The 72089-nt window shown below is 36.5% G+C and overlaps 3 protein-coding genes and 1 long non-coding RNA gene across 4 annotated transcripts; 2 read left to right on the top strand and 2 right to left on the bottom strand.

Moving 5' to 3' along the window:
* Positions 1 to 13937: 13937 nt before the first annotated feature.
* LOC136210753 (NAC domain-containing protein 54) lies at positions 13938 to 18353 on the top strand. Its single transcript, XM_066002151.1, has 6 exons — positions 13938 to 14376; positions 15197 to 15477; positions 15601 to 15951; positions 16615 to 17058; positions 17377 to 17455; positions 17563 to 18353. The coding sequence occupies exons 1-6, from the start codon at positions 14220 to 14222 to the stop codon at positions 18162 to 18164; spliced, it is 1914 nt and encodes a 637-aa protein (XP_065858223.1). The 5' UTR covers positions 13938 to 14219; the 3' UTR covers positions 18165 to 18353.
* Positions 18354 to 45009: 26656 nt separating this feature from the next.
* On the top strand, positions 45010 to 66168 carry LOC136203261 (uncharacterized). Its single transcript, XM_065994382.1, has 11 exons — positions 45010 to 45419; positions 45626 to 45728; positions 61084 to 61097; positions 63940 to 64158; positions 64262 to 64333; positions 64736 to 64825; positions 65195 to 65233; positions 65307 to 65411; positions 65492 to 65657; positions 65730 to 65839; positions 65928 to 66168. The coding sequence occupies exons 1-11, from the start codon at positions 45177 to 45179 to the stop codon at positions 66009 to 66011; spliced, it is 1245 nt and encodes a 414-aa protein (XP_065850454.1). The 5' UTR covers positions 45010 to 45176; the 3' UTR covers positions 66012 to 66168.
* LOC136210749 (uncharacterized) lies at positions 51966 to 53386 on the bottom strand. The gene is made up of 3 exons (XR_010678188.1): positions 53167 to 53386; positions 52892 to 52950; positions 51966 to 51977 (listed from the first exon to the last, which is right to left on the bottom strand). It is a non-coding gene; the product is annotated as an uncharacterized lncRNA (long non-coding RNA).
* On the bottom strand, positions 56932 to 61022 carry LOC136211145 (uncharacterized). The gene is made up of 3 exons (XM_066002694.1): positions 60111 to 61022; positions 59836 to 59894; positions 56932 to 58927 (listed from the first exon to the last, which is right to left on the bottom strand). The coding sequence occupies exon 3, from the start codon at positions 58468 to 58470 to the stop codon at positions 56932 to 56934; it is 1539 nt and encodes a 512-aa protein (XP_065858766.1). The 5' UTR covers positions 58471 to 58927; positions 59836 to 59894; positions 60111 to 61022.
* Positions 66169 to 72089: the final 5921 nt, after the last annotated feature.

Below are 72089 nucleotides of genomic sequence, written 5' to 3'. Positions count from 1 at the left end.
ACACAAAACCTTAAACGCACTAAGGACCTTTCCCCTTTCACTTAGCCACTATCATATCAGTATAAATAATAAGCATTAAAATCGTTCAGTGTCCATACATGCAACCCAGAAAAATTACATTGTATAATGGACCCCCTTGCGATTGTTCAGGAATAGGTAATTTCTGACATGGAGAAATTGTACACGGAGAACCCAGGGTGGCTTCTGGCCATCGATGGTATGTCAATCCATATTTTCTTTTTTAACTCTTCCTGGTTTCTTCTTTCTACTTGTAATGATTCTTCTTATCTTGGATGATAACAGGTCCTCTAGATGATAACTTCTTAAAATGAGCGGTCAGAATAAAAGGCCCCCAATACACCCCATATGAAATGGGTGTATTTGAAATCAGAATCAGCTACCATTTGGAGTTCCCAAACAGACCTGCAACAGTAATATTAACTTATCTCATTAAGATATATGAACCTACATGACATTGTATACACATACACTAATCAATGTCTCCTCTTATTCTCAGTTTCGCTTCAGGAATAAGATCTATCATCATAATGTGGCTCCTGAGGGGATGATTTATCTTCCCCGTCTCCTTACTCACCCTCCCTATCCTACTACCATGGTATAGATATCCCACCATTTATCTAGTTCATTTGATAGACACTTAATCATGTTTGTGATCTAATTATTCTATGCATTTTGTAGATGTTGTGGCACATATATGATCTACTACTACAACCCATATTGAGGCGCCATTTCCTGGGCAAGAAGAAGTTGATGAGCAATACCTCAGCAATGGGGAAGATTATGAGGGGCTCGCCTGAAGATGGATTAAAGAGTATGCAATGTGGATATGAGCTCCAAATGTGGTTCTCCTTCAAATTCCAAATTTCCTTTACTATCTTTACTATGAGATAGTAAAGGAGATTTGGAATTTGAAGGAGAACGGAAAGGTAACACTCAACCCCCCCCCCCCCTTTTGTAATATAACATAGATCTTGCTATTCAGTTCATATATATATATATATATATATATATATATATGTATATTCAAGTCATATCAAAAGACATATTATCGTTTGCAAGCCATATCAGAATATGCAAGTAGCCTAAATTGACCCATTACTACATGCTTCATACATGCTCAATGACCCTTTTACAATGTTCCTACCACTTGGATTGTACTCGTTCAACAATGAACTTGGTAATGAGGTTTATGATGATGTCACCACAAGGGACTCTTGTTAGGTATGAATTTGACTACAATTTAACATATTATTTATGATGAATTAAGGGTGTTTTTAGGGTTAAGTTACGTAAAAGAAGGTCTTATAAGTGTTTTATGCAGATTGGGAAAGATAAAGTCAAACAGACTGTAAGCAGTCTGTTTTGGCACAAACCATGAGGAGACGAGCAACCTATGATCCAGCGGTCTAACGCTGCATTTCTGATGACGGATGGCGACATGACAAGCGGCAGGAGCAGCAGGCAGGAAAGGCAGGAAAAGAGCAGCTAAAAGAAGCATGATGACAAGAGAGTTCGACCATTGAGTGTTCAAGGGTCAAAAGAATCTTAACCACTTCTAGTAATCTAGGATCTATGAACAATTATTTGGTTTTTGTAATATTTTATCACATACCTTCGGTACCGTTTGTTGGTTTTCCCTTTAAATAGAGGTAGTAGGGAAAGGAAAGATATACTTTTGGTGAACTAAAAATAGATGTTTTGGTAGAGAGAAGAGCTCTCGAGGAAGATGATGAATCCATTGATGGAGCTTTGTAGATGGGAAGCAGACTGTTCACTCGGTAGTATGAGTGAGTAGTCATTTTGAACTGGTTCGGCCAGTTAGGGCTGGTTATGTAAGCTCTCTATTTTCTATTTATGAATGAATGTTGATAATTTAAGAAGTGTTTGATGAAGCTTTTTATTCCATTGCTTATGCATGTATGCTAGTGTTAGATGAATGATAGGAAACTGCTTTCATCTTCACGGACCTTTTTATCAAACATCCAACCCCGAAGCAGGAATGTTAGGAGGTTGTATCAAGGGTTTTCTTTATTGAAATGTTGTTTCGATCATAATGTAAGAAAGAACCAACCTTAGGGATGCTTATGGTTGTAGTAAGTCTTAGAATCTTAAGAACACACGAGAGTTGACTTAAGTGAGCATTAAAGCAGAAACCTTGACTTCACTTTACTCCATTCATGAATAAATAGGATGTTTAGGGACTTAAAGTAACCTGTTCCGCTGTGCCTAACCTGTTCTACCTTTTATCTATTATCAAGTAATCATTTTTATAAGTTAAATCATTGACTTTGTTACCTATTCACAATATCTCTCAATCTAAAGAATTCACACACCACGAACACCCTGTTATGCAAGGTTTTTCTAGTAAAATTTGGTCCTCAATCCCTGTGGAGACGATACTCTATTTATCACTTTATTACTTGTATCTAGTGCACTTGCTAGAGTCTATTCAAAGGACAACAACTCTCTTTATGCTGAATGCATCATAAACCTATCACCATGCTGAATGTTTTTTTTACGTTAACAAGTCAAGTGAAAAGGAACATCGTAAGAGTATGGCCAATCTCAATGAACATTTTCATGCATGCACATAATCAGTTCTAGCTTTCTAAATAGAACATCAAACATAAACATGCTTCATACACATACACATACACATATACATACTCAATCATTTCATAGCAATATAACTCCCATATCACAATGAACATTCATAGCTTTAGACTATGCCTAATCAGCTATATGCCCAATGAACATTCATAGCAATGCACATACATAACCCTTTACAATATATTTTCCACTTGGATTGTACTCGTTGAAAAGTGAGCACGGTGATGAAGTCTGCGATGCTGTAACCACAAGTTCATAACTTATGCTGATAGCATCGAAAACCCATCACCATTCTGAATGGTTTCAATCAGATAACAAGCCAAGTGGAAGATATATTGTAAACCTATCTCAGCAGCATAACTCATGTTTAAATAAAAAGGAATCAGATGAGTTCATAACATTTTCAGCATCAGGCACTATATTGCCTTAGGTTAAAAAAGATAAAGACCTAAGCTTTTCAGTAGTGAATCTAACAATGAATACAATAAAATCAATGTATCTAAGCGAGAGATCTAACCCTTTCAACGATAGGTCTGAAAATCAACAGATCCTTATTCCAGCTACTGAAATCCACATACACAAGAGTAAATCAGATGAGGAAAAGATAGATTAAGGAATAATGAAACTCTAATACATCTAGGAACAAAGAAAATATGGCTTACCTATACTGTGTTTCGAGCTCACTCCCAGCGATTGCATGTAGAAAGCAACAATGGAGATAGAGATGGATGAGAGGGATGAAGATTGCGTAACCTAAAATGGGGTTTGGGATGAGAGAGAGGGGTTTATATATGAGCTGAGAAATTTCAATCAAATGACCGAGCGCCTAAATTTAGTATATGGCCGTGTAAGTGAAATTTCATTTGCTGTTTTTTTTTTGTTTTCCGTATACAATGACAATCATTTATTACATGTGTCATCTGATGAGCAAGTAAATTTTAATGAAAACGCGCGTTTTCTTTGGATGACATGATTGTGTCATGGGAATGCCATATCTGAATCGAGCGCGTTTTCAATTAAGCTTTTAGATGACAGAATTTTAATATACTGTCACAAGAAATAATCAGACGTGTCATGTGAAAGGGAAAATGGCATAGTGTTTTGTGCAGGTGTGGGTAAGATTCTATGGTTTGTTATGGGAGCTTTGGGATGAGAAAATCTTGTCCAGTATAGCTAGAGCAATCGGGATACCCTTACAGTTTGACAAGAACACTATAGAGGGAGAATTCAGTCACTATGCCAGGTTTCTGATTGATGTGGATTTGGCACAAGACTAACACAAAATCAGGGTGGATACATAATCTATAATGCAATGGGTACAACTTGAGTATAAGAGACTCCCTAGCATGTGTTCAATTTGTCATACAATTGGTCACACTGCAAGCCAATGTTGGCGGAACTCGGGGAGAGAACAACCCCAAAAGTAGGAAATCTCAAATGATGAACTCCCATCCCTAGTCGAATTCTCGGGAAGCTAAAACTGATTCCGGAATGGAAGTGACACAACCTCAGATGCTTCCCGAACCAAAGGAGCGGACTATTGAACCAACCTTTAGGTTGGCAGACTACAATGCTTCAGAAGAGGAGAGTCCATCTGAGGAAGTTACGATTGCGGCTGATGCTTTACAAGTTTACACTGGAATAACGCCTCCTGCACAAAATGGCCCCAGTTGGTCCTTCTCTTTACCTATAAGAATTCTTAAACCTTCCTCTTCGAATATCACGGGGTTCAACACAAGTAGGTAAGACAATGAGTTGGCTAACAACGAGGGTCACAGTGATCAATCCCTTCAAATCCATGAGGTCTCCGCTGTTTATGACGATTGGACTCAAGTTAAGAGATAGAAAAATAAGCAGTTATCCATGAAACCATGAGCCAAAAGGCTCAGTAGACCTCCTTTGCATTATCAATGAAGGTTCTCTTTCGGAACTGCCGGGGACTCAGTAATCTTAGAACTCAGAGAGCCCTAAAAGGCTTTATCACATCCATCTCCCGGATATACTAGGCATTGCGGAACCTATTGTACCATTTGATAGTATCACATCTCATTTTTGGTCCTCCATGGGTCTGTCTCTGGTTGCTAGTAATGATAAACCGACACCTCCTCTTTGGGTGCTATCACAGGATGCTGCTAACATTGATTTGGTCACCTCCCATGCTCAACACGACACCATTAATTATAATTTTTTGAACAGGCAAACTCAATTTTCTTTTATCTATGGCAGTACCTCTGTCCTTGGAAGATTGGACCTCTAGTCGGACCTCATGCTTCTCATGGATAATGAGATCAATAACTAAGTTGTCATTGGGGATTTTAACGCAGTTCTGGGAGCTCATGAGAAAACTGGGTCTCCGCCTTCTATCAGGTCGTGTAGTGACTTCAATTCATTTATTAGCAACTGTGAACTAATGGAAGTAGCTAACTCGAGAGCTTAATTTACATGGACAAATAGAAGGCATGGCTCGGCCGGGGAATTGTTAATTACTCTGCGCTTCCCCGTCACTATTCTGATCACTACCCCCTCATTCTTCAATGTTCATCAGAGCAGCCTCAGGTATCACGTTTTTGCTTTCTGCCAATTTGGATCACCCACCCCACGCTAAGCCAGGTTATTACTAATCATTGGGCCTTAACTGATTTATCTCTTCCCCCGGCTCAGTTACTCTTTGAAAAACTTAAAACTCTCAGGCTTATCATTTGTGACTGGAATCGCCAGGTATTTGGAAGAGTGGAAGAGAATTTGAAACTGGTAGCCGCTCGTCTGGAATAAATTCAAAGCGAGATTAGTACTAGAAATTTATCTGAGGAAATATTGGCCCAGGAAATGGCAGCTCAGGAATCCATAGACCTACAATTATACAGATAAGACAAATGCTTAGGGATAAAAGTAGAATTAAATGGTTGACGACTGGTGACCGTAACTCGACATTCTTCTGTAGGGCTACCAGAGCTCCAAGATTAATTCAGGTATGGATTCTTTGATAATTAATAAGGAATTGATTTCTGATTCTGATGCAATTGCCCAACACGTGATCAACTATTATTCCAATTTATTCAACAGTACAGGGGTGGGGGTCAATTTGGATCCGATAGCCACGATAATTCCATAGTTTGTCAATGTAGATGATAATTAAAGTTTGATGAAATGCCCCAGTGACTCACAAATTCGTGATACGGTTTTCAACATAGATAAGGACAGTGCTTCATGTCTAGATGGGCTTGGCGGCTGCTTCTATCAGTCCTTCTAGGATGTGGTTGGTCTCGATGTCTGCAATACAGTAAAATTCTTCTTTATGATGGGATTTATTCTCTCGGGCTTGAATTCCAATTTAACGGTTTTGCTTTCTAAAGTGGAGGGAGCTAACAGAATTGAAAGTTTTCATCCGATTGTTATGGGTTTTGCTACAAAACCATCACAAAAATCCTGACAGACTGTCTCACTCCAATTGCATCTGGTATTGTCTCATACAATCAGTTTGGGTTTCTGAAAGGTCGAAATATTCACCACTACATTGCGGCTGCCTCTGAGGGTGTCAACCAACTTACTAAAAATGCTTCGGGAGCAACATGGCTCTTAAAATTGATATAAATAAATCATTCGACACTCTTGATTTGAATTTCTTACTTGTTGTATTGTAGGCTTTCTGAACATACTGTCATCGACTTGTATCTCAATAATCATTGATGGATCGTCTAAAGGTTATTTTGGCTATTCGAGGGATGTGAGGCAAGGGGACCCGTTTTCACCAATTCTCTTTGGCATTGCTGATGATTTTTTTAGCAGATTGATTGGGAAATTGGAATTAGATGGACTATTTCTGCCTACGACTTACACCAATGGCAGGATGTTTCCTTCGCACCTTATTTATACAGATGATATGCTTCTTTTCGAATGGGCCACATAGAATAATATGAAAGCAATCACAGACCTCTTTCAATTTTATGAATAGGTTTCGGGTCAACAGGTGAGTTGGGAAAAGTCTACTGCTTACTTTAGTCACAAAATTGTGGAAAGTAGAGTGCAAAGGATGGTTTCAATTCTGGGGATCCACAAGGGAATTATGCCTTTTGGCTACCCTGAGTGATCGTTCTTTGGCTAACTTCTCTAAATGGAAAGGCACTGCATTATCCTTTGTAGGGAGATTAACACTGATCAAACCAGCTTTAACTGGCGCTCTCGTTCACTCTTTCATGATTTACAAATGGTTGGCCTATTTTCTTAAGAGAATCTCACACAGCGTGCATAATTCCCTATAGATGGGATGTAGAGATCGAGAAAACTAATAACTGTGTCTTGGGCTTGATGCTGTAAGAGCTTGAAATTTGGAGGATTGGGAATCAAAGACTATGGGTCCTTTAACAGTGCTCTTTTAGGAAAGTTTGGCCGAGACCTGTTGCAGGATAACTCTCCCATTGTTAATTTGCTAAGAACTCGCTTTCTGGACATTTCGAGCCTCCCCAAGTTCTATGTCTATTTGTCTATGATTTGGCTGTCCTATAAATCTGTCCTTGGGAAGCTATAAGATGATTGTAGATGGTGGATCGGAATGGAATCAAAATTGAATTTTTGGACTGACTTGTGAATCAAACATCGGTCGATGGACAACTCATAATGTGGGATTCGAAACAAAGGAAGAATTACCGATGTGTGGAGGAGCATTTAAATGGGGATACCTGGTTCAACCTCGAGTCTATTCCTGACAATTTGCATCAACTGATTTCAGCAGCTCCGAGATCCTATAAGGCTACGGACACTTGCATCTGGGAGCGGTTGGACTCCGAAAAGGTTACTGTCAAGGATCTGTACACATATCTGCACCCCTACGGACAGGAAACGTAGTGTCATAAGTCTGTTTAGGATGACCATATCCATCTGTCCCGCTCCATTGTCTGCTAGAAGCTGCTTAATCACGGACTGGCTACCAATGAGTCACTCGGCTACCGTGGATTGTACTTGGTGTCGCATTGTGAGCTGTGCAAAAAACATGTGGAAACTTCAAATCACTTATTTGTGACTTGTAAATTCGCTGCGGTACTCTCGAACCACCTTGGCTGGATTTTTGGAACAACAATTGTTACATCAGGTAATTTTGAAACCTTATTTAACAATTTGATTTTGTTCCGATCAGGTACATAAATTATGATCCTTTAGAGATCGGCCATCCTGAGCTGCATATGGCTCATATGGAGATGCTAGAATCTGGCGATTTTTGAATCAAAGCTCCCTTCAATCCTGTTACAGTATTAATTAGATATAGTTAGTAGTTGGCATTTAAGTAAGTACTTGGGAAGTAAGTAGTTGGGAATTAATTGTTGTTTGTATATATATATATACTTGTAATACCTTTGAGAAATATAAAAAAAACACACTTTCAAATAACCCTTGTGTGGTTACATGGTATCAGAGCCAAGCATTTTGGCTTAGGAAATTGTTTCACCGAGTTTGAACGGTAAACGACAGTCCGGGTTGGAAGTCGATTTTTCCAACACCTCTATTCATCTCATAGCCCCCTCCATTGGATTCCTCTACCGCCGATCTATCGGGTCGCTCAACTCCGGTAACCAGAAAGGCTGCGCGTAGGGCTCACGCGCCGCCTTTTATTCTGATGTGCCGCCCACTCACCAGCGCGTGAGGGCGCGTGGCTGCTCTGTTCGTTGCCATTTTTCTTCTCCCAACCTCGCCTCTGTATCTCCAGCCCGTCTATGTGGTTAGTTTCTCGTTGTGGTAACTCCGGTCAGTCTCCTTCTTTGTGGTTACTCCGGCTTGTGTTCGGTTTGACCCATATTTCTGATCTGATTTTTCTTTTCAATTGAGGTTGCTATATTTGCTCTACTTTATCTTGGTCCTGTTAAAATTATCAGTAGTGCCTTTACTGTTCTTTGAATTTTTGGTAGTAATTGTCATTTGCTTGGATTGACAATGAGTGAGGAAAGGGATAAGAAAGTCATGACTGAAATTACTGTTGGTACCACTCGAATTACGGACAGAAATTTGACTGGGGTTAAGGATTACACTCAGTGGAAATGTACTATTACTCAGCACATTAATAGTGTTGATTTGGGGGATCATTTGAGTAATAATCCTCCACCTAGAGATGATCAGGGAAGTAGGAAGAAATGGATCATGGTAGACTATAAACTGTTTAATCTGATTCAGAATACTTTGAACTCTACTATTGATGACATTGTGACTCATTGTGATACTGTCAAATAAATGTGGGAATACTTAGAGTCTATGTATGCTAATAAACAAGACTTAACTCATATTCATAACTTTCTGTCTTTATATTATCGTCCTCAGAGAAAGGGTCGCACATTCTTTCAGTATTATAATGAATGTAAGCAGATTTGTGAGGAGAAGCGAACTCGATTTCCTATGACAACCGATGTTAAGCAGATGCAAGAGGATGTTGATCGTATATTTGTTCTTGGATTTCTGGAGGGTATTGGTCCTGAATTTGATATAACACGCATCCAGATATTGACCAGTGAGACACTTCCCTCCTTTGCTGACCTCTATGGTCGACTTCTTCCCGTGTGTAAGGATATTAAAAAGATGTCTAATGTGATGTCTCAAGAGACAATGGCTCTGGGGAGTAATGCGACACATGGAGTTCAAAGTGGTCCTCAAAATTCCACTACTCACCGTATCTCTCAAAGTGGTCCTCAGTTATGCCATCATTGCGGTAAAGAAGGACATATTAAGAAGAACTATTGGAAGCTACATGGTCGGCCTCAGAAAAGTAACAATCGGAAGTTTGCTCACATTGCTGCTGGTGATGGTATCCTACCGTCCCCTCAATCTTCGTCTTCTACTCCTACTGTCACTATCTCTGTTGATGAATATGCTCGACTTCAGCAACTGTCTTTTGATCATGGTGCCTCCCAGTCCGTTACTACTGCTTTGGCTAATACAGGTAATCAGGCTGCTTGTCTCTCCACCTCATCACGTAGTTGGGTTATTGATGCTGGTGCTACCGATCATATGACTGATAACACAGGTATTATTTCTTCTTTTGATTCTAATACCAATCTGCCATCTGTTACTTTAGCTAATGGAGCCACCACTCCTGTAAATGGTCATGGAACTGCTCATCCTACCTCCAAAATCTCTTTATCCTTTGTTTTATGTCTTTCTCAATTTCCTTTTAATCTGTTATCTGTTAGTCAACTCACCAAAGCCCTTAATTGGTGTGTTGTTTTCTTCCCAAATTATTGCCTTTTTCAGGATCTTGGAACGAAACAGAATATTGGTAGAGGGAAACTGGTGAATGGGTTGTATGTTCTTGACTCCACTGAAGCGGTGCCAAGACCAATTGCCTGTACAAGCTCCTCTCTGTTGCAGCTTCATTGTCAGTTTGGTCATCCATCTCTTCATGTCTTGCAGAAAATATGTCTGAGTCTTCCAAGGAACTCTATTTTAGAGTGTGAAGCATGTCAGTTTGCTAAGCACCATCGAGTCCTATATTCTCCTCGAATAAATAAACGTGTTGAGTCTGTCTTTGATTTAGTTCACACTGATGTGTGGGGTCCTTGTCCTATTGTTTCTAAACTTGGTTATTGTTATTTTGTGACTTTTGTGGATGATTTTTCTCGAGTTACATGGCTTTATCATTTGAAGCACCGTTCAGATTTATTTACTGTTTTTTGTGCTTTTCATGCTGAGATTAAAACTCAATTTAATAAAAAATAGCTGTATTTTGCGAAGTGACAATGCCAAAGAATACTTATCCAGTACTTTTTAGTCATACCTTCTACAACATGGTATTATTCATCAAACGTCATGTGTTGTTACACCACAACAGAATGGTGTAGCTGAAAGGAAGAATCGCCCATTTACTTGAAGTCACTCGGGCTATCATGTTCCAAATGCAAGTCCCGAAAGTGTTTTGGGCAGATGCTGTTTCCACTGCTTGTTACCTCATCAATTGTATGTCGTCCGCTGTTCTTCAGGGTCAGATTCCATACTCTATCCTGTTTCCTTCTTAATCTTTATTTTCTCTTGCCCCTTGTATTTTTGGGTGTACTTGTTTTGTACACGATATTCGTCCTCAAGTCTCCAAACTTGACCCCAAATCTCTCAAGTGTCTTTTTGGGATATTCTCGAAGTCAAAAAGGCACCGTTGTTACTCTCCATCCTTGGGGCGCTATTTTGTGTCGGCCGATGTCACGTTCTTTGAGAATACGCCTTTCTTCTGTCCATCTTCCCCTTCACCCTCTTTTCCTGCTGATACATCTGATGATGATTTTTTGATCTATACTGTAAGTGAACAGGTTGTCCCTCGTCCTTCTATTCGTCACGTTTATTCTAGGCGTGTGCAGCCTGCGGTTACGACACCTGCTCCAGGACCAGTCACCAATGATACCTCATCTGTTTCGGCTCCAGATCCTACACCTTCATATGATCCCAGTCTTGATCTCCCTATTGCTCTTCGGAAAGGTACAAGGTCTTGCACTTACCCTATCTCCTCCTTTGTTTCTTATAATGCCTTATCACCCACTTCCAAGTGTTTTGTAGCTACCTTAGATTCCATTGCAGTTCCAAAATCCATTTCAGAGGCTATGGATCATCCTGATTGGCTAGAGGCAATGAAAGAAGAACTGAAGGCACTCGAACAAAATCACACTTGGGACCTTATGGACTTACCAAAAGATCGGAAGAAAATTAGTGCTCGGTGGATCTGGACTGTTAAGATGAATCCTGATGGTACTGTTGCTCGAGTAAAGGCTCGCTTGGTTGCTAAAGGCTATGCTCAGACTTATGGTCTTGATTATTTCGATACTTTCTCTCCTATTGCCAAACTCACTTCTGTCCGTCTGTTCATTTCTTTAGCTGCCACTTACAATTGGGAGCTTCATCAACTGGACGTTAAAAATTCTTTCTTGCACGGTGACTTGAATGAAGAGGTTTATATGGAGCAACCTCCTGGCTTTGTTGCTCAGGGGGAGTCTGGAAAGGTGTGCAGATTAAGAAAGTCTCTATATGGTTTGAAGCAATCTCCTCATGTATGGTTTGGTAAATTCAGTGCCGCAGTAATGGAATTCGGCTTACACAGAAGTGCATATGATCCCTCTATTTTCTACTTCAGTTCTAGCTCTGGATGCATTCTACTAGTTGTGTATGTTGATGATATCATAATTACAGGAAGTGTTGTTGGTCGGATTAAGGAGTTGAAGAAGTTCCTTGGTACTTGCTTCCAGACAAAGGATCTTGGTCCTTTGAAATACTTATTGGGAATAGAGGTATCTCGCAGTAGGAAAGGAATTTGTTTAAATCAGAGAAAATACTGTTTAGATATGTTGAAAGATGCATGTCTAATTGAGGGAAAGACTTGTGATGCTCCAATGGTGCCCAATGTCAAGTTGAAGTCTGATGATGGTGACTTACTCAAAGAACCTGAGAAATACAAGAGAATTGTTGGCAAACTGAATTATCTCACAATTACTCGTCCTGACATTTCATTTCCTGTGAGTGTGGTAAGTCAATTCATGTCCTCACCTAGGACAACACATTGGGATGTTGTTACTCACATTCTGAGGTATCTAAAGGGAGCTCCTGAACGAGGCTTGTTATATCAAAATCATGGACATCACATCGCAAAAGGCTTCACCGATGCAGACTATGCTGGAGATTTGTCAGATAGACGCTCTACTACTAGGTACTGTGTATTTGTTGGGGGAAATCTAGTTTCATGGAAGAGTAAGAAGCAAAGTGTAGTTTCTAGATCCAGTGCAGAATCTGAATACCGAGCTATGGCACAGGCTACGTGTGAACTTGTGTGGTTACGTCGTCTACTTGGCGAAATTGGGTTTGACCAGATAAAACCAATGAAGTTATATTGTGATAATAAAACAGCTATCTATATTGCAAATAACTATGTGTTTAATGAAAGAACAAAGCATATAGAAGTTGACTGTCATTTTACTAGAGAGAAGTTGGAGGATGGTACAATCACAACTCCACATGTCAGAACCGGAAGTCAATTAGCAGATGTGTTCACCAAGGCTTTACCTGGAACTCGAGTCAATTATATTTGTAACAAGCTGGACATGATAAATATCTATGCTCCAGCTTGAGGGAGTGTTATAGTATTAATTAGATATAGTTAGGAGTTGACATTTAAGTAAGTATAGTTGGGAAGTAAGTAGTTAGGAATTAATTGTTGTTTGTATATATATATATACTTGTAATACCTTTGAGAAATATAAGAAAAACACACTTTCAAATAATCCTTGTGTGGTTACAAATCCAAAGCACGTTGTCTCGCCTCCATTTTTTAACCCACGAATCAGATCGTCTGATGCGCGACTACTGCAGAAACTGCAACAACGGGTTGACATTGCAGCGCCTCTTTTTGCAGGCACACCCTCCTGCAGCTCCAAACTTCATTCTAGTTCGATGGCTTCCTCCTCCTCCAAACTGGCTAAAAGTAAACACTAATGGCTCGGCAGGTGCATGGGGTATCTTCAGGAATCACCGGATCTTGTGGAGTTAGAAGCAGTTCCATTGGAAGACATCTTGCGGAAAAATGCAAGGGAGAGAGAAAAAAATAAAGTTTCAGGTTTCTTAGACTTCTTGAAGCTCTAATACCATGAAAGTATTTGATTTCAACCGAGTTTCTGATTAATTGAGGTAGTCTTTTAAATAGATTACACGATACGTGGGTAAAACAAATAATATTTGAAATGCAGGATATTTAAACTAATTGAAATGCAAAATATTATCCTAACCAATATACATAAAATATCCTATGTAGCATTACAAAACCCCCCTTTATCATTAAGCAATAACTTTTCTCGTATTTGTATTTATTGTTAAGTGTACATATATAGCCAATTCCAAGAGAAAATCTACTATGGATTAATAGTAGAATTGTACTATTTATCCTATTTGAATCATCTTATTGATGTTGGATAATAGAGCACAAGTTGTACCCTATATACATGGTATTAGAGCCCTAATTAAACATATTCCTTAAGTTGAAAATGACCCTTTCATTGAACATAAAGTATGTAGATGATGACTTGTATATATGAACAGAATAAGGATAGATAGTTTCAGTTAAAAGAAAGAACATGAAGGCCGAAATTCGTTAAGTAGACAGTTAATATGGTTAAGGTGAAGAGACGTGAAAAGGGCGGTAATGCATGGTATGAGGAAATGGCATGGGATGGCATGCGGAGATTCCTAAGAAAGGACAAGAATGAAGCTTGGGATAATCTCAGACTTATAATATCTTGAAAGGAACGTTAACAAGAATCATTAATCCTTTTTTGATCAAAAGGGCAAAGGTTAGTTAGAAGAGGAGAGGAGAGGGGGAGGTGGTCTGCTGCCTGCTTTAACTTTTCTTTTCTTTTCTTTTTCTTTCTTTCTTTCTCTCTTCTCTTTTTGTCTTCATATCAAAACCCCCCCTTCCCCTCCCCTTAGTTTCCTCTTCCCCACACCTCTCTCTCTCTGTCTCTCTCTCAAACTTGATAACTTTTTGTATGCTGTTCAAGCCTAAACCAGCTCTCTTGTAACTCATTCTAACTTCATTTCCAGGGCTGGTTTAGGGTTTGTTTGCATACAACAAGAGAGGGAGAGAGATGTCACCAGTTTCATTGCCTCCTGGTTTTCGTTTCCACCCTACTGATGAGGAACTGGTTGCTTACTATCTCAAAAAAAAGATTAATGGACACAAGATTGAGTTAGAAATTGTTCCTGAAGTTGATCTCTACAAGTGTGAGCCCTGGGATTTGCCAGGTATGTTAATCTACTGTGCTTTTATTGTATAACATAACTGTTCAAACAAATCATTTTCTAATCTGGGATGAAGGTTATGTACAACCTCATATTTTTGTTTGGGGATGAAGCAAATGAGGATTGAGTGAAAATTAGGGTAAAGAATATACAGAAACTTGACTTAAACACACCTTAATTTATATCAAATTTAATGGAAAACACTTATATATAATAAAGCTATTCTTATCTACAAGGCAAATCATAGATTTACACAATCTTACTTAGATATTCTGTTGTCCATGAATCCTATTACTTGGATGTTTATGCTTTGGAACTACAAAAAATAAAATAAAATAATAATAATAATAATAATACAACACTATTTGTAGAGTATGATTTTTTTAGTATTTAAAAACAACAAAAGCAGTGATACTTAAAGACAATCACAATCATAATTGAATTGTTGATTGATGATCTGATTTGAAAGTTGGGTTATCTTCAAGACCACAAAGGGTTTCTATTTCTACCACTTTTCCTAAAGGAGGCGAATCAGAATGACTTGAACACTCCCTACGGATACATATATTCTTCTTTTCTGTCTTATTACATCTTTACTGGTCAAATTTCTTCAGCTTTAGCTTAAAAAACAATATCAAACATTTTACTTTTAGTGGTAAAGTAGCTACTTATTTTGATCCATAAGACAAATGGTCCCACTATCTTTAGGGTTCCTATTCTAACAAATAGATAATCATATTTCCAAGTCAAAAAAGCTTCAAATTAAGAAATCAAAGTATTATGTTAATGTAATTAATTAGATTATGAGTAATGTATTTTGCAGGGAAATCACTATTACCTAGTAAAGATCTAGAATGGTATTTCTTTAGTCCTAGAGATCGTAAATACCCAAATGGGTCAAGGACTAATAGAGCAACTAAAGCTGGATACTGGAAGGCAACAGGAAAAGATAGAAAAGTGAACTCCCAAATGCGTCCTGTTGGAATGAAGAAAACCCTTGTTTACTACAGAGGTAGAGCTCCTCATGGTGCTAGAACTGATTGGGTTATGCATGAATATCGTCTGGACGAAAGGGAATGCGAAAATCCATGTTCAGGCTTACAGGTACTTAACAATAGGGTAGAAGCTCTCATATCATTTCATTATCAGTTAAGGTTTCAAGAATAGTATTTGGTTAAATATATAGTCAAAGCAGCAAATAAATTGTTAGTTATTCTGAAAATGCAGGATGCATATGCACTCTGTCGTGTGTTCAAGAAGAGTGCAACTATTCCAAAGATTGGGGAGCATTATGCCTCAACTTCAAATCAAATGGCGAGTGAACATTCTTCTAGCATTGAATTATACTCTGAAGGAAGATGTGATGATTTTGAGAGCTCAAATTACAATATGCCAATTGATCAGATGTGTTCACCAAACATGCCTAATTCATCCCCTCTTGTTCATCATCCTCATCATCATCTTCCTGAATCAAGAGATCATGGCAAATGGAAGCAATATTTATCTGAAGATGCTTTTACCTTCTCTTCTTCTCAATCATTTTCACCTTATGGATCCATTCCTTACCCACCATCTAAGGTAAAACTACTATCTGAAATAGGATTACATGTGTGGCGCACCACGTCATCCCTGCACTGGTTCAATAATTTAATATGTAATATTATACTATAACCAATAATATATTAATTTTGTGTAATTAATTATTTAAAAAAAAAAATCAGTACACTAAATTATTAGCTACATTACAATTATTGGTTTGAAGCAAAAATGAGGTGGTGAACCAGACACATAATAAGATTTCTCTATTTTAGGGAGTTTACAACTGCAAGATATAATAAAAACTGTTCTTAGAATTTTGGCTTTTTTCTTTACAAGAGAATTTAGGCTATTAGTTGAAGCATTTTGAGTGGTTTTTATAACATTGTATTAAAACCTTCACTAATGAAAGATTCAAAATTTTAATCTTAACCTATTTATTAATTAAGGGTATGTTTAATAACCTATTTTAAAGCTTAAAATTAATAAAAAATGCTTATTGGTTTTTAAGGTGTTTGATAATATTATTTAAAAATTTCAATTAAATAAAAAAATCACTTATTTGGTAAGTTAATATATTTAACTTAAAAAATTTTAAGATCAATATTATCAACAAATATCTTTAAATTCAGTGTTTATTTTTAGTACTAGGACACCAAACACTTTATTCTTATGATAAATAAGTTTTGTTGATTTGAATTTCAGGTTGACATAGCATTAGAGTGTGCAAGAATGCAGCATAGGTTTACAATGCCTCCATTGGAAGTAGAGGACTTTCCTCAAATTGGATTCACAGACATGAGAGTGATGCACTCTTCCAATTCCATTCCTGAAAACACAAATACAACTGATATTCTGCAAGAAATCCTTTCAGTAGCTCAAGCATCTCAGGAGTTGATAAATCAGTCAAACCATCAAGATACATGGCCTGGAAATTACTATCCTGACAATAATGATTTCACTTTTATAGCTGAGAATGTTCATGATTCCAATCTCTACAATGACATCAATTCAAAGAGATGTATTGACAAATCATGGGGATCAGATCCTAATGTCATCAGGTCTATAGAGATTAATGGAGATTTCAACAATGAAAGAATGGTAGAAAACCTCAGATGGGTTGGAATGTCTGATGAAGAATTAGAGAAGGTTAGTTTCTCAAATTCAAACTTACCCCTATCATGTCAATATTGTCCACTTTGATACAAGTCTCATCCATTAGACGTCAAGGTTTTAATATGTGTCTATGTGTATTTGAAACACAACTTACTAATATAACATAATCACTCTCTTTCAATTTTTAATGTGAGATTTAGTTCTTCTTGCTCAGCATTCTGCCACGACACTGGTACCTTAGGACCCGGTTGTTACATATAGTACATGTTAGACATAATAAAAACTATTCCTGAAATATACTTAACAAGTTACACTTTATAAATTAATCAATTTGTAATTAATAATTAGCAGAGTTTTGCGGAGGAACACAAGATAGTACCATTTGAAAACATTTCAAGCTTTCCAAGAAGGGAAGAGAATGACATTCAAGGTAAAAATAACACCATATATATTTTACAAAAAGGATTGAATCATTGTATGTACTCATTTTTCCATGTTATAATACCCTTACTGATTTCCATGGAAATTTGGTATCAGGAGAAAATGGGAATGGAAAAGATTGCTTAGGGTTAAATGACAGCGATGATTATTCACTAGCGTTCATTACCGATGATCCGAATAGCAACTTCATAGATGAAGGAAATGTGGAAGATTTAGCAAGTTCACCAAGCTTTGAAGTAATTGAGGAAATCAAAGTGAATCATGGAATGTTTGTTTCAACTCGCCAAGCAGCTGAAACATTCTTTCATCAATTAGTACCTTCTCAGACAGTCAAGATCCATCTAAACCCTGAAATCATGTTAGATAACTACTCAATGGAGAAAGTGGAAATGGAAATCCAAGAGACAAGTTCAAAATTATTTTCCATGGGAATAATCAGCAAGAAAATGCATTCTTCAAAGAAATTTGCAACATCTGTTATTTGCATTGTTATTATTTTCTTGATGCATTGTTGTTATGTGGGAGATTTTGGTGGGGAAGAGGAGAAGAAGAAGAAGAAAAAGATGGAAAAAGATATGTTGGTTACAATAAGAGGAAGGAATAAATTTAGTGTGTTGGTGAAGAAATTAGGGCTGCTTCTAACCATTTCTGTGGCTCTTTCTACTATGTGGGTTAATCATGTCATAATTAATCCCTAAACTCCTTTTTCTTTTTTTAATATATATTTTTTTTTTTACTTTTATAATTTTCATCTAACATCACATAGTTGTTACTTTGGAAGGTAGAAATAGGCCTTCTCTAATGTTGAGGGCAGATTCCTTCTTATATATTTGTATTTATATTTTTACAGATGTAATCAATAATTGTAACTGAATTAGATTAAATTGGTTGGGATCAATTAATTTGAATTGTATGCGTTCCTTATTCTTGAAATTTATATTTGGGTCATAATTAGTATAGGTTTGTAACTAAAAACGAATCATAGAATGTTTTGTTTCTCTTAATTCATGGATTTATCGCATCTCCTTTTAAAGTGATTTGAAATAGGATTGTGTGACTGATAATACAAGTTCACAGTTCAATGCTTCTGTTGCAATACTCACTGATAATTTATGTTATAAGAGATAGCCAGATTACTTGTTTTATATATTTGGATATATATACGTATAAACTTTTTACTGGTATCGGAGCCACATATCTCATTTTCTGTCATTTTAATCCATGAAAAACAACATAGTATGTATGTTTTTGCATGCTAATAATCAATCTATGTGTTGGGTTTATGTTTAGTTTGGGTATAAATAAATGACACAAATCTGAAATTGCTAAAACAAACTGTGTTTTGCGAATTAGGGTTTTCTGTTTCAGATTAATTAAACGAGTTTCCGTCTTGGTAGAGAGTATATGTACCTCAAACCCTATTTTATGCTTGCCTTTTAGAGAAACATATTTCACCAACTTGACCTGGTAACTTTAGAACCAAAAGAGGACAAGAAAGTGGCATGTGGCTTGCACATGTCGCCAATGATGTATGCGATGCACCAAACTAAGGTCTGGTGAATGCACACCACACATCGCACAAAGAATGGTCTGCTACACGAAACATGGCCTCCTATGCACATCCATGAAGGAAAATAGACAAGCCTAGGCAAAACGGAAATATAAAATTTTATCTATTTTATCTATTTCCCTTTTCCCAAGATCCGTTAATCGTTATTTCATATAAAGAGGGATTAAACAAGTGTACATTTTCTGAAGATCTATCTACCAGTGCAAATGAAGTGTCCATAACTTCTCAACCGTACGTGTTTCACGAACAATGAAATCAACAGAAAAAGAAAACGGTTAGTAATCAACTAATGAATAACAATCTAAATTGATTGCCTCTAAAGGAATCGACACGAGATCAAAGAGAGAGTAAACGAAAGAGTAATTAAGATGAGATGAAGTCAGAAGAAATCCTTAGCCTCTTGAATATGTCATGGCCGAAATTCATAGGTATATGGACTTACTTATAGTCTTCCACATATTAACCCTAATCACATTAGATTTTAATCACTTAATAGAATCATATTCCAAATAGGTTTACTAATAGATAAATAAATAGGGCAAAGTACGAAAAAAATGCTCGTGGTTTGCCTCATTTACAAATGGAGGTCCGTGGTTTAAAATTTTACAAATAGAGGTATGTGGTATGTTTTTTTTACAAAACAAAGTATTTAAAATTAAACTTTTAAGTAATCGATGACAATAAGAGATTTTTAATTTTTTTTCAATTACATTTATTTATTTACAAAACACAGATCCCAAAATCAAATTTCAACTGTGTAAAATGAACTTAAATATCAATTTAGTTCATAAACTGTCAGATTAGTAAAAAACGTAAAATTCCACCGTATTATTTATTATTTTGATTTAAGAAGTTGTTTTTTTCGAGGGTTATGTTTTGCTGATATGTAAGAATAATTTTTTTAAAGATAAAAATATCTTTGGTTGTAATCAGAACTTAACTATGTAATTTTGTAGATAAAACATACTACATATCTTTATTTGTAAACTTTTAAACCACATACCTCTATTTGCGAATTGGGCAAACCACGAACATTATTTTCGTACTTTTCCCAAATAAATATTATCATTATCTTTATCTATATCTTAATATGAATAAATAAATAAATGATAATCCTAATCTAATTAGACATTTATTTATTTTAGGGATTTAATTAATTAGAATCCCTATCCGAATGGGGTTTCTAATTAGATAAATAAATAAATATAATCATTATCTTTATTTATATCTTAATATAACTAGATAATAATTCTAATCCTAATTAGATATTTATTTATGTTAGAGATTTAATTAATTAAAGATATAATTACATTAAACCTTCTAATCAATATTATTCCATAATCAGATAATTTAATTATAACTATAATTTAATTATAATTATCAATTAAATTATTTCATCCCTAATGTACAAAATTCGACCCATATAATTCCTCTCTCTTAATTACCATTCTGTCCTCCGATTCAAAGTCCCATGTGTGGCCCATTAGGTTCTTAACACTGTTAGCCGTATATATTTATTGGAATTAATTCAACCTGATTAATTTCAACTTATATATAACATAATGACTTCGAGAGCTATTACTAGCAGAACCTTAGACATTCCCCTAGTGCAATAAGAAGCCAGGTTGAATACTGACATTTACCTTTCCGTATTAGATCCAGTATAATTCGATCCTTCATCAATTATAGCCTTCAAACAATTCTTATAATCATGGAACGTGTCATGTTACATATAACGAAGAGTCTGTTATACTTGTCCATGTGGAATTAACTCTGAAAGATAAGTTAAGTGAAATCTCCATTTCTACTCTTAAGTCTATCACGTTGCAAGGATTTCAGTCAATTCACCACAAGCGGCCCTTTGGATATATCTCTTACTTATCAGGAGTGACAAATGCTCAATCTATCATTAACTATCTTGCAATTACTTTATGTGATACCCAACCCTGCTCTCACACACCCTAAGGCCTCCCCTGTAGTGGATCGTGCTCGCACAGAATCAAAGCATCACACTCCATAATCCAAAATCACTAATTAATGATTGTTTTAGTTTGAGGATTACTTATACCTACTAACACCAATGTGATGAACATTTGACACACTTGGATAAATCTATCTACACTGTTATTTCAAGTCGGGTCCCAATCCTAATGAACTCCTTTACCAGATCCATGTAACTGTCTAGATATCTAAAGCTTATGAGATCAGCTCTCTGTCTCGATAGAAAACACTGCTACATGCAAGTCTCAACAGTAATATGTCAACCCCTTTAACATATTACTTGACTTGGGTTGGTTTTAAGTTTATTGACTTATTATAAAGTATAGTCTCACTTCATGCTTGTATGAACACTTTATGATTACTTAAATAAACTTGAGATTTCTTTTATTTGACTTAATTAGTTCCAATAAAAGATTAATGCCTTTATATAGTTTAATTTACTATATCTTATAAAACATATGATAATGAACAATTCATTTACAAATAGTTTATATCCTAAGACAATTGTCTATAGGACACTAAACCCTAACAATCTAGTGCTTGCCATGGTGGCGCGTGATCCACACGTTCTGAGCGCATAGGTAGGGTGTGTAGGCTGGCCGAGGACCGCTGATGCTACTGAAGAGGAACCCTCTCCTCCTTTTTTTGTTGTTGATATGACTCGATGCCGAAAAACCTATGCATATTTTGGGATTTTTTTCACGAATTTGGTTCAATATTGTTTTATCTTTATTCCTTCCTAAAAATCATACGATTGCATGTGAACTTTATTCTACATTTTGCACAACTTTTGCCTCGTTCTCAGCATTCCCTACCACTATCTCTAACCTCGTCTTCTTGTTAGGTATGTGCGCCTCCAACACACATTTTCCTACTATTTAGAGAGACACCGCCTAAGGGGATACTAAGCGTCCGTTCTTACCACTGCCTCAAATATGAGTCACACGACCTTTACTTCTTACTTCATAATGTCTAATTCACATGGATAAAATATTTGCCCTGTCTAAGTCAGCCAGACCTTCCCTTCAGCCATATGCATATGGTTCCCTTTTTTTGAGGTTCTATCGTTCTACCTAAAGAATCTTAGAACTTCCCTTTCCATCTTGGATCTCACGTGTTTCGCTTCTCTCATACTGATATCTTCCTTTTTCAAAAGGAGTTATATGATATCATGTGGATACAGTGTTGGTGTATATCCTAGTCCCGATACATTATGGTGTAGACAATGCCCTAATCATAAGGCATTAATCCCTAATGATGATTTACTTGTGCAAATCAATCATACAGAGTATCCAGCATTAATGATATGCTCACGCTTGACGGGTTGAGGATTTGGGAGAGTGAAACCATGCGCAATAAGATACTAATATGAAACATTACTGATCTGTTGTTACCATAAGAATGGTAATGAACTAAAGATTAGTATGCCTTTCGGTTATGGTGTTTCACCAGTCACGGGCATTGGATGTCAAACTAAAGGAATATAGGCTTATGAAATAAGCATTGGATCGATCCACTATGAGATCACGACATGGTATAATGTGTCCTAGATGTAACTGATGTGATCTCCTTATTATTCATTAAACCTAGAACCTCTAAAGGTCCTAGATGAGACACAATATACGTCAACAATCCGTTTAACAGGCTCGTGACTACCTTCCAAGTATGGGTTTGATTAGGTATGCTATGAATTATGCTTAGAAACCATGAGTAGTGGTAAATGGATTGATACTCTTCAAATAGAAGAGAAGATATCACGTGCTACTTATTTAGTAAAGTTGAGAAGTGTGTGGCCAGACCCGAATGAAGCTAATGCTTATTCGAACTTATTAGTTTACTAAGGAATTAAGAAATGTACGAGCACTATATAAGGGTGACACTTCCATGGCTCGTGCTAAGACATGGATATTAAAAGAGCAAAGGATCTTCTGAGTCCACTATTAGTTTCTCCGTTATCATTGTGAGATTGCTACTATTTGATTTGGTTGGTTATAAAAACTTGCAAGAGTTTGTTTATAATTCATAGGCTAAAAGTAATGTTTAGGCCCACAATCAGAATAAGGTAGGCCTATAGGATCACGCGCACTGGTAATCGAATGCTATGAGTTTTAAGAGAAACTCATAATTCACCGTTATTAGATTCTGAATGAGAATAATTCCTATGAGAATGGCTAAACTATGATATAGATTGTATCTTAATGAAGATGAATATGTGTCTATAAGTCATTGTGTTCCTCAAATTGTCTAGATGAAGCATCATCTAGAAGATTATATTTTAAAATTTGATCGTATTCCTATACGTGTGACAACACAACTGTAATTAACCTGGTACAAAATCCTATTTAGTATTCTAAAACCAAGCATATAGATATAAATCATCAATTCTTCAAGGATCATACTAAAAAAAGGCATCACTCTTGAATTTGTCCAAACTGATGAATATGTACTGACATTTTTATAAAACCATTAAACGAGTAGAGATTTAGCTATCCACGTAGATAAATTGAAATGTCAAATCCTATTGAAAGTTAAAATCTTCTTTAAAAATCAACTCATAAGCTCCTAGTGTTTTAATATTTGTGTTAAGTATGCTTATAAAAGTTTGCTAGTATGAAATTACACTTTTTATCAATAAGTTATGTTTATGTCATAAGAAGCATTTTTTTATACTATATTTTTAAATCACATGCTACTTATATAATTAAATGTTTATATAAACACTATAGTCAATAATTTGGCATGTACAGGTTCTTTTGACATGAATATTTTTTGATATAACAATTTGTTTAATCTGGTGATTATTGCATCTATTAGTATTACTATGTTTGATATTAGAATAATATCATTTTTTATCATCTTTTATGTAACACTATGTGCACTTTTATTATGATAATTCCATTTCTAATATTATGTTGAGAACATTTAATTTACCATGGTTAATAACATTTAAGTAACTATTATTTATCTAATTATTATTTTCTGAGTGATAAAAGTGTTGGTCCCGTGTGATTAGTTCCAAGGGGGGGGGTTAGGAACTAATATAACTTTTTCGCTAATTAATCTTGCTGACTTAGTTGTTTTAGTAATTTGAACAGCTCAGCTTTGGCCAGCTTTGGTGAGCTTAGCGCAAGACAGCTTTAGTCAGATGCTGACTAAGACTGTTTTACTTGAGAGATGGGAATTGACTCTCTTGTAGTCAGTTTCCAACTCAGCACTTCGATTTACTCTGTGTTTGTTTCTAACAGTTTATATGCTAAGCAAATGCAACAAACAACACAAGCACAGATATATATATATATATATATATATATATATATATATATATATATATATATATATTTGAGAGAGTTAGAAATTACTCAGTATTACTTATCCTGGTTCGGCCTCTCTGCCTACGTCCAGTCCCCAGAATCCTCCGAGATTTTAGAATCCAATACTGAGCTCTTTAAAGGTAGAGCACAAACCGATTACAGGCAGTTGAATATGCAAGAGTACCGTCCTCTATTCTTCTACTCAACTCCTACTAAGCACCACAGCCCAGTACTTAGATTCCTCTACCACTGAATGTTTACAACCAAACACTCAGCACAACACTCTCAATATTTCAATTGATACAATTTGTTCTCTTACAGAGGGAGAACACTTTAGATGATTACAGAGAATCAAACTAGCATTTACACAGGAATAAAAAAAAATGAGTGTAAGATCTTTTTCTTGTTTTGAAGTGCTTTTAACTTGTATTTTTCTCTCTTGTATTTTTCTTTTTGTACTCTGGCAATGATCCAAGAGGTTTGATTGTCTTTATATAGATGAGGACCTGTAGGAGGATCATTTGAAATGATTTAGCCGTTGATTCCAAAATGGCTCTTTTGGGAGACAAATTCTGGTCACCTTCAGATATTGCAGGCCAATCCTATCCTCTGAATTCTTCAGGCGTCAGGCTTGTCTTGTTCCTGCAGACTTCGTCTTTTTACGGCAGTTGTCTTTTAGTAATAATCCATTGACCCATACATCTCGGAATGTGTCTATTACGTATTTTCGAGGATTCAATTATTGGTGCAGACGGTTTGCAAAACTTGTCTTCTAGTGAACGGATCTCTCATGCTGTCCTGAGGATTTACTCATCCTCTTCTTTATACGTTGTCTTCGTTTGTTGTTAACTCTTATGCTGAGTTCCCTTTTTGGCCAGTTTTGTTTTGCACGACAACTAGTAAGGGAGCTTTTGATGCTTAGTTCCATTCCACTTAGCTTTGTTGTACTCAGGCTTCTATTCTTTGGTACTGAGTTCAATTCTACGCACCTTGTCCTTTGATCTCATGCTGACTTTGTCCTGTCTTTCTTTTTATATCTTTTTGTTTTATACTCAACATTTAACAAACAGATTAGTACAATTAAATCAAAGCACTTAAATTTAATTGTTCCTTAATCATGGATTATTTTGTCAAATCAAAATCTTGTGGAACGGTGTTTCAACAAACTCCCCCATTTTGATGTTAGCAAAATACATAATTATGGAACTTAGTTTTGAAATTCCCCATGATTGAGTTGTTTTTAATATTTCTGAAATTACTCCCCCGTAAGGGTTGCATCGATTGTTCTAGCTTAATTTTAAACCTTTCCAAGATTTAATCGAATAGGCTTAAGACATTTCTTTTGCTTGTTTGTTCAATTTTGATTTAGCAGTTTTTAGCACACATGGTATTTTGAGAGTTTGGATAGAATAGTTTTTACCATAGCTTAAACAAACATCAAAGTGCACAAAAAAATACACAATCAAAACAAACAATAAGATATTAAGCACAGACTACATGCTTATTCCTGAAGGATGATTAAACTACTTTTTCTTCCTGGAGGTAGGCTCTCCATCTTGCAACTTGCCTTTTCCCTTGTCTTTGCTCCCAGATGTGCCACCTGCGTACTGAGTGCGCTGAGTTCCATGTCTTTTCTCCCCCGTTTTTCCAAGATCGGGAGGAGGAGGAGTGAAAGTATCATTCCTAGCCGCAGTGGACAAGGCTTTGGAATAACGTATCAACCGCTTAGTACTTTCTCTCAGGCCATCTATGACTGGAACACCATCATCCTCAATGGTTCTAGGAACATGCAGGGAGCTGCTCAGGATGCTAATAAGATATTCATGTGATTTGCTGAGCCAGGAGACGGATTCAGTGAGCTGGGCATAGGATTGGTGATACATCTTAAGCACAGCTGAGTCAAAGAATGTTTGTTGATCATGTGTGTCCTGCACAAAGTTCAGAAATGCATCAGTACTGATGGGGTCAATATCCATCTGGTCTTTATTGACATTAAGGAGGTGCACAGCTTCACTCAGTTGATCAATAGTGCACTGAGAAGTGGAGGAAATAAGTTCACGAGTGCAGTTCAGATCAGAACTCAGCTTTGAGAAGTGTTGACTCAGCTCAGCAGAGGTAGCATACTCAGGATGACCCGTATATCCAATGTTGGCCATGTCTGTGGTCAGTTTAGCAAAATAAGCTTTGAGCTCAGTAGACGTAGCATATCCTGGATTTTCATCAGAGTGTCTCTGGACTTTGCCTTCAAGTGCATTCATGTGGTTGACCATCATGAGCAGTAGTTCAATGATCTTCGTAATTTGATCTTGCTTAGGTTGTTGTGTCTGAATTGTGCTCATAACACTAATAATATCTTTGAGGCTACGAATCTCATGCAGAAGGGGAGTGAGGGATGTGATTTAGGAGGACTCAAGATTTGCAGTTTCAGCGGCATCCATAGTCATAGGATTTAAATCCTGAAGGAGAGATTGAGCAGAGGCAATGATTTTGCGTCCAGACTTAGTAGCACTCAAATAGGCCATTGTGCCAGCAGGATTTGTCACAGAAGCAGGAATTGAAGTGGAGCTTGATGGTGGTGGAGTTGGCTACTTATCAGATGGGTTAATAAGTGGACCTTGAGGAAGCTCAGTACAAGGAGCTGAGTGCTCAACAGCTTGAGTATTTGGAGTTGGTGGCAAGGGACTTACAGAGTCATTTACGTGCTCATCATGATGGAAGAGTTGAGCAGGTTGTTCCATGGATTGCCCCTCAGCTTGACTATCTTGGACTTCGAGCTCTTGCTCGGCAGGATTTGGATTGTCTAGAGTCTTGGCTTGTTCCTCAATGCGAGTAACAGAGGCTTGATTTTTCGTAGGTTCTATTGAAGGAGACTCAATATTTTTGGAAAAATATGTGAACTGGATATCAGACAGATCGGTGATTGGGTCTCGAAGCGGAGAATCTCCTAATAGATCAATGGCAGGTGCTCTGTAGGATTTCTGCTTTAGCCTTTTGAAAGACTTAGCTCTAGGGGGTGAAGGATCAGCTTGAATATCTTCACTGGAATCAGAGGAGGAGTTGTCTCTGATCTCAGTATTGATCTCATCTTCTTCTATGTTGTTTTTAGTGAGCTCATGATTCACTATTTGAAGGGCCAGATTTGGATTCTCCTCCTGCACAACATTATCCTCAGGCTCAGCATGATCTTCTTCCTCTTCTTGCTCAATGGGGGTTTTCTCAGCATGCTCTCCTTCCTCAATATCAGGTTGAGCATCATCATAATTCAGATGTTCTTCCTCTTCTTCATTCACTGGGGTTTGTTCAAGATCAATCCCGCGACTTTGGACAAAGTGTGACTTTGGAGGGACAACCCAGTCGAGGGGGTTGGCTTCAACATGTAATGCAGAAGTTCTTCTTTTCCTCTGCAGAGGTTGTTCTGTAGTCTCTTCACTTTCTTCTTCGGGCTCATCTTGCCCTTTTCGTTTCCTTGCTGGCCGAGGTGTTTGGTCAGCATCGACTTTCTTTCCTTTAGAGACAGCTCGTGTCTTCCTTGGGACAGCAGCAATATCTTTTGAGCATGTTTCGAGTGCCTTTCTCTTTTTCTTTGCTTTTACTGACTCAGCAGATTTGTCACCAACTTGCTTTCCTTTCCTTGGTTCCTCTTCTTGTTCAGTATCATATTCTTCTTCAACTTCCTCAACATCTTCGGATCCCTTCAACGGGTGATCGAATTTTAACCCTGACAGCAGAGTCGCTGTAATTTCACTTCCCAAACTCTAAGTCTCATTGATGGTTTCTATTTTCTGATCTTCAAGGATTTTGGTGATTAGGGAGCCCAATCTGAGTTTCTTGCCTCCTCGTTGAAATGCTCCGACCAGAAATACCGGCATGTTGAGTGGGTTGTAAGTTAGCATGTGCCATATAAAGCACTGCTCGAAATTGGAGGCAGACGATAATGAGCTGAGTTTGGGGAAGATGAAGTTGGTCAACAGGTAGTGAGCCATCTTCTGATTTTGCCCTTTACATGTGCTAGGTATCTTTCCTTTATGATTCTCTGGTTTGCAGAATCCTTTAACATGGTCAAGCGCTTCTTTGGTTGTTCTAAACTCTTTTCCTTCTTCCGGCAGATTGAGTAAGGTTGCTAGGTAAGATGGGGTGATTGTAATCTTGTGGCCCTTGACGGAAGTCTCCAAGTAGTCAGCATCTTCCTTGTCAACACGAAGATTGGAATAAAATTCCCTAACTAACCTAGGATAGGTTTTTCCAGGGAGAGAGAAGAGACCTACCCATTTGTTCTTCTCAAACCATTCACAGAAGGGTTTTTCAGCTGTGACGAAGTTGGAAGAGAACCACTTGCATTTTAGAACTTCCAGATTGTTGACTTTCTTGTGGACCTTGACCATGTTTCTTTCCTTGGGCTTCTTTGAAGAGCTTGCTGAGTCAGCTTGAGGGTTTTTGTCTGGAATTTGGTTAGGCTGAGGAGATTTTGGATTTTCATTGGGGTGATGTTTGCCGGAATCACCACCGGAGACATTCTGAGGGTTCGACATCCTTTTTCTCAGAGATTTTCGAGGGTTTTTGAAATTCAGAGAGAGAAATTGGGATACCAAAGGATTCAGGCGTAAAGATGGTTAAGTGAGAAATCTTTCACTTTTTATAGAACTTTTAAATCGATCCTATTCGTTGGGCTAGTCGTTTTTCCATTAGGGTATTCAATCGACAGACATTCTGTCACTTATGACATGTTCGGCGCATGGGCTTTGCCTTTATTGCTTGCGTTATCCCAGAAGCCCTTTTTATTACACGTGTTTGCATTAAATGGTGCAGGTGGATTTCACTAAGTTTTACTAGAATCTAGAACGTTTGTGATTCTAAGTACCTAGTGGATAAATTTCTTGTCTCTTAGTAACTTAGCGTAGAATAGTCACTCAGCATGTATATCTATTGAGCATAGAGTGGTCTTCTAAATTTTAAGCCAAGTAAGTAGCAGTTACTAATTTTGAATTCACTCAGCATGGCATTCCATTTTACACATAGAATTATTGGAGAGGATTAGACATACCGATAGCTTCCCTTAGTATGTTGAATTGTTCACGAGCCAATGGTTTGGTGAAGATATCTGCAAACTGTTCGTCTGTTGGCACGTAGGTCAGCTTGATCTCACCCTTTATCACGTGATATCTAATGAAGTGGTGCCTTATGCTGACATGCTTCATCCTGCTGTGTTGGATTGGATTCTTGGATAGATCAATGGCACTTTTGTTATCACATTTGATCTCTATTGTTTCTGTTTTTACTCCATAATCTTCAAGCTGCTGCTTTATCCATAGGACCTGAGCAACACAGCTTCCAGCAGCTACGTACTCAGCTTCAGTTGTAGACAAGGCTACGGATGATTGCTTCTTGCTGAACCAAGATACTAGACAGCTTCCAAGGAAATGACATCCTCCTGAAGTACTTTTACGTTCTAGCTTATCCCGTCCATAGTCAGCATCAGTATATCCAATGAGCGTGAAGTCATTTGAGGTTGGATACTATAAACCTGCATCAACTGAGCTTTGCAAGTATCTAAAAATTCTTTTAACATCAATTAAGTGAGATTCCCTGGGGTCAGCTTGATATCTTGCACAGTAACATACTGAGTATTGTATATCAGGTCTACTAGCTGTGAGATAAAGTAAGGAGCCTATCATACCTCGGTAAATTTTACTATCTATCGACTTACTCTTCTCATCTTTGCATAGCACAGTATCAGTACCCATAGGGGTTGATATGGGTTTGCAGTTTTCCATATCGAACTTCTTTAACATTTCTTTGGTATACTTGGAATGACTTATGAAGATGTCATTCTTACCTTGCTTAATTTGAAGTCCAAGGAAGAAGTTTAGTTCACCCATCATGGACATCTCGAACTCAGTTTGCATCTGTCTGCTAAATTCTTTACACAAGGATTCATCAGTAGCACCAAATATTATGTCATCTACATAGATTTGAGCAAGTAGGGTATGTTTACCCTTTTTCTTAATGAACAAGGTTGTGTCAGCTTTTCCTCTGACATAGTTCCTGGTCAGCAGAAAGTTGGTCAATCTCTCATACCAATCTCTTAGAGCTTGCTTCAGGCTATACAGGGCCTTCTTGAGTTTATAAACGTGGTTTGGAAACTTTGGATCTTCAAACCCAGGAGGCTGATTAACATATACCTCCTCGTTTATAAAGCCATTAAGAAATGCACTTTTAACATCCATTTGGTATAATTTAAAGTTCATAAAGCTAGCATAAGCACACAATATACGTATAGCTTCTAGCCTCACAACTGGTGCAAAAGTTTCACTATAGTCAATACCCTCTTGCTGACTATAGCCTTGGGCTACAAGTCGAGCTTTGTTTCTGACTACGTTTCCATGCTCATCTAGTTTGTTTCTAAAGACCCACTTAGTTCCTATGGACTTTTGATTTCTAGGCTTAGGTACTAAATCACAAACCTCATTTCTTGTGAATTGGTCTAGCTCTTCTTGCATAGCGTTGATCCAATATTCATCGTGCTCAGCATCCGCAAAGTTCTTTGGTTCATGTACTGATACAAAAGCCACGTTGCCTAGATACTTTTGAAGCTGATCTCTTGTCATTACCTTGTTGTCAGCAGCATCAAGAATGGATTTCTCTGAGTGTCCTTTTGGAATCTTTATTTCCTTGGGTAATGTTGAGTCATTTGGAACAGGTGTTTCTACAATTTCTATAGGAATAGATTGGTCAGCAAATGTAATTTCAGTTTCTTGCTTACCTTTGGTCAGCCCTTGTATTGATGACTCAGAGGCTCCTGGATGATCAGCGGAAGCTGAGCTTGGTTCATCTTCTTCGAGCTGGGCTATCTTTCCTCTAGGGCCAGCTTCATCGAACTCAATATATACAGACTCTTCTACAACCTGAGTTCTTTTATTATATACTCTATATGCTTTACTGTTTGTTGAGTACCCTAAAAAGATCGCTTCGTCAGCTTTAGCATCAAATTTTCCAAGGTTATCCTTTGTATTGAGTATAAAACACTTACACCCAAAGGCACGAAAGTAGCCAATGTTGGGCTTTCGTCCTTTCCAGAGTTCATATGGGGTTTTCTTAAGTATAGGTCTAACTAGAGCCCTATTCAGTATGTAGCATGCTGTGTGGACAGCCTCACCCCAGAAGTACTTTGGAAGCCTATTTTCACTCAGCATGGTTCTAGCAATTTCGACAATAGTTCTGTTCTTCCTTTCAACAACCCCATTCTGTTGAGGTGTTCTAGGAGCAGAGAAATTGTGGTCAATACCACTGGTTTCACAGAATTTGTCAAACTGTTGGTTTTTGAATTCTCCACCACTGTCACTTCTAATATGAGCTACTTTTAGGTCTTTGTCAATTTCAAGCTTTTTAATCAATGTGGTAAACATCTCAAATGTTTCATCCTTGCTACTTAGCAAGATGATCCAAGTGTACCGAGAGAAATTGTCTACAATGACCAAGGAAATTTTTTTACCTCCCAAGCTGAGTGGCTGGATAGGTCCGAAAAGATCCAAGTGTAGTAATTCCAATGGTCTCTTGGTTGAGACAATATTTTTACTATGAAATGACTTTTTAGTTTGTTTGCCTTGCTGACAAGCTTTACACAATTGATCTTTTTCAAATTTTAATTTGGGTAATCCTTCAACTAATTGTTTTCTAGCTAATTTGGCAAGAAGATCCATGCTGACATGCCCAAGTCTTCTATGCCATAGCCAGGAGTTATCCTCTTTAGACACCAAGCATATGTTTTTAGAAAACTGTTTTTCTAAATTTAGCATGTACACATTTTCTACACGAGGGGCAGTTAAAATTAATTCATTTGTATTTCCCTCGAGTATTTGACATTTGGTATCATCAAATACAACCTTTCTACCGCTCTTGCAAAGCTGAGCTACACTCAGCAGATTGTACTTGAGACCTTTAACTAGGGAGACCGATTCAATAGTTGGATTACATCCGATAGTTCCTGAGTTGACTATCTTACCCTTTTTATTATCTCCAAAGCTTACACTTCCACCTCGTTTAACTCTAGTGTGATGAATTGTGTTTCATCACCTGTCATGTGTCTTGAGCATGCGCTGTCTATGTACCAAAGTTTTGACTTCTCCACGCATGTCAAGCTAACCTGCATTTTAAACTATTCATCTTTAGGTACCCAATTCTTTTTGGGTCCTTTCTTGTTAGTATAAACAGGTGCAAAGTCATATTTCAGTTTGTGACGGCCTACTTTTATAGTGTGGCCATTTTTACCACAGAAGTCACAATAACTTACTCTTTGAGGGTGATGCTGAGTGTGGTCAGCATTGTTATGTTGAGCATGCTGATGCGCCTCCCGTAAAAGGAGACTCACTAAGGGATAAGTGTACCCCGTCGTTATCAAGTAATAAATCTGGAAAGTCCAGGTATCGAATCCACAGGACTTATTTACCACAAGTATCGAGCTACTTGGTCTCAGGTGTTATCTAGGCTTTGTGGGTTTTGAATTTGTTTGTTAAGTTAATCTACTCCTAGGTTGAATTACGCTACTCCTAGCTAAATTATACTAATTCTAACTAAGTTATTCTACGCCTAATTAAGTTAAACTACTCCTAATTAAGTTATACTACTCCTAGGTGATCTTTCACTAATGCAATTACCCGAAGGAACATGGTATGAACGATAATAATGAAGTTAGGTTATTAGGTCTATTGATTAAAAACCTAATCTAAGTCACTTGTATTCAAGGCGATTAACCCTACTTACCCTGCTGAAGTTCCTAGTGCGTGATTCCCTTGTAAGGCCGAAACTAGGTCTAAGGCTCAGCAATTTGAGCTTAATCAACTAAGAGGTCGTCAATCTCCTAGGCTCTGACTAGGTCAGATTCAGCTCACAATATGTGCCTACTAGATTTTGGGGCTTTTGAATGAGTTAAACCAATTGAATAAAGCGTAAGACAAAGATTAAACAAATAAGCATAGAACAAAATAAGAGCTAAAATATTATTAAAGATGAAGAATAATATCACAGGATACAATTAGCCTAGGATTCATAGACTGTATCAAAGAGTACAAACAAGGAAAGGTAAAAGGAGATACGAAAATCCCTTTCAAGGAACCTGTCTACTCTGCAGCCGACTTCCTAGGTCTTAAGGACGGACCTTGAATATTCCTCGAAGAACAGCTTTGAAGGAGCTTCAATGGAGGTTGAAGAAGATGGAGGAGATGGAGAGGAATTTCAAGGGGAAAGCTAAAGTAATTTACAATTAATGAAAGATGTTTAATTTACATTGGAAAAATCCTATTTATAGGCGCGGCTCGGGCCCTTTTCTTGACCTATTTCGTGTCCTTATGCAGGTAGGAAGTCGTGGGGCCGGTCGTCGAGTCGTGGGGGCGGAATTGGTCTTTTTGACCAATTCCTGCAGGTCTGCTCGTCGAGCAGGGCGAGCTGCTCAGCGAGCAGGCACTGCTCGTCGCGAGCAGGCTCCCTGCTCGCCCTAGCAGGCCTCTGAGGGCCTACTCGGCGAGCAGGCACAGCCTGCTCGGTGAGCTGGCCTACGAAGGCCAGCTCGCCCGAGCAGGCCCCTGAGGGCCAGCTCGGCGAGCTGGCCTAAATAGGCCAGTTCGTCGAGCAGTCTTGCCCGGCACGCCTCTGCGCGGTCGCCGAATGCCAAAAGTGTGTTTTTCGCCCGAACTTATCCTTGCGCATGCATAAAAAACTCCAGATAGCATTAGTCCAAAGGCTAAATTGACCCGCCAATCGCTTATTTTGAGCAAACGCTTCGTTTGGTGCGACTTTTGACGGATCAATTAGCTTCAAAAGATAACGGAATTATAATATGCATGCCATTTTGGCCGTATTTGCCTAAATTGATCATAAAACGAGCCTAAACAACGAAAAGTAAATAAAACATTTCCAATTTCTAACTAACTCACACAAAAGCATTTAAATGCGAGAATTGCTCGCTTATTAACTAAATAATGCTAAAAACCGTCCTAAAACCGTGCCCAAAGATAGGGGTTTTTGACCCCTATCAAACCTCCTCGCACTTAAAACTTTACTTGTCCCCAAGTAAACTAAAAAACTAAACCCGTAATCACAAGCAAGCTAGAAAACCTCCCGGTTTGACTAGGTGCTTGACACAATTTCGAGCATCTGTAATTACATGCATTCGAAAATACAAAGTAGAGACACGATATCCAAAAGCCGCATTTCAATTATCACAGGTCATATGTTTAAGAAAAAGGACACATGTTCAATTAAACGAGCTTAAGGGGATAGCTAAGTAAAACACCTCACCATAGGTAGTTCACTCAATTCACACAATTTTGGTGGCTAAAGTGTTTTACTCTCGGCTTATGTTCTTGCTTAAGATTACGTTGATTTTGCACGTTCATCCGAGTTCCTCTACTATGCTATATGACTCCGATGATATCAAAAACAGCCTCGAATTGGGGTTGTAATGTGGTTAGAGGGTTAAAGGTACAACAAGGGTTAGGAGTTCTAGCGCTAGAAAAACAAAGTTAAAAATGGCTTTAGCAAATTGTGAAGTGATTGAGCTTTTTATTCATTATTTTTTTCTTTTTTCTTGAGACGTTTTGATTTTAAGAACTGAGGAATGAAGTTTTCCCCTTTTGTTCGTCTCTTTTCTTTTCTTTTCTTTTTCTGTTTCTTTTTTTTCTTCTTCTTTTGGGATAGTGATGCTCATTCACTTCTTAGCCTTTTAGCTTGCTACTATGATGCCATAAACAAAGATAAAGCGCTAGAAGACAACAAAGGCTCCATGTGAGCTTTGCAAAAACTTAGGGTTAAGTAACAAACCAAGTGATGGTTTGCAAAAATTGGGATAGAACGAAAGGAAAATCTACAAACTACAAAAATATAGGCTCAAAGGGGTTTCCTAGAGTGGATGAAAAAGAGAAAATAAGGTAAAGAAAAGGGTTAATTCTAAAGAGGCTGATTCATCGTTTATCATCTCAAATCACTGCATGTAGGTTCAACTCAGTATTAGGTGCAAAATCTGTAATCTTTCCACAAGTCAAAGCATTCACACAAAAATGTCAAGAAAAAGAGCTTTTTGATGTTCGCTCTTGGGCTCAAATTCAACTCACAGTTCTTGGGTTTCAATTTTGTGCTTACTAGTTCTCCCCAAACTCAAGTTTAACATCACATGCCTTCAATTCTTAAGTTATCTACCTAAGTAATGATTTTAGCATTTCTTCAAAAGTATGGTCTAAATGCAAACTTTAGCTCATGCTTTTACAGATACAAGGATTGTGTCCTACACCTAAACTAGTTGTCATGCAATCTTAGATTCGGTTCTCAGCCCTCAAGGACAAATAACGAAGTTTAGATTCGAAGGAGGTTCACGGTTTTAGGTCCTAAACATGCAAAAACATAAATAAAACCCGAAAACATTTAAACTAAACTAGACACGACACAACAAAAATTTAAAAATTATATAAATTTTTGTAAGTTTGTCTACCCCTCCTCCTCGCACTTAAATCATGCAATAAGTTCCAACATTGCATATAAAACAATAAAACACATGTGAAAAAAGTTAGGGTGGAGAAGACAACTTACTAACCAAAGTTAAAAACAGAAATCTATAATTGAATTAAAAAGAAAAACAAACCTAGAAAAAGTTTAATCCAAACTTGGGTTGCCTCCCAAGAAGCGCTACTTTATAGTCGGTTAGCTCGACATGGAGTTCCTTCCTAGGTGTAAGCTTCTACTCGCGTTAGGAACTCGAACTCCTTGAGAAATAATCCGTATCTACAAAACGGATTAAGAGCCTCTAATAAGTTTAATGAAAGCAGGAGGTCGAATTTAAACATATTATGAAAAAGTTTGGTTTGCTCCCTTTTGGATTCTCTTGGTAGGTCGAAGAGGATGAAAACTTCTGAGCATGAAGAAAACCTAAACTTTTCTAATTTTTTAGGAAAAGGTAGTTGAGATACACAAGTTTTGATTTGATCTTTTATCTCTATCACATGATTTAGAATTTCAGATTTTGAACCGGGGTTGCTTACCGCTTCCGGTTCCTCACTTACCTCGAGTGATGCATGTGATAGTGGACTTGGTTCTACCTTTTTGTCATTCCTCAAGGAGATGGCTTGAGCTGATTCCCTTTGTGGGATTTCTATGTTTTCCTTTATGCCTGGGAGAGCATCTCGGGATTGCGCTTGCATCTCATGGTTTATTTGAGCCAATTGGTTGCTCAAGTCCTTGCAAACCTCCTCGTTGATTGTAAGTCGGGCTAATATTCCTTTCAAAAGGGACAGCACCTCATCTCGTGAGCTAGAGGGTTGTGGAGGAACTTGGCTTGCTTGTTCGTAAGGGAACATTCCCAATTCGTTTTCCCTGTGCTCATTAACAAACCTATTTGGAGGCCTCAACATGTTAGGGTTCCCGCAGGACAGATTTGAGTGTTGAGGTCTCCTCCAATCACTACCATAAAAGCTGTAAGAATTGGGGTTAGAATTATACCTTTGGTGATTACCCACAAAACTTACGCTTTCATTGGTGTTGAGGCTCAGTTTCGCCATCAAGATATCCATTTTCTCATTTAAGTCGGCCATGGAGGGATTGGGAGCCTCATTCTCTAGGGCATGAAGGTCTTGTCTTGATGGGATAGTAAACTTTTGAGCTTGCCACTCGACTTTTTCTAGCCAATTCATTGATCAGAGAATGCTGAGAAAAAGTGAAGTTCTAGCACAAAAGTTGATAAGTAACAGTATACAGATATGAACAATTATAGAAAAGTATAAAGAAATTATATATCAACAAGTATAGACGATATAAACAAAGATATTCACAAAGGAATGCCTAAACTAACAAATCAACCTTTGGTTCGATATTGCAGAAGAAATAAATCCCCGGCAACGGCGCCAAAAACTTGATGCGCCTCCCGTAAAAGGAGACTCACTAAGGGATAAGTGTACCTCGTCGTTATCAAGTAATAAATCTGGAAAGTCCAGGTATCGAATCCACATGACTTATTTACCACAAGTATCGAGCTACTTGGTCTCAGGTGTTATCTAGGCTTTGTGGGTTTTGAGTTTGTTTGTTAAGTTAATCTACTCCTAGGTTGAATTACGCTACTCCTAGCTAAATTATACTAATTCTAACTAAGTTATTCTACGCCTAATTAAGTTAAACTACGCCTAATTAAGTTATACTACTCTTAGGTGATCTTTCACTAATGCAATTACCCGAAGGAACATGGTATGAACGATAATAATGAAGTTAGGTTATTAGGTCTATTGATTAAAAACCTAATCTAAGTCACTTGTATTCAAGGCGATTAACCCTACTTACCCTCCTGAAGTTCCTAGTGCGTGATTCCCTTGTAAGGCTGAAACTAGGTCTAAGGCTCAGCAATTTGGGCTTAATCAACTAAGAGGTCGTCAATCTCCTAGGCTCTGACTAGGTCAGATTCAGCTCACAATATGTGCCTACTAGATTTTGGGGCTTTTGAATGAGTTAAACCAATTGAATAAAGCGTAAGACAAAGATTAAACAAATAAGCATAGAACAAAATAAGAGCTAAAATATTATTAAAGATGAAGAATAATATCACAGGATACAATTAGCCTAGGATTCATAGACTGTATCAAAGAGTACAAACAAGGAAAGGTAAAAGGAGATACGAAAATCCCTTTCAAGGAACCTGTCTACTCTGTAGCCGGCTTCCTAGGTCTTAAGGACGGACCTTGAATATTCCTCGAAGAACAGCTTTGAAGGAGCTTCAATGGAGGTTGAAGAAGATGGAGGAGATGGAGAGGAATTTCAAGGGGAAAGCTAAAGTAATTTACAATTAATGAAAGATGTTTAATTTACATTGGAAAAATCCTATTTATAGGCGCGGCTCGGGCCCTTTTCTTGACCTATTTCGTGTCCTTATGCAGGTAGAAAGTCGTGGGACCGGTCGTGGAGTCGTGGGGGCGGAATTGTTCTTTTTGACCAATTCCCGCAGGTCTGCTCGCCGAGCAGGGCGAGCTGCTCGGCAAGCAGGCTCCCTGCTCGCCCGAGCAGGCCTCTGAGGGCCTGCTCGTCGAGCTGGCCTACGAAGGCCAGCTCGCCCGAGCAGGCCTAAATAGGCCAGTTCGTCGAGCAGTCTTGCCCGGCTCGCCTCTGCGCGGTCGCCGAATGCCAAAAGTGTGTTTTTCGCCTGAACTTATCCCTGCGCATGCACAAAAAACTCCAGATAGCATTAGTCCAAAGGCTAAATTGACCCGCCAATCGCTTATTTTGAGCAAACGCTTCATTTGGTGCGACTTTTGACGGATCAATTAGCTTCAAAAGATAACGGAATTATAATATGCATGCCATTTTGGACGTATTTGCCTAAATTGATCATAAAACGAGCCTAAACAATGAAAAGTAAATAAAACATTTCCAATTTCTAACTAACTCACACAAAAACATTTAAATGCGAGAATTGCTCGCTTATTAACTAAATAACGCTAAAAACCGTCCTAAAACCGTGCCCAAAGATAGGAGTTTTTGACCCCTATCACATGCCAACATACCTTAGTGGTATGTCCTTTTCTTCCGCAGAAGTCACATTGGACAATCCGCTTGTTGAACCAACACACATCTTTTGTGTGTCCCCTTTTCCCGCAACAGTCACATTGGGTGAACTGTTTATGCTGACTAGTACTTGTGTACTCAGCATGGAATTTATTTTTATTTGAGCCTTTTACTTGACTCTGTAGGAATGTAACGTCCTTTCTAAGTTTCTTTGACTCAGATTGGACCTCCGTGACAAACTTATGCATTATTTGAATGTTGCTATGTAAGTCTGAATTGTCTTGGAGGAGATATCGGAGGTCACTCAGCTTGACCTCTTCAATCTCGTCACATCGCCTGCTGAGTGATTTTATTTTCTTATTGCATTTCTTAGTTAGCTTGTATAAATCACTCAGGGCATTTACCATCTCATTTCTAAACAAGAGTAAGGGTGTTACCTCATTGTTGTGTACCTCCCGGTCAGTTTCATCAGAGAGGTCAGCTTGCTCAGATTGAGAATGGTCAGCTCCATCATCTGCCATGAAACATATATTGGCAGTTTCATTTTGCTCAGCCTCAGATGAGGTTGACTCATCACAATCGCTCCATGTTGCTACCATTGCTTTCTTGTTTCCTTTCTTATCCTTTTTGAGATTCGGATAGCTTGACTTGATATGTCCAGTTTGGTGGCACTCAAAGCATGTGACGGACTTGGAGCTGTCCTTCTTGTATTTGTCACTTGACTCAGCTTTATATTTGTCACCTCTTTTGTATGGCCGTTTGCTATTTCTGTCATTCCTTCTGAACAGCTTCTTCATCTTTCTAGTGAACATAGCCATTTCCTCATCATCAGTTGATTCTGCTTCGGTCGAGTCAGCTTTCATGACTAGTGACTTTTGTTTCTTGTCTTCTGACTTTTCTTTCTCTTTAGCTTCAAAGTTTTGCATTGAGATTTCATGAGTCAGCAGAGATCCGATTAGCTCATCATACTTGTATGTAGTCAGGTCCTGAGCTTCTTCTACTGCAGTTTTCTTTGCTTGCCAGCTCTTTGGTAGGCTTCTCAAGATTTTCTTCACTTGTTCTTCTTCGGTGAAGTTCTTGCCGAGTCTTTTTAACTCATTTATAATATTGGTGAATCTGGCATTCATGCTGGAGATGTCTTCGTTGTCGTTCATTTCGAACAGCTCATACAATCTCATGTGTTGATTCACCTTTGACTCCTTGACTTTACTTGTGCCATCATAGGTTACCTCAAGCTTCTTCCAAATCTCCTGTGCTGACTCACAGCCTGAAATCTTATTGTATTTTGCAGCATCTAAAGCATAGTGAAGCATATTTATAGCCGAAGCATTATTTTGGAGTTTTCTAAGGTCATCTTCTGACCACTCAGTTTCACTCTTAACAACTTTCTCATTGTTAACAGTTTTATATGGCACGAATGGCCCTTGAACAATTGCAAGCCATGCACTCATGTTTGTGGCTTGGATAAAGTTCTTCATCCTATTCTTCCAGAATGTATAGTTTGATCCAAAGAATAGGGGAGGCCGACTGATTGATAATCCCTCGGGGAGTATCTATGTTGTTTGGTTCCCTGGAAGGAAACGAGTGCTGTTCTTACCCATTTTTTGGGATCAGCTTAAGATTGTTAGATCTTTGAGTAGAGAGCTTAGGCTCTGATACCACTTGTTGGTCCCGTGTGATTAGTTCCAAGGGGGGGGGGTTAGGAACTAATATAACTTTTTCGCTAATTAATCTTGCTGACTTAGTTGTTTTAGTAATTTGAACAGCTCAGCTTTGGTCAGCTTGGGTGAGCTTAGCGTAAGACAGCTTTAGGCAGATGCTGACTAAGACTGTTTTACTTGAGAGATGGGAATTGACTCTCTTGTAGTCAGTTTCCAACTCAGCACTTCGATTTACTCCGTGTTTGTTTCTAACAGTTTATATGCTGAGCAAATGCAACAAACAACACAAGCACACACACACACATATATATATATATATATATATATATATTTGAGAGAGTTAGAAATTACTCAGTATTACTTATCCTGGTTCGGCCTCTCTGCCTGCGTCCAGTCCCCAGAATCCTCCGGGCTTTTAGAATCCAATACTGAGCTCTTTAAAGGTAGAGCACAAACCGATTACAGGCAGTTGAATATGCAAGAGTACCGTCCTCTATTCTTCTACTCAACTCCTACTAAGCACCACAGCCCGGTACTTAGATTCCTCTACCACTGAATGTTTACAACCAAACACTCAGCACAACACTCTCAATATTTCAATTGATACAATTTGTTCTCTTCCAGAGGGAGAACACTTTAGATGATTACAGAGAATCAAACTAGCATTTACACAGGAATAAAAAAATGAGTGTAAGATCTTTTTCTTGTTTTGAAGTGCTTTTAACTTGTATTTTTCTCTCTTGTATTTTTCTTTTTGTACTCCGGCAATGATCCAAGAGGTTTGATTCTCTTTATATAGATGAGGACCTATAGGAGGATCATTTGAAATGATTTAGCCGTTGATTCCAAAACGGCTCTTTTGGGAGACAAATTCTGGTCAGCTTCAGATATTGCAGGCCAATCCTATCCTCTGAATTCTTCAGGCGTCAGGCTTGTCTTGTTCCTGCAGACTTCGTCTTTTTGCGATAGTTGTCTTTTAGTAATAATCCATTGACCCATACATCTCGGAATGTATCTATTACGTATTTCCGAGGATTCAATTATTGGTGCAGACGGTTTGCAAAACTTGTCTTCTAGTGAACGGATCTCTCATGCTGTCCTGAGGATTTACTCATCCTCTTCTTTATACGTTGTCTTCGTTTGTTGTTAACTCTTATGCTGAGTTCCCTTTTTGGTCAGTTTTGTTTTGCACGACAACTAGTAAGGGAGCTTTTGATGCTTAGTTCTATTCCACTTAGCTTTGTTGAACTTCAGGCTTCTATTCTTTGGTACTGAGTTCAATTCTACGCACCTTGTCCTTTGATCTCATGCTGACTTTGTTCTGTCTTTCTTTTTATATCTTTTTGTTTTATACTCAACATTTAACAAACAGATTAGTACAATTAAATCAAAGCACTTAAATTTAATTGTTCCTTAATCATGCATGATTTTTGTCAAATCAAAATCTTGTGGAACGGTGTTTCAACAAAAAGCACATCGCAATTCCTTTAGCTTTGTGACCAATAACGATTGAAACACATGCTCAATTTCTGGGCTTTTCAGAGTAGAGTTTAGGAATACTAAGAAGTCCAATAATAAGAAATAAAGGTTCATAAAAAGATATTATGAGGACTGGACGTATGGTAGAAGCCGAACCAGTATAAATCTACTGAGTAACTATTTTTTAATTCTGTATTGTACTGCTTCCGATTATTTATACTCTAACACACTTATCTTCTATGCAGTGGTGGAGCCAGGATTCTATATCTGGGGGGCTAATTTTAGCTTTATCGTTAGGAGGAGATGGATTGGAGAGTATATATATGAGGGTAAATAAATATTATATATAATTTATAAATATATTTAGAGAACGGGCCGGGCCGAACCCGACGGGTATTTATATAGCCCAAACCCGCCCATTTTTTAGGCGGGTTTATTCGGGCTTGGGCCGGGCCGGACCTGACACCAATTTTATGTGTCCAGACCCGGCTAAATGATGTATTCTACATCACAGTATTGTAAACGTAGTAGTGTTATTAATATTTAAAATAAAGTAAGCGTATTTTGATTTAAGGTTGAATACATCATTAGTCCCCTAAACTTTCAAAATGTTCCGATAGCCCTGTCAACTTGCATAAAATGTTCAGTTAGCCTCTTGAACTTGGGTACAATATAATCAATTGATTACTCGGTTGATGCGGAAAATATATTCAACGCATTTTAGAATATTATTACATAATTCAAAAATAGATTAAAAATTAAGTTATTACTTGCTCAATTATAATATTTTTCTTCTCTAATATTTTGGTCGTTTTACTTTTTTTATGACATGCAGAATACATTTTTCGCATTTAATTTACTTTTTTATAACCGAATGATCAATTGATTACATTTTGCGTAAATCTAAGGGGCTAATTGAACATTTTATATAGGTTGGAGGAATTATTAGGATACTTGAAAAAAAATTTAGGGAAAAGTTTGATTTGCACAAGTTTAGAACAAAAATGATATATTAAACCTTGATTTAAAGATAAGAGAGTTTTTAGGAACAGCTGGCTCCCTCATCTTATTAGTATTATTTTGCAGTAAAGCTGGATCCTCATCCATAAATTATATAGTGAAGAGAAGAAGATGATCTCGTCAAATAGCTCAAGTGATGATAGTTTCTTGAGGTCCTAATTGGATTCATTTTTATGAGATGACATCAGAAATTATCAATCTTTGAAATCGGAATTAGAAAATGGAGTGAGGATAGTGAAGAGCACATGCGGATGGATAATGATAAAAAGGAAAATGACAATTTAGGTGGGTGGGTTCACGGGCGCATGCCAACCTTATTTTGGCATCCAATTCTTGTCCTGACTCTCCCCAATTTACTCTATAACTTACAAAACATCTCGTGATCTTTATTTTCTTTATTTTCAATTCTTTAACTTTCAAGAAAACTCATTTAATGATAGTAGAACCCCATTCACACCTAAACATACTTAGTATCACGTGATTCTTAATGCTTACCTAAATCTAATCACAATTATTTATATTTACCTATTATTTTATTACAACTCATCAACTCATCAAATTATTTCTCTTCTTCCTCTCTTCATCTCTTGATTCTTCATCTTCCTAATGTTAGAAAACGAAGCCATGATTCTCCATCTTCCTATTCCTGCTCATTACTTGGTTTCTTTCTTTTTGTTACCATCAAAAAAATGGTTATTCTACATTATTTTCATCGTTTTTCCCAGTTTATCATATTGTTATTGTCGCCTTTAAGAGTGAAATACGCGAAAAATATAAGTATCTATTGTTTTCTCTGCGTTTTCCATTAAATCACTTCGCGTAGTCGATGATTTCGCGAAGATCTACGATGAGAAAGAGTCTGAAACGTGACGATCTGCTTAGCGAATCGATTATTCTGCGAAGTCTGCAAGTAGAAAAGTTCATGATTTCATTCGCATACTTCGTGAAAGCATCGATTCGCTAAGTAGATCGTCACGTTTCAGACCTCACAGACTTCGCGAAAGCATCGATTCGCTAAGTAAAATCATCATCTTCTCTGCACATTTACATTCGCATGCTTCGCTAAGCCTCATTTTGCGAAGTCAAATCGTCATTTTTCCTACCTAACACGATTAATTTTTTCTGAAGGTGATTGAATACCTAACATCCCTTTCTGGAAGGCAGCGTATTGGGCTGCAGATGAGATAACTTTCCTTCTTGTATATGGAGAAATTTCTCTCAAGATTGGCATATTCACTTTGAAATAATTGGTTAGGAGAGATTGTGACAATCTTGGTGTGCACCATGGAACACGTCCATCCCAAAAGATCCGCACTTCCATTTCTCATCCCAAGAAGTCTGGACTTCCTGTAGAGGGAGAAATTTCCATCCAGATTAGTTAGATTCACTTTGAAGTGATTTGTTAGGAGTTTATTATGGCAATTTTGATGTAAATTTTGATAATGTTATGATTTTAATGTTGTTATTGTAACGCTCTTGTTGGAAATTTTGATAATGTTATGATTTTAATGTTAGAATCCGTTGTTGTTTGGTATTTTTTGTTATATACCACTCAGCGAATTTTGTTAAAAACACATCCAGGCTTCGCATATGCTAAATAAAATCATCAAGTAAACCAAACATTAGTTTCGGAGGTTTCGCCTATTCTGGAATCTACGAAGTCAGACGGGAGTTTTGTAGCCGCGCCGTAAATATTAAGGGTATTATGTGAAAGTCACACAAAAACAGTTTAAATATGTAGTAGGTTGAGTAAATTGGTTAAATATGTAAATGGGCATCCCATTTGACCCAGTTTTGTAATTTTCCCTTATTTATATTTACCTATTATTTTATTACAATTCATCAACTCATAAAACTAATATAAAAATTAAGAATTAACTGCATTATATTAAAAATATCGTTGGTATTAATTATTTATGATTATTTAGGTTTTTGTAACATATATTATTGTATTTGAGGCATGAAATGAAAACAGAGTGTCTGAGTTTATGGTGAGATGTAAAAAGTAGAGGTAAAAGTAAGATTGTATGAAAGAGGCAAACTATAAATTGATTATTTATAGCCCACCCACGCCCATTAGCACCACCTCTCTAAAGCTGCCATTCTTTTAGATAGATACCTTATTATATATACCCTACTTGAATGAAAACACAACTAGTAGCTAACACTGCTTTCTTCTTGTTGAGAGCCATGTCTGGTTGTTGTTGGGTTAAGACATTAATGTTGCTGTGTTCAGTTGCAATACTTGAAGGGGGAAATGCAGGATCAGTTAAAGTTGGTAATATATCAAAGATAGAAGATGCTGTCAATTTTCATTTATACTATGGCCAGACTTTCAAAGTTATCAAGAATGTTGTTGATGCCAAGAGCTACCTTCTTATTCAGGTTTCTTTCTCTTTCTTTCTTATTATTATGTCATCTTTTCTGTCTTTCATTAATTGATTTCCTGTCACGGGTTCTCTCAACAGTCCAATTCCAAAAAGAGATTCTCCTTTTTGTCCTCCCTCATTCATTTCTTAGAATTAGTTTAAGTTCTTACAAGTCTTTTTCATCACAAAACTTATAAAAATCAACCATTTGAATATGAACAGAATGACTCGAGGATGGCCACAAGGACAAAATATTGCACATCAAGGATAAGGTCCTTTGTCATACCTTTGTCAAACTACTCTGCTGACACCTATTTCTTTCCAGGTTTTCATTTATTACTCTTCTTTTTGTTTAAATTTACTTTTTAATGGGCCTAAGATCCAATTGTGATCTTGTAAAACTTTTAGGAAAAATCTTGGATGTATCATTTAGGTAGGACCCGTTCCGTTTGTTAATTTTATTGTTGTTATTGTCCCATAGAGAAAAAGAAATCCTAGATTAAAAAAAGAGGTTTAGTATCTGACCAAGAAGAAAGGGGAATGATAGATAGTTGTTTTGAGTTGGGAAAGGAGATTGAGATGATGAGAATAAGAATTTCTAAGAGTGATTCATGTCATTGAGTATGATTCCCTAGGCAAGCCCTTCTCTTCTTATCAGAGTTAGAAGCCATTATCTCTGTAACCCTATAGATTTTGGTGGAAGGAGGAATACTTCATGTGCCATTCTTATTCACTTATATGTTGTGTTGTGGGTACTCGGACACTGAAACTAATGTAAGAAGAGGCCCGGGAGGAAGACGAGTCATGTCAGCAAGTGTTAGTTTTAGGCAGGCTCCTTATTCTATGTGTGGCAGAAACACTTACTTTCATCTTGTCTTGTTTTCAATTTTAGTTTGAATAAAAAGTTATCTCCAAGAAAGAATTATATATGTTTCACAAGGGTTCTTTCTCCTTATCTGGAGAACATAAAATTACTTATAGATATACATTTGGTAAAACCTTGCAGAAAAGTCATTCTATCTAAACATAAGGAAGAATGAGCTTACCCAATAAAAAAGATACATCTGTTAGAACCTTGCAAAAAGGTTGGGCTAATGTAGAAGGCGATTAACTAAATAAAAAGTCCTTATAATATACATCCTTGTAGATTGATCAGGTTATCTGAACACAAGGCAGAAAGCGCTTACCAAATAAAGACGATACATCTGGTGGAGTGGAGCCTTGTTATCTAAACATAAGCCAAAATTTCCTTGTGGAATACAAACTTGGTACTAAAGAACAAACCGCTACAATCGTAATAAAGTTTGAATTTGTCACAAAAAGCTTCATATATTATACTGAATACTGAGTTTCTAGACAGAACCACCTGGGATTGTTAACTGAATAATGTTGGAAAACAGAGAACAGTAATACAGAAAAAAGGAGGACAATATTGAACTTTCTTAATTAATTCATGAAATGGAGGTGCCTTTTATAGGCTTACAAAGAAATTGAATACGTAGCAAATTGAATTGATTTGAACTAATTTCAGATTTATTCTCTACTATAAGAGTAACAAAATAGAGCACAAAATCTAGAACAGCTGTGTAACAGAAAATCAGTAGACTTAATCTACTTTAAATTAGTCTTCAACATGCCCCCGTAATTCAAAGTTAGTAACTCCAAGTAATTCCCGAAAATAGTAAAACTTGTCTTGTGGTAAAGATTTTATATGTATGTCAGCCAAATTCACATGAGTACTGCAATACTGTAAAGTTATCTCTTCTTATACAACCAAATCGCGGATGAAATGCAAACGAGTATCAATATGCTTAGTCCTGCTGTGGTATGATGGATTTTTTGCCATGGCAATTGTAGCTTTGTTGTCACAAAATATTGTCGTTGCTCCATTTTGTTTCTGTCCAATATCACCTAGCATTCTCCTTAACCAAATGACTTGACAAGCTGCTGAAGTTGCTGCAACATATTCAGCTTCAGAAGATGACAATGCTTTTTGAGGCTGAAATGCTCCAAGTGATTGCTCTTGTTCCTAATGTGAAAACATTGGCTGAAATGCTTTTTCTATCTTCCAATGAGCTTGCAAAATCACTATCTGTGAATCCACATAACCTGGCACTTGAGGTCTTTGAGTACCAAATCCCATAATCAATTGTACCAGCAATATAACGAAGAACCCTTTTTGCAGCTCCAAAATGAATTGCTGATGGATGTTGCATAAACCTGGAAATTATACCAATAGAGAAGGCAATGTCAGGTCTAGTATGCGTTACATAGATTAAGCCTCCCACCAAACTTCTGAATTTGTTAGCATCAATCTGCTCTACTCCATCATCTTGCTGCAGTTTTTCATTGAGATTCATGGATGTAGCTGCAGGATTACAGTTAAACATCCCAAACTTCTTGAGTAGATCCATTGCATATTTCCTTTGAGTGATAAAGATTCCATCTTCTGCTTGATGAACTTCAAGGCCTAGAAAATAATGCAACAATCCCATATCTGACATTTCAAACTTGCTCTTTATATGAGATTTAAATTCAATCAACAAGGAATTAGAAGAACTAGTATAAATGATATCATCAACGTAAAGGCAAACGATGATCAAATCATTTTTACCTCCTTTTTTCACATATAAGGTGGGTTCATTCTCACTTCTTATAAACCCATTTTGTCGAAAGAATCCATCAATTTTACTGTACCATGCCCGAGGAGCTTGTTTCAACCCGTACAATGCCTTTTTTAGTCTATATACCTTAGTTTCATGTCCTTCCGTCACAAAACCTTCTGGTTGGGCTACATATACCTCCTCTTCTAATTCTCAATTCAAGAATGCCGACTTAACATCAAATTGATAAACTGGCCATTGCACTTGTGCTGCAAATGCTAGAACTGTTCTTACTGTCTCAAATCGGGCTACTGGAGAGAATGTTTCTTCAAAGTCGATGCCATATTACTACGCATATCCTTTCGCCACAAGTCGAGCTTTGTGTTTTTGTATATTTCCATTACCATCGAACTTTGTTTTAAAGATCCACTTCAAACCAATCACATTCTTTTCATCAGGCATCTCAACTAGCTCCCATGTTTCATTCTTTTCAATGGACATGAGTTCGTCATTCATTGCTTTTCTCCACTCCTCTTTTTGTGCAGCATCTTTATAAGTTGTGGGATCTTAAACAATTAAAGCAAATGCACAAGTTTCATATATTTCTCTTAAGGATTTAAATTTCCTTAGAGGGGTCTCATCACTTTGAGAAGATAAGTTGCTGCTACTTTGATTTTTTGGTGTGGAACTTGTGGAGGTATTGCTGTTTGGTGTTGAAGGAGAGGAACTTATTGAATTTTCTAGTGGAAAATCAAAATTTGCTGGTGAGGAGTCTGAATTTGCTGGTGCAAAATCTGAATTCTCAATTGTTGAATCTATAATTTGAATTTCTACATTGTTGTTGTCCCACTTCCATTTTGCATCTTCATCACTACATTTCTGCTAATTATCACTTTGCCACTAAAGGGGTTATATAGCCGATATGCTTTGGATTGAGAATAATAACCAATGAAAATACATTTTTCAGATTTCTCATCTAGTTACTTCGTTTTTTAGAATTCACCAAAGCATATGCAATACAACCAAAAATGCACAAGTGACTTACCGAAGGCTTTATGCCGCTCCAAGACTCAAAAGGTGTTTGATTCAGCACAACCTTTGTTGGTGAAATGTTCAATAGATACACCGCAGTTGCAATTGCTTCTGCCCAATATTGATTTGGAATCCACTTAGCTTTAAGTAAACTTCTAGCCATCTCAACAAATGTACGGTTCTTGCGTTCTGCTACCCCGTTCTGCTCTGGTGTGTATGGAGCCGTCAATTCCCTACGAATTCCATGCTCTTCACAGAATTTGTTGAACTCACTATATAAGAATTCGCCACCTCTATCAGTACGGAGCATTTTGATGCAGGATTGGCTTTGTTTTTCAACAAGAGCTTTAAATTATCTGAAATTCTCAAAAGCATCTGATTTGTTTTTCAAGAAATAAATCCAACTCATACGACTAAAGTTATCAATCAAAAGGAAGAAATAACGACTTCCTCCAAATGATTCAGTGTTCATTGGACCACATAAATCAACATGGACCAATTCAAGGCAATTTGAGGCTCTCCAAGCTCCATCAACTGGAAATGACCTTCTTATTTGTTTTCCATATACACAGCTTCACATAGATCAATAGAATCAATTTTAGGCAACCCAAACACCATACCTTTATTATTCAATAGCTTCAGCCCATTCACGTTGAGATGTCCATACCGCAAATGCCATAGTTTGGACTCATTTGTTTCACCAACAGCCAATGCAAACTGTTCCATATTTTAAACTTCAAGTGGAAACATCTTGTTTTTGGTCATATGAACATTTGCCATTGTTCGTCCTGATTTTTTGTCTTTAATAACATATGCTCCATCATCAAATATTAATGAGTATCCAATAGCCATCAATTTTCCTACACTCAACAAATTATGTGCAAGATTAGGAACAAATTGAACATCATGTAGAAGTTTCACTTTACCATGACTGGTTTTGATTGCTACTGTCCCTTTTCCTTCAACTTCAATATCTTTATTGTCACCAAGCTTGACATGCATCTTCTTAGTTTCATCCAGCTCTCTAAACATTTCTCTAAGGCCCGACATATGATTGGAGCAGCCGCTATCTATAAACCACACTTCATTGGTAACATTATCATGTGAAAAATGGGCCATAAACAACTTACTTTCTTCTTCTTCTTCTAATTCAGCATAATTTGCTTCTTCATTCTTGTACCAGCAATCTGCTTGGATGTGCCCATATTTATTGCATCTGTAGCATTATATGCCACTCCTATTGGCTCTGGCTCGCCCACGACCTCTACCTCCACGATATGAACCTCTGCTACGTTCATTCCATGGTGCTTTTTCTGAAATTTTCTGATTGTAGGTCATCCCTTTCACTTGAAATGCCTTTGCTTCATCTGTCTCAATGGATCTATTCATCTTTGCTTCATGAGCTTGCAAAGAGCCCATTAGTTCATCAAATGAAAAAATCGACAGGTCTTTAGATTCTTCAATTGCAGTTACTACATGATCAAACTTAGGAGTCAAACTCCTCAAAATTTTTGAAACAACAGTTTGATCGGTTATTTGATCCTCATATGATCTTATTTAAGAGATTATTGCCATTGCTCTAGACAAAAAATCTTGTACTGATTCATTGCTTTTCATGATTAAGGTTTCAAACTCATGCCTAAGAGTTTGGAGTTTCATAGCAATTACCTTTGACGAGCCTTGAAACTCTGTTTGCAGAGTCTTCCATGCTTGCTGTGAGGTTGTAGCTGCTGTAATTCCGGAGAATATTGTTTCATGAACTGCTTGTTGAATGAAGAACAATGCCTTTAAAAGTCGTGATTCATCAAAGACAACCCTTTAAAAGGTGACCGTGTCAGCCAAACTTGAATATAGTAAAAGAAACAGCAATAGAATAGTAGGCCTTAAATTGATACCCAAGTTTATTAAGGAACATATAGGAACGTATTCATGTCAAACCTAAAAGAAAAGGCTTACTATAGCACAATGGCTTGGATAAATTGTAACAAACTCAAGTTTTTAATGTGAATACTTTTGTTCGGTATTAATTTTAGAAAGTTAGTTATCCATAATAACTATAAATTAATAAAACTGAAGTTCTAAACTGAACTTTAGGGAAGGGAGTAGAACACCCGAAATTTATAAACAAAAATTCACTGACTAAAAATTACATAGTCCAAGTTTTGGGTAAAAATTCGAACATAGTGGCTAAATGATCTTTTCTCCTCCGAAGTTTTGGGAAAATGCACCTACCCAGCCATTTCCCTTCACCCCGGATGTTCGGTTCAGGCTTCAAGAAGATTGAAAGTCTTTTTTCTTCCTTCTTGAACATGGATATCACATTTTATCTTGCTTAAGAGTCCTTTTAATGCGCGTGGCTACTTAATAGAAATCTTGCCTTTTTTAGAGTAATTTCCTTATCAAGATTCAAAGTCATTTTTTTCCACTTTTATATAAAGGGACCAATTCCTTTTGCTCTTCGCTTTCTCTCTTATCTCTTTTAGATCAGAATTGACTTGAATGTCAAAAAGTTCTCCATCAAAACTAGACCAAGCTCTCTTTTATAGGAGAAACCAAAAAGTTCCAACATTTGGTTTCCCTCAATGCTGCTTCAGTTACGAACACAATCCAGATCTTATTATGTAACCCCCGTTCCGGGGCGTATAGAAAACTAAGCAATTATCATAATTTAAGCGAAAACACCAACATAATTATATAAAGGCTCCTCATTTATTACCGTCTATCAAAATCTCATAACTAAAGAATTAATTAACCAACCAAACAATTTAACCTGTCAGTAATATTCACTTAAATTTAAACAAATAATCAAATCCAAATAGTATAATAAATATAATGAGTGTCTATAAAATTTGCTAATGGGAATGAGATCGTTGTGCTGGTCAGCCTGAATGCAGGAAAAACCTGAAAATCTAGCAAATAGGAGAACTTCTGAACCTAGCCTGAAAATTTCAACATGGCAAGGGGTGAGCTGCCTACTCAATAAGCATAATGATAAATATTTATATATATATACACACACACATACAGTTCACATATATTATATTTGATCAATCAATTAATCATTAAAATTAAATAGATGATATCACAAACCAGACTCTTTACTACGCCTAATATCCTAAAGTTATATTTATTTTAAGGGCCCTAGCTAAACCCTGGTAAAATATATATATAATGGTCCTATGGTGTTTTATCATCAAAATAGGTATGCGTTATCGTCTACTCTTGCAAGACACACAACCTTGAGACTTCACAATATAAGTACTTTTATAACGGTACTGCTATCGTCTAATCTTGCAAGACGCAGTACCAAACTCAATCCAAAATTTAATAACACCCTATCGTCTCCTCTTTCAAGACAGGTGTATACATTCACAGTATCAACAACCTCCAGACCATTGTACCTATCCACTTAAGCTAGCTAATTAAGTGAAATTCTGAAATGAGACGCCTTTCCATTCAACTACAGACATTTCCCTTGTAAGGTAATGATTCAATATGTGATAAAATAATATGTACCTTCTACGATTTAATTAAGCAAAATCATACCACTAAATAATAATGGTTCACCACAACAATTGATTGTCCAGAACAAAAACTAGCTCATACCTAACATTATCACGAACAACATATAATATACCAATAGGTATAGATATAATTTTCCTAGAATGAATATACATATAATTATAGGCATAACAACATATAAATAATTCTTTCCTAAAACAGTATAGATATAGACATAACCCTTTTGGAATAAATTATAATATATATAGGCATATAAGTATTAATTATGTAGATATATATATATATATATATATATATATATATATATATATATATATATAATTATGGTTACCTCTTGTCTCAAAAGCTAATCAAACTGTTCGGGATCCTGCTCACCCGTCTCTTCCTCTCCTATAATTATAAAAATGCATTCCTATAATTAATTATTATTGAAACAATATTATATATGCAAATGTATACTCAAAATGCTCCTAACCCCACCAAATACTTTAAGATTTCATATTAGACTAATTAGTTCAATTCTCCTAATAGACCAAGAATTAAGAAACACTATTATGTAGACTGGAACCAAAACGAAATGATTAAAATTCTGCCCGGAATGCTCACCGGAGTTTCGCCGGAAACCGGTGGTCGGAAATTAGCCGGAGTTGTCGAAAGCACGAACGGAGACTACCACAAGATAGCCAACGTTTAGAAGAGCCCAAAAGTATGCTCCTTTCGCTATTAAAAATCACTCCAAATGTCGAAATCTAACACTTTGTCGGTGAAAAACGCACGCACCGGTCACCACATTTTTCGATCAGAAAAATAGCAATATTGGTCTTGAAATCTTCCTTACGTGATAAGAAATTTAATGGTATATTTTTTTATCTCAAATGGTGCCCGGAATAAGAAGTTATGGGATGAATTAGAGTAGAAAGAAAAAGAGAAAACGCAGACGGCGCAGGAACAACGTTTTTTATTCTGGAAAAGAAAAGAACTTCTTTTCACCCCAACCCTTATAATATAATAATAATAATAATAACAATTTGATATAATATATTATAATGATAATAACTAATAACACCACCTATTTGATATAATACTATACTATATAATGATGATAACTAATATATCATACTGATAATAACTAAACTAATAATAATAATAAAATGTTAAAATAATACATCTATTTTAATATAATTTAAAATAACTTTTAAAATTTTTATTTGTAAAAACTCTCCTTAAATTTACGGATATTACAGTTTTACCCTCCTTAAAAAAAAATCGTCCTCGAAATTTACATACCAGTATGCTCAAACAATTGCGGGTATTGTTCCATCATGTTTTCTTCCAGCTCCCAAGTTGCTTCTCTAAGCGATTTGTTGTGACTCCACCTTACTCTTACCATAGGCATTTCTCGTCTCCTCAACTTCCGTATTTGTCTCTCTAAAATTTCCACTGGCCTTTCTTTGACTGTCAGATTCTTGTTTACAACTTCAATCTCCGGCTCAGGAATCACATGGCTCGGATCCGACTTATACCTCCTTAATACAGATTCATGGAAGACATTGTGAATCTGAGATAGTTCACTTGGGAGATCTAACCTATATGCCAAAGGTCCAATTCGTTCAGTAATTTCATAAGGTCCAATGAATCTTGGATTCAACTTCCCCCGTCTACCAAAACGTACTATCCCCTTCCATGGAGATACTTTCAGAAATACTTTGTCCCCAACTTCGTACTCCATCTCTCTCCTGTGTTGATCTGCATAAGCCTTTTGTCGCTCTTGAGCCGCTTTAAGGCACTTTTTCACCACATTTATCTTCTCTATTGTTTCCTGAACTAACGCAGGTCCTTCTAACTGTCTTATACCCTCAACATCCCAACAAATTGGACTTCTACAAGGTCTTCCATAAAGTGCTTCGTATGGTGCCATACCAATACTACTATGGAAGCTATTGTTATAAGCAAATTCAATCAACGGCAGGTACACATCCCAATCTCCCTGAAAATTAAGTGCACAAACACGCATCATATCCTCTAAAGTTTGAATGGTCCTCTCTGACTGCCCATCAGTCTGAGGATGAAAAGCAGTACTAAAATTTAGCTTTGTTCCCATAGCTAACTGCAAACTACCCCAAAATCTAGAGGTAAATCGAGGGTCTCTATCTGACACAATAGAGACGGGTATACCATGTAGCCTTACTATCTCAGCCACGTACATCTTGGCCAATTTGTCCATTGGGTCAGTCTTTCGCATTGGTAAGAAATGAGCAGACTTTGTCAATCGATCCACAATCACCCAGATACTGTCATGCTTCCTTCTAGTCCTCGGTAACCCAACTACAAAGTCCATAGTAATTCGTTCCCACTTCCATTCTGGAATAGCTAACGGCTTCAGCTTCCCAGCGGGAGCTTGATGTTCAATCTTGACTTGTTGGCAAGTCAGACACTTGGAAACAAACTCTGCCACATCTTTCTTTAAGGCAGGCCACCAATAATAGGATCTTAAATTCCTATACATCTTAGTCATACCAGGATGCATAGCATAAGGAGCATTGTGTCCTTCCTCCATAATCTCTAGTCTCAAATTGTCCACATCTGGGACACAAATTCGGTTTCCCATCACTAATAATCCATTTTCTTCAACTATGATGTCTGGTTTTTTTCCTTGCTTCACTCGCTCATACATTCTTTGTAAGAAGGGATCTTGCATCTGCACCAATCTAATTCTCTCCCTTAAGTCCGGTTTCAGCTGCAAGGTAGCCATAAGTCCAGTCGCCTCATCAATTCTCAGCTGAACATCCATGGATCTCATTTCCTGTAAAGGGTTCATTTTAGCCAATATACCAAAATTCTTTCTACTTAAGGCGTCTGCAACCACGTTAGCCTTTCCCGGATGGTAGTCTATAGTGCAGTCATAATCTTTTAACAGCTCAATCCATCTTCTTTGTCTCAAATTCAGCTCCATCTGAGTGAGAATATATTTCAGACTCTTATGATCGGTGAGAATCTGAAACGTCTCCCCATACAAATAGTGTCTCCATATCTTTAAAGCATGAACTATTGCTGCTAACTCCAAATCATGTGTAGGATAATTCTTCTCATGAGGCCTCAATTGCCTAGAAGCATAAGCTATCACCTTCCCGTTTTGCATTAGAACACATCCTAATCCTTGACTTGAAGCATCTGTATACACAACAAATCCTCCACCCTCAGATGGTAGCACAAGAACTGGATTTGATGTCAAACTTTTCTTCAGCTTATCAAAACTCTCTTGACACTTCTCATTCCATTGAAATACAACTCCTTTTTTCAGCAATTTAGTTAAAGGTGCTGCAGTTAGTGAAAAACCTTCTACAAATCTTTTATAATAACCAGCCAAACCGAGAAAACTTCTCACCTTTTTCACGTTCTTGGGTGCTTCCCATTCCATAACTGCCTTTATCTTTGAGGGATCAGGCCTAACACCTTCACCAGATACCACATGGCCTAAGAATACCACTTGGTCCATCCAGAATTCGCACTTACTGAGCTTTGCATACATCTGATGTTCTTTTAGGATTTGCAACACTATCCCCAAATGGTGCTCATGATCTTCTGTCGTCCGTGAGTAAACTAGTATATCATCAATGAAAACGACAACAAACTAGTCTAAGTATGGCTGAAAGGTCTTATTCATCATTGCCATAAAAGCTGCAGGAGCATTTGTAAGTCCAAATGGCATTACAAGGAATTCAAAGTGGTCGTACCTTGTACGAAAAGCAGTTTTTGGAATATCCGAATCAGCCACTCTCAACTGCCAATAGCCTGATCTCAGGTCAATCTTGGAGAAATAGCAAGCCCCCTTCAATTGATCCAGAAGGTCATCAATTCGGGGCAAAGGATATTTGTTCTTAATTGTTACCCGATTTAGCTGCCTATAGTCAATGCATAACCTCATACTTCCATCTTTCTTCTTGACAAACAAGACCGGTGCACCCCAAGGTGAAGTGTTAGGTCTCACAAACCCTTTCTGCAATAACTCCTCTAATTGCTTCTTCAATTCCTGTAACTCCACCGGTGCCATTCGGTACGGTGCAATGGATATAGGAGGAACTCCTGGTATGGTCTCAATGGTGAAGTCAACCTCTCTATTAGGTGGTAATCCCGGAAGATCATCTAAAAACACTTCTGGGAACTCTCTCACCACGGGGATGTCTCCCAGATTCGTACTTTCAGCTGTTGTAGCAATAATGTGTGCCAGAAAGGCTTCACTTCCCTCTCTAATCCACCGAAAGGCCTGAACTGCTGACACTAGACACGCAGGCATAATTGACCTTTCCCCCACAAATAGCACCCGATTACCCTCATCGATACCTAATGTTACCTCTTTAGTATAACAGTCTACTACTGCCCTATATTGTGACAACCAATACCCAAAATCACATCAAACTCATTAAAATCTAAAACAGTTAAATTGGCTAGAAATTCTCTCCCACTCACCCTTATAGGACAATCTTTTACAACCTTATCAACTACTACACTATCCCCAGTTGGCATTTGTACCCTCAAATCATAACCTAAAGGCTCTACCTTCCCAGACACATTCAAAGTAAATGTAGATGTTATGTATGAATGGGTTGACCCAGGGTCTATTAATACAAAACCAGAAGTATCAAAGATAGTAACAGTACCAGATATGACATCAGTTGAAGAGGGTTCTTCGTTTCTAGTCATGTTAAAAACTCTTTGTGTAGAGTGTGTCTGAGCTTGAGCATCCACCACAGCATCATGTCCACCACCAAGATTGGATCCATGACCTCTACCTCGACCTCTACCAGCTCCAAATGTGTTGTCTGTTGGGTTGCCTCTCCTTGAAGTTTGAGCATAAGCCTCCCCACTAGTCCACGTAGCATTTGGGCACTCATTTCTGTAGTGGCCCAACTCACCACATCCAAAACATGTAATCCTCCCTGATCCACTACTAGATCCTCTGTTGCTCCCAAAAGATGGTGAGCTATAGGTGCTCAGTCCACCTGAAACTTGGCCAGAGTTTGCTGAGCTGCTACCCCCAAATCTACCTCCTCCTCGATAGCTACTACCACTCTGTGAAAAACTGCTCCTTCCACTAGTGAAGGACTGCAATCCACTCCTCTTAGTCGATCGACCCTGCTCTCCCTGACTCTCAGATCTATCTCTCTTAGCTGCCAGTGTCTCCCCTTCATTAAAAGCCTTCTCAACTTTAGCAGCTGTCTCATGGAGGATACGGTAATTTTTGACACAATTAGCCACACAAGCTTTGATTCTAGGGGTCAGACCGCGCTCAAATCTTCTACACCGTTCATCTTCAGTCATAAGTGGTGCATACCGAGATAATGCAGCAAAACGGTTCTCATACTCAGCTATTGACATCTCGTTCTGCTTTAGATTCATAAATTCCATCTGTTTTTCATCTCGATATTCTTGAGAACAGTACTTGTCATTGAATAGATTCCTGAAATCCTCCCATGTAACTGCTTGATCATCTCTACCCCTCATCACTGCTTTCCACCATATCAATGCATCACCAGCCAGGAGTGTCACAGTGTACCTCACTCTACTCTCTAGAGGGCAGTTCATTGAGTTCAACACGTCCTCAACCTTTATAAGCCAAAGTTCTGCTTCCTCGGGGTCTAGGGTCCCCTTAAAGGTCTCAGCTCCCAACCTTCTAAGGCCCTCTAAGTTTCTGTCAAAAGATGGAACCAGTGGTGCATGTGCTTGTACATTTTGAAACTGATTTTGTAACTGAGCCGCCATTGTGCCTATGGCTTCAACGAATTGTTGCATTGCTGGTGCAAAGTTAGGTACGCCTAATGAAGAGTTTCCACCTAGCCTGGTGGGTGCACTCTGACCTATAGACCCTTCGCTAGATGCTTGGCCAGCATTCTCATTCCCATTAGATGACATGATTCTAAAATGTGAAAATAATAATATTAAGTATCATGTTAAACTATGCATGTTTATGGCAGGTTCTAACCCTAAGAATGTCATACCACCTCTAATACTCCCTAGGAATCGTAGAACTGACGCTCTGATACCATTAAATGTAACCCCGGTTCCGGGGCGTATAGAAAACTAAGCAATTATCATAATTTAAGCAAAAACACCAACATAATTATATAAAGGCTCCTCATTTATTACCGTTTATCAAAATCTCATAACCAAAGAATTAATTAACCAACCAAACAATTTAACCTGTCAGTAATATTCACTTAAATTTAAACAAATAATCAAATCCAAATAGTATAATAAATATAATGAGTGTCTATAAAATTTGCTAATGGGAATGAGATCGTTGTGCTGGCCAGCCTGAATGCAGGAAAAACCTGAAAATCTAGCAAATAGGAGAACTTCTGAACCTAGCCTGAAAATTTCAACATGGCAAGGGGTGAGCTGCCTACTCAATAAGCATAATGATAAATATTTATATATATATATATATATACACACACACATACAGTTCACATATATTATATTTGATCAATCAATTAATCATTAAAATTAAATAGATGATATCACAAACCAGACTCTTTACTACGCCTAATATCCTAAAGTTATATTTATTTTAAGGGCCCTAGCTAAACCCTGGTAAAATATATATATAATGGTCCTATGGTGTTTTATCATCAAAATAGGTATGCGTTATCGTCTACTCTTGCAAGACACACAACCTTGAGACTTCACAATATAAGTACTTTTATAACGGTACTGCTATCATCTAATCTTGCAAGACGCAGTACCAAACTCAATCCAAAATTTAATAACACCCTATCGTCTCCTCTTTCAAGACAGGTATATACATTCACAGTATCAACAACCTCTAGACCATTGTACCTATCCACTTAAGCTAGCTAATTAAGTGAAATTCTGAAATGAGACGCCTTTCCATTCAACTACAGACATTTCCCTTGTAAGGTAATGATTCAATATGTGATAAAATAATATGCACCTTCTACGATTTAATTAAGCAAAATCATACCACTAAATAATAATGGTTCACCACAACAATTGATTGTCCAGAACAAAAACTAGTTCATACCTAACATTATCACGAACAACATATAATATACCAATTGGTATAGATATAATTTTCCTAGAATGAATATACATATAATTATAGGCATAACAACATATAAATAATTCTTTCCTAAAACAGCATAGATATAGGCATAACCCTTTTGGAATAAATTATAATATATATAGGCATATAAGTATTAATTATGTAGATATATATATATATATATATATATATATATTTATAATTATGGTTACCTCTCGTCTCAAAAGCTAATCAAACTGTTCGGGATCCTGCTCACCCGTCTCTTCCTCTCCTATAATTATAAAAATGCATTCCTATAATTAATTATTATTGAAACAATATTATATATGCAAATGTATACTCAAAATGCTCCTAACCCCACCAAATACTTTGAGATTTCATATTAGACTAATTAGTTCAATTCTCCTAATAGACTAAGAATTAAGAAACACTATTATGTAGACTGGAACCAAAACGAAATGATTAAAATTCTGCCCGGAATGCTCACCGGAGTTTCGCCGGAAACCGGTGGTCGGAAATTAGCCGGAGTTGTCGAAAGCACGAACGAAGACTACCACAAGATAGCCAACGTTTAGGAGAGCCCAAAAGTACGCTCCTTTCGCTATTAAAAATCACTCCAAATGTCGAAATCTAACACTTTGTCGGTGAAAAACGCACGCACCGGTCACCACATTTTTCGATCAGAAAAATAGCAATATTGGTCTTGAAATCTTCCTTACGTGATAAGGAATTTAATGGTATATTTTTTTATCTCAAATGGTGCCCGGAATAAGAAGTTATGGGATGAATTAGAGTAGAAAGAAAAAGAGAAAACGCAGACGGCGCAGGAACAACGTTTTTTATTCTGGAAAAGAAAAGAACTTCTTTTCACCCCAACCCTTATAATATAATAATAATAATAATAACAATTTGATATAATATATTATAATGATAATAACTAATAACACCACCTATTTGATATAATACTATACTATAATGATGATAACTAATATATCATACTGATAATAACTAAACTAATAATAATAATAAAATGTTAAAATAATACATCTATTTTAATATAATTTAAAATAACTTTTAAAATTTTTATTTGCAAAAACTCTCCTTAAATTTACGGATATTACATATTAAATGGATCTTTGGTTCCTTAACTGTTAAATTTTCCCACAGTGTTATCAAATATAAATTATTTACCCATAAAATAATATAATCATAGTTGTTATTGACACTTTATATAAAGACATTGAGTATTAATTAAATTGATTAAAGTATAATTAATTACATTATACCAAACTTCTTTACACAACCAAATAAGAATAAGAGGGTATGTGATACATTAATATTCTGGATTAAACACATTATTATTTTGATATATATTTATAACTTTTATATTAGATTTATTTTGTTTCATAAATTTATTTTATCTAACCTATTATTTTTTCATTTGTGATTTTTATTTACAGTTTCCTTTTTCGAGGTGAGGATCATTCGCTTTTGTAAGTTACAACTTTTTTTTTCTCTGACTCAAAATTATTTTAAGAACATATTTTTATATACATTAATTTTTTGTTCTTGTACGAGGATGAAGAAAAAAATATTAAGTTTTGAATGCAGGATCTCAAATTGTGCTAACCTCCAAAAGATCCTCCAAATTCATTTAATGGTGAATTGAGCCATCATTTCCTAATTCAATCTAAAAATATTAGATGTGGTGACTAATCAATTTACATGCGGATTGGATATGCGGTTGGTAGATGAAAAATGAATAATTTAAAATATCATATTTTTTAGTATTTGATGTTTTGGATCTTGAAAGACGAGCCTTCTTATTGGGTGCTTTAAAGTCTAGTCCTTCAGCAATTACATTAATTACCCCTTTGACCTTCTTGGAATCTGGTTGTTGTTTATCTCCTTTAGAGTCATCCTTTCTATCTGTCATCTTTGACAAACCGATCTAGTTTGCCTTTTTTTTATCCTTCCAATCTTATTGCCTAGCTTTATACAATGTTTGTGCCATGATCGTTTATCAAATGACATTGAAAATAGGTCTTCATATTCTTGCCATAGTGTTCTCATATCTTTTGATTGAGATATTTGATGTCCCTCTTACTCAAACTCTTCTCAATCCATAGGAGAACTTCTTTCCTGGATCTCTCCATCATAAGCTAGGATTCATACCGTTCTTTTTCTAGCTTCTTAGCTTTTTGTGAGGATTCATTTGTGCAATATATCCTCTATGTTCCTTATCACTTCTCTCTATTTGTTAGTATTCAAATCTAATTCATCCAGCTCAATTACCATCTTCACCTTTTCCATCAATGTTCTTAGATTCATAGGCTTCCCTAGGACAAATTCTTCCACGAGTTGTGCACAGGTTGTATTTTTGGTCATAGCCTATAAGGCCATTACGAAATCCACTTTTCTTATGTTCAAAAAAAGTCTTGTTGAACTTATCCAACCAATCATTCAAGGATTTATCTAGTTTCTAATAAAGATCATATAGAGTTTGACAAGTGATGGCTGGGGTATGGATGCCATAAACTTGGTATAAAACTTGTTCTTCAATTGCTCATAACTATGTATCCATCTTGCATCTAGGGATTCGAACTAGTAAGGTGCAGGTCCAATTAAGCTGGTTGAAAAGATTCGACACAATGATACCTCATTGGCTCCGCATACATCCATTATCTTTTTGTGTTCCTCACATGAACGGTGGGATTTGTATCCCCTCTATACTTTGGTAAGCTTGGTGATTTGAGCTTCATGTCCCTTGGCCAATTGAGTATATCTGCAGCGAAGGGAGAATCTTGGTTTGTAAGCAAAGGTTGATTCATAATGACTTCATACCTTTGTAAATTCGAAGATACTTATTTATCCCCACACCTCACGAGCATTTTGATCTAGAACTGATGAGCTGGTTTGAGCTGTGAATCCATGATATGCAGCAACTCCTAGAGATGTAGAAATTTCCTATGATACGGAGGATTCCTAAGATGCATCTGATCATATCATGTCCATGGAAAAATGGTGAAAATAAGGATAATGACCGGGTCTAAGGTTACCTACAAGAGGGCCCATCGAATATCTAGTATACCATGGATGTATGTAGGGTCCTATGGAATGTGGACCTAAGAACTAACTCCCATCTTTTATGAGCCTCCCCAAGGCATCTACTTCTAGAACGTAGGTTTTGGAGACACAATGTTCTTATAGTATCCAGGATTAGGATATAGTTCATCATGAAATAATTTAATTGTTCAAGGCTACTCAAAAAAAATATTAGGCACAACATATAACTACACACTAAATTTTTCAAATTTTGTCGTTTGGCACCATAAATTTAAACTTCTTAATTTTGGATTTTCGACACCCTTATTTTATGATTTGGGCAGATTTCAAAATTGGTATGGCACCATAAAGTCAAATTTCTACATGAATACACTTCATGCTATGTCAACAAATAAGGGTGATGCCCTTGAACTATTCTGCTCTTTGTGTAAATGATGATATACTCCATACATGTATCAATATAAGACGATATTGGTTCGCATGGTTATCTTCGTTATAATCATGAAGATCTTCTGATTCTACAAGAATTTTACAGAGCTAACTCGCATTAGTCTCTTTCGAAACGACCCCACTTCACTCTCATATAGGTGATTTGTATTGCTCAGAATTCTGACGCATAATGTATCATTAAAACATAGCTTAACCTTTTCTTGTTTTTATATCACTGTTTACATCATAGGAATGGACTTGGGTTGAACCCCCACACTAACCACATAAGGTTTATGCAATTAGATTGTCCATTTGAACCTCGATTTTGGGATCTCCAATCAACAAAGTAGGGGTTTTCTTCATATAACGCCTTAAATTCTAATGGGGTTCAGTCTCATTCCTTTCGATGCCTTTTCAACTTGATCTCGGTTTTGCTTTTTAGTTAGTAGTTCTGCGGAATTATCCTTTGATCTAAAAAAATCAACAGAGGTAACGCCCGTTGAGATTAATTGTCTAATAGTGTTATATCGACGATGCATGTGTCGATATTTACCATTATATATCGTGTTCTATGATCTCTTAATCGTTGCTTGTTTATCACAATGTATACAAATTATAGGCACATATGCTTTGGCCATATAGGATTTTCCTCCAAAAAATTTTACAGCCACTCGACTTTTTCTTCGAATTTATCCAAGGCTACAAACTCAGACTCCACATGGATTTAAATATAAAAACAAGTTTTTCCTTTGATAGTGTTTTTTCATCATTAATTACTTATTCCTAAAAATTATTTGATAAGTTCTAGTCTATATCCTCAGCTGTTAGGTATATTGGGGAATATGAAAGGCGTTACAACAAGCTCAATGACCTCTGAATGTGCATTAAAGTTGTATGAAAATGGAGGAATTCAAATATATAGTAGAAGTGATCCTCAACAATTTAACCAATTTGCAGCCCACTTTATTAGTGATACTGATCAACCACAAGCCTGTAATTTTGCTAATTTTGTTCCTTTTGGAGAAGACAATCCTCTACAGGTATATTTCTTACTTAATCTAGCCAGCCAAATCTAATTATTTGTTTATCCATAATATTAATTTTATTTTCTCATATTTTATTATTACAATTTTGTATTTACAGAGAGCAGAGTGGATCAAGTTCTTAGGAGTTTATGCAAACATTGAGACCAGAGCAAATCAAATCTATGACAAAGTAATTAACTAAATTAATTAAATAACTATTGTTTTATTGTGTTTTAGCAAATCACGGGTAGTGTTTTTTTTTCTCAAAATGGACAATGTGTCTTTCGTTATCATAAAAGAAAAAAGATTTTTTTTTTTTTGCAGTCTGTGTTATTTTGCCAATGTGAGACATGTTTTGTTGGTGTGTTATGTTCACTTAATTACATGTCATTTGTTATATTAGTAAACTCTAATGGTAATTGTTATGTTTTAGTTTTTACTAGAGTCAAAGCATATGATTTTATAAACAAAGAATATAACATTTGATCACATTTATCAACTTACAAAAAATGGCAAACCATAATTTATTATTATTGTTGTTATTGTTGTTAATTTCCCTAATTTGAGTGAGATGTTAATGAATGTTTTGCAGGTGAAGGACAACTATTTATGTCTGTCTAAGTTGGCTGCAAATAGAAAATCATCCTTCAAACCGATAGTAGCTTGGATGCAATATTATAACGTCAGTAAGAAACAACATTTATTTAAATATATAGTATAGTATAGTATAGTAATTCAATCTTCAAAATAAACCATGCTTTCGAAATTTGGATATAATTACTTCTGGAGTCTAATTCAGATGTAAATTTGGAATGCTTGGATTAATAGCTCGATTTTTATCAAACAAGATATCGTATGAAGAAAAACGTATATTTTGTTATTTTTGAGAAATAAATTTTAAATATTTTAAATAATAGAGTCTAATAAAAATTAGTTAAATTGACTTCAAAATTGCAAGTTTCGTCCTAATTAAACTCATTATATATTTATATATAGATGTACTTTTTTAGTTACTTTATTTATTTATTTTTATTCATTTATTTATTTTCAGGGGGTGTGGTCTTTTACAAAAGAGACATTCAAGTTAAAGGTACATGATATATATAAATTTTTTTCTGTATAAAAAATAAAGAATGATAAGGTTTAAACACATATGGAAACAGTATGTGGAAGATGCAGGTGGAGAAAATATTGACAACTCTATCAACAAAATCACTTATAATGTCTCAAATCCTGATGACTTGGAAGATTTACATGCTATTCTTTGTGTAAGTAATTTTACTTATAACTTAACTAATGTTGTAGTAATTGCACTATTTTAATTTTAATACATATATATTTTGATCAGACGGTGGACGTAGTGATAGATGAAACATACACCATTGATCCAGCTAACTATAATCAATCAACATTTCTACAAAATGTGAATGTTGAAGATCATTCTTGTTTTGCATTTCTCTCTAATCAAAGCTTATGGAGATATGATAAAAGACTTCACAACTCAACTGTTCTTGGTAACTTCCCTTTATTTTATTATTATTGTTAATGTTATGACTATTTTAAATTATTCAATTTTTTTTTTGAAGATTGGTATGATGGAGCAGTGTCTCAACCTCAATTGGTTTTAGGAGATATTATTGAAGCTTTATTCCCTTCTGGAAATCATACAACTACATATTTTAGAAACATTGCAAAGGTAATAATTTAAATACATCAAAATTATTATGAAATGATATAATTCATTTGTTGGCAATATATACATATTTATGTTGATTATGTTGCAGGGAGAAGGGATCATAAGTGTTGAAGCTAACATGTGTGATAGGGATATTACTGTTCCTCTAGATCCCACTATATCATCATGTTAATCATAATATATACATACATTTCATAATTCTTATTAACTTTTCTCATCTATTGCTTTATTTTTATTTTTATTTTTTTTATTTTTTTATGTATTTGCACATTAGAAATTAATAATTTTGGTGTTCTAGGATTTCAGATATGTAACAAACTTTTGGTTAATTGGAAAAGTTGTTGAGCTCATTTTTCTTAATGAGGGATTCTAGAAATTTAAATTTTATGTATAAAATAGATATTTATTATTTAAAAAATCAAATTCTAAAAGTAAAACTCTAAAAAAATTGTTTCAATATTGTTGGAAATAATATGCCCTAATGATAGATTGTGGCTCCAAAAAAAGTAGATGAATTCTACTATACTTTTAGAGCAGTACACCCTATCAATCAATCAGTGCTATTTGTATACGTATCATCTTCCAATAATGTGCTATGACTCTTTTTTTTATTAGTAAGGTGTAATACTCCAGAAATATAGTAGAAGGTCTCAAGATAAAATAAGAATAAAACCTTATTCCTATCGTGGTTGAGGTAGGATAAGATCTTATTCCTACCCCAATTGAGATTAGATTGTATCCTTATGTTGGTTATGATATGATAAGATTCTATATCTATCCTAATTTGAATAAGATAAGATAATCTTCCACTATACGTAAGTTTTAGAAGGGTTCTGATTTGAGGGACTCTAAAAAATTTACTATCTCTCTCGGTTATGTTGTTAGTTCATGCTGTAATCACATTCTCTCCAACAAATTGGAGTAGGATTGGGTAACTAGTAATCCAAGATCATAGTTAATCTTTTTTCGTTATAAACGTTATGAAAATCTATGTTACAGGAGGTAAACCTGATTTTCTCATCTTTGTTTTATATTTAGATTTATTCATGTGTTGCAATAATGAAATACATTTGGTATTAGAGTCATATCATTTTGTACTTTGTAATTAAAATCTATAAAAAAATGAAATATGTATATTTTTATACGTATATATAATTGTTCACGTATGGTAGATTTTGATTTGCATTGCATGATTAGGTGTATTTGGAATAAATTCTATATAGAAAAATATGAAACCCACTTTAAAAATCATGTAGAATGACTAGAATATTCTATCCTTGGTATCTATATGCATTTTTGTTTTCTTATAGAAAGAGTTTCGGGAGAGGGTGTGTGTGCTTCAAACATTAGATTATGTGTTTTTTCAATCAAAGTACATCGCCAACCTAGTAGGGAAGGCGATGTGTGGTGCATATGTGCCTCCTATGAGAGAAAAAGTTCAAGATATGGTCCTGATGTGCTAGATAGATGCCATGCAACGATAAGTCAGTTGTGTTACACAGGGCTTATTATGGCTAATCAATGGTTGACACGTGTCAGACATTGTTAAGAATGCCCATTGATCTTAAGCCATATTGTATACACATGGCAATGAGCCAACCTGCAATTGATAGAAAATAAAGTGTATCTAAAAGTCAAATGGTACAAAGTCAAAAAAGGACATAATTAAGTCTTGAAGTTGTAGATACTAGAGTTGTGACCCTAATGATGAAAACTCATGCAAGTGAGAAAACATGAAAAAGTCATTTACGGTGTTATGGGAATAAAGTCATAGAGGTATGTTGAGCGATTTCCGTAAATGCACGGTTTCGCTTGTATTAATAAAAAGATATCGATCCCACAGGGAACATTTTTTCACAAAAATTTATTTAGATATAGTTTAAAACGACTTAAGGTTTATTTAATAGATAATCGTTAAGTGAATTTTGGTTTTGATATTGATTTAATAAGAATCAGATTAGAATATACGTAGAATGTTAGAAATCAATTATGTTTTGAGTTTGAATTACAAAACAGAAACATTTAGTGTTAAGACCAAGAGAATAATTGTATTCGTTTGCATTAAGCAAAGAAAATAACTTTAAACTTTGTAAAAATTATAAATGTGTAATAAACGTAAACTCCTTCAATTAAAAGGCTTTGAACGGTAGAGAATCCCCCTGGTTCTGAGCGGATTCCTACCTTGACCAAATTTATACTTGTTTACGATAAGCCGGCCTAACGATCATAACGTCCGTAAGAATGAATTTGCCCAAGTGTTCAACAAAGTTTCCTTGTAAAGATTTTGAATTTAACTACGTTTTAATGAAAACACCAGAACTTTACTTCGGATCATTTACCAAAGTAACTACATAAAAATATGTTGAATTGCATGAACTTTATTAGATGAAGTGTGAATTGATACAAGTTTACAGAGAACAAAAAGCATGGAAGCATTCAAAATGACATTGGAGTTCCGGGTCGTCAATCCTTTCCTCAAATCTCGTTAGAGTTTGTCAGGCTCCGGGGTCGAATCTGCTACTTAATCTTCTCGCTGAATCTTCGGAATAGAGATGGTTCTTCTACTACCAAAATGTAAACTAGTCTTGAACAGATCTTAATCTAAATCTAATTGCTACTGTGTTTGTAATTAATTAAAGAACAATGTGTGTACATCAAATTGCTTTTACAAAATCGAACTCTAACTCTGAATCGTTTCTGACTCAGAATTTCTGCATAAATTCTGTACTAATCTTAAAAATCTAACTCTATACAACTCTGAAATCAACTCTTTATTTATAGACGTTGAAGAGTCGTGTTTAGGGGTCGTGTCCGCTGTGAAGAGACGTTTTTATCCACCTGAATGGACGTGTTTCTTTGAATTTCAACATGTGAAGGATGTGCTGCCAGAATTTCTGATGTTACCGAGATGGGAGAATCTCTACCGAGATTGAGTAAAATTTATGTCTTTAGAACGCAAGGGAGAACGTATGGGAGACGCGTGTCGCGACCGAGATTGGGGCATCTCGGTCGCGACATGGGAGTTTTTTCCGGTGTCGACTCTGTTCCGTCATCCTCGTTTTGGTGTGTTGATTTTCTTCGTCTTTTGCTCGTAACTTAGGGGTTTTCCTTCGTTTTTTACCTCTTTTCGTTCCTATTTGGATTTTACCAAATATTTAGGTACCTTGCATGAAAAAAACATATTCGGACGTAAAAGTACTCTAAATAGATATAAACAACACAAATTCATAGCAAAACTGATGTAAATATTGATGATATTTTAGGTATATTTTGGGCTTAACAAGGTCTATAAGCTAGTCAAACGCATCGAATTAGAATAATGGTTCGATGATTGAGTCTGAATTGGGTTTTAGAGCATCCCTATAGTGTAATGTTCCTCATAAGCATTACAATGCACTAATTATGCCCAATTTTGAAGTATAACGAGCAAGTTATGCTCAAAAGTATAACAAGCAAGTTATGTCCGATTTAGAAGTAGAACTAAGCATTTATCTCAAAAGTATCGCAACGATCATGTATGTTCGTTTAGGTAAAAGTTTAAAACTGATTGGCTTTAGTCCAAATGAGAGATTGTTAATGTATATGTCCTAAAGACAACCCATTTTAGGATACTTGATTAATGAAGTTGTTCATTTGTTGTATTCTTTTTTATTTCTTGTTATTTATGTTGGTCCCTTATAATATTACAAGTATAGTTCCAAGGGGGGGTTAGGAACTATTTAAAAAAATTTAAGTTAGGGCAGACGTCTTTTTCATGAGAAAAAGGTTTTAACAGCGGCGCTGAGTGAATAGCAAGATACTGGCTTAGTCAACTGGTGACTAGGTCAGTTTCTTTACTTGAGTCAGGAGATAGCACTTAGAGTCTATTCCTGAGCTCAGATATTCAATGCGCACAACTCATCTTGACCTCTATACTTGGTCAGTTTTTGTTTAAGCAAGCAATAAATATATAAAGGAGTTTAAGGTTAGAAATATGTTACTCAGCAGATTTATCCAGGTTCGGCCTCCAAGCCTACGTCTTGTCCCCAGAACAAGTTCCGAGATTTCGAATTCTCTACTGAGCTCTTTAACGGTAGAGCATCAAACCTTTTACAATCTTAGCAACTGAGTATAACAAGAGTACCTTCCTCTATACTTCTACTCAATCATAATCTCTCGCTGAGTACTATAACCGAGTACTCAGCCTCTCCTTTCTAATCTCTAGAAATGATAAGTGTTTGTCCTAAACAATGATTGCTAAGACACCTTAGATGATTGAATAATCACTCTAGACTTTTACACAAAAGATATGAAATTTAGTGTAAGATTGCTTTGCTTTTTCTTGCAGAACTTTGCGTAGAGATTTGGTCAGCGTAATGGCTTGATCAAGTTCTGTGTTGAATGAAGCAACTGAAGGGCTCTATTTATAGAGACGTCTGAGGCATCGGTCATTTCGAATTTCGAAATAACCGTTGGAGGGAAACGGCTTCCTGTCATTGTCATCCTGTCTTGCTCAGAGCTCTCGGCCAATCAGATTTGAGTATCTTCTGTCCTCGGTCAGCTTTTGGTCAGCTCGGTAGAATGTCTCTCCATTTATGGTAAGGTCAACTAGACAGCATTCTGTGTCTTCTGAACTTTACCCAAAGTAGAAACATTTTGTCTGGAAGTTGTTCTTAGCCAGCTGCTGTCTTGTACTCTTTGTCGAATCAACTCAGCAGCTTCGTCCCGAAGTTGTTCCACGAAGGTCTTCTAGATCCTTCTTCCGCTGAGTTGCGTTTTGTACATAACGACAGCATTTTGACATACGCGGGCCGAGTTGCCTTAAACTGTTTGACTTGGGCTTTGACTTCCATATTGGGCTTTGGGCCTTTTAATCTTGTGTCTTATAAACAATTCAACTCAACATTGAACAAACACATTAGTAGAATAAATCAAAGCATTTAAACTTAGTGTGTTTAGAATATTTTTAATTACGCTTAAACAATTTTGTCAAATCAAAATTATGTGGAAAGGTGTTTCAACAAACTCCCCCATTTTGATGTTGGCAAAAATATTCAGCAAAGAACTCAGTATTGAGCTCCCCCATGATAGTTGACCTAATATAACTTAGCAAACTCCCCCGTCAGGGTTGAGCTACTGACTTAGTTTTACTCTAAACATTTAAGGTTTTAATCGAGTAAGTCTTTGGTCAGATTTCAGATATAGGTCAGCTCATGGAACATATTCTATTTTACTCGGTGTTTAAGCGGAAGTTTTAACATTCAGAGGGCGCTGAGTAATTTGTTGTTCAATGAATCTTATAAGACAATGTTTTAAAAGCATACAAGTCAATGTCAAACATATTATCAGCATTGGTTACAATCAATAAGTTTTATAAGCATTAAACATAGTTGATGTAATTGAAGATATATAATAACTTAATACTCAGCATCATAAATAATAACTCATAACTCAAGTTTTGGATAAAAAGATGCAAGTATTGATATTACTAGAAGTAGTCAGCGTATACAAAAAAAGAAAAGCATAGAGACTACAAACATAGCATATACTATACTGAGCTAGCCTACATCTATTTCTTTTTCTTTTGCTTAGACTGACTAAGCTCATGCTGTGTTCTAGCTTGTTTTTTCTCCCCCGTTTTATCAGCATCGGGAGGAGGAATCCTAAAGGCATCAGTTAAGACGGCTCTGGTCAGTTCGGTGGACAACGCCTTAAGTCTATCGGCGCTTTCATTGACACCGTCAAAAATAGCAACTCCATCATCTGAGACCTCGGCGGGTATATTGAGTTCAGCAGCGCTGATCATGCTTACTATGAAAGCTTGAGATTTACCTATCCAGGTAAGTGCTTCGGACAGGCCAGCAATGACTTGATGAAATGTCTTTAGTAAGGATGTGTCGTAGTATTGACGCTGAATATTGCTGTGACGTACATGATTGAAGGTTTGTCTGGTGAAAGACAGTATCTCATTTTGCTTCATGGCATCAGTGTCCATTTCTTGTTTGTTCAAATTCAACAATCGAACAGCCTCTCCAATTTGCTCCACTGAGCATTGAGAATAGGAGACCATTTGCTCGTTGTTCTTGATTTGCTCGGTGTGAAGCTGAGCAAAGAGCATTTTGACTTCATCAAAAGTTGCATATCGCGTGTTCGCAGCTGACAAGGTCTGAACTTGACCTTGAAGAGTGTTGAGGTGTTGAACAATTGTCAGCTGGAGCTCAGCCAGCTTTGTGATGGAGTCCTGCTTAGGTTTCTATGCTTGGATGGAGAC

Source organism: Euphorbia lathyris, chromosome 1 (assembly GCF_963576675.1).
Source record: "Euphorbia lathyris chromosome 1, ddEupLath1.1, whole genome shotgun sequence".
In the NCBI taxonomy this organism is placed as follows: domain Eukaryota; kingdom Viridiplantae; phylum Streptophyta; class Magnoliopsida; order Malpighiales; family Euphorbiaceae; genus Euphorbia; species Euphorbia lathyris.
This window is presented reverse-complemented; position numbering and strand designations above follow the sequence as displayed.

What these genes read in the sequence shown, in the direction of transcription:
- LOC136210753 (XM_066002151.1), top strand. Translation starts at nt 14,220, where the DNA reads ATGTCACCAGTTTCATTGCCTCCTGGTTTTCGTTTCCACCCTACTGAT. An exon ending in CTGATGAAGAATTAGAGAAG is followed by an intron (nt 17,059 to 17,376) that starts GTTAGTTTCTCA and finishes AATAATTAGCAG; the next exon opens with AGTTTTGCGGAGGAACACAA. An exon ending in GGAAGAGAATGACATTCAAG is followed by an intron (nt 17,456 to 17,562) that starts GTAAAAATAACA and finishes ATTTGGTATCAG; the next exon opens with GAGAAAATGGGAATGGAAAA.
- LOC136203261 (XM_065994382.1), top strand. Translation starts at nt 45,177, where the DNA reads ATGAAAACACAACTAGTAGCTAACACTGCTTTCTTCTTGTTGAGAGCC. An exon ending in CTTGGATGCAATATTATAAC is followed by an intron (nt 64,826 to 65,194) that starts GTCAGTAAGAAA and finishes ATTTATTTTCAG; the next exon opens with GGGGTGTGGTCTTTTACAAA. An exon ending in ATTTACATGCTATTCTTTGT is followed by an intron (nt 65,412 to 65,491) that starts GTAAGTAATTTT and finishes TATTTTGATCAG; the next exon opens with ACGGTGGACGTAGTGATAGA.
- LOC136211145 (XM_066002694.1), bottom strand. Translation starts at nt 58,470, where the DNA reads ATGTCATCTAATGGGAATGAGAATGCTGGCCAAGCATCTAGCGAAGGG.